This window comes from Cannabis sativa, chromosome 8 (assembly GCF_029168945.1).
Source record: "Cannabis sativa cultivar Pink pepper isolate KNU-18-1 chromosome 8, ASM2916894v1, whole genome shotgun sequence".
Lineage (NCBI taxonomy): Eukaryota > Viridiplantae > Streptophyta > Magnoliopsida > Rosales > Cannabaceae > Cannabis > Cannabis sativa.
The window spans coordinates 47449735-47521823 of record NC_083608.1 but is presented as its reverse complement, the minus strand read 5'-3'; the positions used below and the strand labels follow the sequence as shown (position 1 = coordinate 47521823).

The following is a 72089-nucleotide window of genomic DNA, read 5'->3' as shown; positions in this document are numbered from 1 at the left end:
CATAACTTACCTCGGAAGGAACGAAATGAGTTGCCAGACCAATTGCAACCAATTCTTTACCATTCAACCTTGCTCCAGTCAAGGCCAAATACTCACCTGCATGTTCTACCACTGTTATTGTCTGCAGAAAAGAAACAAAGGAGAATCCTTTCCCTTTATATTGACATGCTTACCAAGGTTTCCGGGGAGACGAGAATGTATGTAGGAAAAGCCACAATCAGTATGAAACCCAATACTTGCTTCTGGAGTGGAAAAGACCTATTTAGAAAAGCAATTTGCAATGTGAAACCTATAGAGAAATTATAATGAATCACACCTACAAAGTGATATATATTTAAGATAAATTTAAGAAATGGTCAAATGGACAGGGAAGAGTAAGTGCCTACAGTTTTTTCTGTGACAACTGAGAATTTCAATGGGACCATTAATGATGCACCTCCACCCATTGATATTCCATGAGCAAGAGCAACCTGTGGATCAACATCAACATCTCAATTGTACATTCTATAAGTAAAAATGAAGAAAAATATTGTTTTTATCACAAACCAGTCCTGATTTGTTACCTGGGTTTTCTTGTATGTATGAATATGATAGCAAAGCCAGTACATCCTATAAACCACTTCCAAACAAGAGTCCTCTGCCACCAATAAGCTCAAAGGTAAAATCAATAACTTCTTCTTCTAATTTTCTCAGACATAAAAGTAAAATCATTTGTATGTATGAATGTTTCAGAGTTGAAAATTTACTTTCTGTCCTGCCATCATAGAACATTTTCAGATCTCCACCAGCTGAAAAAGCTCTGCCTGCTCCCTACATAAGATAAATGATAAAACAATTTAAGAACTAAACAAAAGTAGTTCTAAAACAATGTACCATTATCCTATACTAGGTGCGGCAAAATGAGTCAGATACGATAACACGAAATAAACAGGTTTGAATTTTCCTTAAATGAGTTTGGGTTATTTTCAGGTTAACACACCTAACCTGAAAATGATACAACAACGGCTTATTTGAAAGTATAACACTCTTATATTTATTACATGTAAGCTGCTGTATTAAGTTAGTTAAATAAGACATAAATATGTTAAATCGCTAGTGAATGTCATAAAAGGGTTGTAAACAGGTTAAACTGACAAGTCAACTAAAATTAAGCATGATTCTTTACATAAACAGTTTAAATGGGTTAAGCCAAGTCAAGTTAGCTCGTTTATAAACAAGTTTGGGTTTGGGTTTAAGTATTCGAAAAAATCAATAGGTCGAGTTTGGATTTGGCATTTGCTTATAACACCTAAACTTCAACACGTCACGAACACAACCCACAAACATGAATTGCAACCCCTACCCTATACCTATAAGGCTATAACTAAGCAAATCCAATTCTGAAAATTCAGAAGCACATAAGATAAGATCTACTGACCTTGATTAAAATAAGCTCTACTTTGTCATCTTTTTCCCACTTCTCCAAGTATTCTGCTAGTAGAGAAACCTTTTATGGGGTAAAAAAACAAAAGAAATGTTAGAAATCTCGAAACATATTTCCCCAAATAATGATAATAATGCAAGTAAGGGACTCAAATACTGAATACATATATATAAATATATACCACTCTTGATGAGATGACATTCAATTGACGGGGTCGGTTCAGTGTGATTAACCTCACATGATCTATTTCTTCTCCAAGAACAACCTAACAATCCATTCCCAACAAAACCCACATTCTGATTAACAATACCATTCTCCATAATTTTGAAAATTTTCAAAGTACCCATCAAATGAAATGAGGTAAAGAACAACAACAGGAATAAGGTATCTTAGTTACCTCTTCTTCATTTGGCTTTCCAACTTCTTGTGCCATTGATATGATTAACTGGGGCTGCACCAAAACAAGTAATTGAAACCTTATTCATTCTAGTTCATCATTTATCATGTAATTTAATAAAGAATCAAAACACTAGAGCAGAAACTGGAACAAAACTTAGTTACTTACTCAAATGAAAAACAAAACAGATGGGTTTAAGAAAGTTGAAAGCTTTAATATAATTGAGCTGGAAATGAAGTGGGTTTTTGAAGAAGTGGTTAAGTTTGGAAGAAGAGCAGATGATGAGGTTGGTAGATATGGAGATGAGAGTACTAAAGAAAATTTTCTTCTTCTACTCTACCTACCTACCACCACCTAACATATCCCCACTGAATGATTCATTTTGCTATGAAGTAGTACTCATAATAGAATCATTACTCTATATGATATGATACTTAAAATGAATACCATTCACTAGAAGGAAAAAAAAAATGATTATGTATAATATTTTGGTATATACAATGTGTGCAATATATGTGAAAAATTCAAAAAAGTTAAAAAAAAATATATAGAAAAAAAAAAAAAAATAGTTAGAGAGTAACTAGTTACTACCCTCTTTATAGTGTAACCAATAAGTAACTAGTTATCTTAGAACATTGAGAATTATTTATAGAATGTTTGATGATATAAATTTATTTTTTTGACATCTTTTAATAAATTCTTACTATTAGAAATTTGAAATGAAAAAGAATGCCTAAACAATGACTTCCTTTAATATCTTATTATTATTTTATATTTTTGTTTTATTTTGTTATCAAGTAAAAAAATTTAATTATTCAATATATATTAAATAATAATATAATATTATTTTAATAATTTTTAGAGATAATTATCATTAAAATATTTTAATACCTTTTAAAATGTTATTATTGGAGATCTTTATGTTATTTTTAGTTTTTTTTTTTTTTTTGAAAAAAAAAATCATATTTTATGAATCATAAGTTTAATTTGTTTGTAGACTTTGGTGGAGTGGAGGCTTATCACGTGCATATTAAACTTTAAGTTTAGTAAGTACACCTTATTAGTAAAATTCAAATTCAAATCCTAATTTTCTATTAGTTTCTTATAGTTTCATTATTACAAATTGGATTCCAATTTAAAATTAATTAATGCTTTCCATAATGAAAATTTATTATGTTTCTTAAAGTTATTTTTATTAAATTATATTTGTATTTTATGTAAGGAACATACTCCATATTGAAACTACAAGAGTATAACATAGACAATCTATCAAAACTACGAGCCACAAAACCTTATCTTAAATTATATTTGAGTTTTTAATATTAATTATTGTTTATTATTATCTTTTATTATTTTTGTTGTAGAATTGAAGAATTAACATATAATATGATCTATCCAAAAAAAAAAACATATAAATACGACTTACATTCAACCTAATCAATTAGTCATATTTTATAAATTTAGAAAATTATTTCATACATTATTTTTTTTAACTTTTTTTTTTATTTTTATAATTTGGATTATTTTAGTAGTTTCTATGTGGATTGTTATATAGGTTTTGATTATAATTTAAGTTGTTCTATTAATTGCTATGTAGATTTCCGTAAAAATATATATAAAAAAAACTCTTTAAAATGTAAAAATTAAAAAACCCTACAAATTTTAGTTACTATACCAGTTACAATAAGTAACAAGCTACCATAGCACCAACAATAATTATCTATTTAGTTACAAGGGTTCCGACAAGTTACTTACAATAAATACTAGCTAACCAGAAAAGGCTTCATATAGTTACCAATTCAATAACTAAGGTAATTGATCACTATGGTGATCTTGATCAAAATCAATTAAACAAGATAAACATACAATTCATACAAGATTATATAAAAAACAATGCAAATTTTTATAGTGAAATGTCAAAACTTAGAAAAATATATACAATGATGTACTCTACGAGTAGTAGAAGGTTTTTGAGAACAACCATGCCCATAATAAGCTAATAAATATAGAGAAAACTTTAATATTTTTCAATATACATAACACTACTTGCCTTGAAAATTCAATAAAAGAGTTTGAATTTTACAACAATACAAACACATATTCGAATTTGAGCACGTGAGGATAATCATGATCACAGAGGCTTGACCACAGATGAAGACTAATTTGATTATAATATTAAAGACCAACTTTATTAAATTTAAAGTATTTTTTTCCAAAAAAAGAAGTTAAAAAATGTTATTAATGTAATTAGAGTGGTAGTGGGCCCAAACCTATGGTAGTTGGACCCAAAAGTAAACCCATTCATTTCACAGCAACAACACATGTCATCCAATTGAATAATCACATCTATAAATTTTGGGATATGTTTAAAATTACCTTTTTTATTACACATTAACTAAATATAACTCTAAAACAATTTTAATTAATAAATACCTCTTTTATAATCAAAGTATCAAATATAATCTCACATAACTTATCAAAATTAAAGTTTCTATTGCACGTAATAAGGATATGACCTATAAAACTGAGTATAAATTAAAGAATAATAAATAAAAGTAAAAATTAAAATAAAAAATAAAAAATGGGTATAGAGTGTAATTTCTTCATAAATTTTGAGGGTTTTCTTTTAATATTAATTTAGACTATCGATTTCTTTTTTCTTTTTTGAAAGATGAATCAAATTTTGGGAATTTTTATTTTTATGGGTTTTAAGATATAAGTTTGTAAAAATATGACTTATTATAAAAAAAAATTATTTTCTTGAAATTTATTTATTTTTTTTAAAAAAGGTTAAAAAATACAGGGAAAACATTATAAGGTAAGTTTTCCCATATTTTTTTTAACTTTTTCATAAAATAACTTTTTTTTTTCCTAAGAAAATAATATTTTTGTACAAATAGTATAAAATCTCATAAAATTTGTAATTTACTCTAAAATTTAGCAGAGAAAGAGAACGAGACCAATCTCATCAAGTTAAGCGAAAACAAAACCGCACTCACAATTCTCAGAAAAGACCTAATAACGGCACCTCATGCGAACATAACAGAAAAATCCCACAAAACTAAAATATAATGTATATTATATTTTTTTGAGTTAAAAGATGGAATAAAATCTAACTTTTCTTTAACAGTAAAAAATATATATATACATATTTTTGTGCTTTTTTTTTAAAAAAAATTATCCTATAAATAACCACACTCGAAGAATGATTTTACAAATAAGTGAAAAATATATATATATATTTTTTTTTTTTTTCCTTAGCTCTATTTTGGGGGAAATCCTAGTGGTGTTCCTAAGCCAAAAGAGAAGGGCTAGAGCAAATAACAAATACTTATCTATCAAGTAGTTTAGTTTCACCCGAAAAAAACAAGACTATTGAATGTTGATTGTTGGTAGATGAGTGACAACCATTACTTTCTTTTTTCTCATATCAACAAATTGACATGGCTGCTACAACAAAATAATGAGAAAAATTTAGTTCCCAACTTATAAATTCATTACAAGATTTAGACTTAAATTTTGTCACATCAACAACTTCATAATTAGAGTAATAATAATGCTTTGATGATGATATAATAACATTAAACTATACACAAGTAAGACCCACCTAACTTAATAGCAGTACTACTACCACTTCATTTTTTTTCTAATTTCTATCTCAAAAAAAAAAAAAATAGCAATATTACAAACTAATTATGAATTAGAGTAAACCATATAAAATATGCAACTATATTTTAATTTTTTTGTGACTACAAAAAAAAAAAAAATGACTGCTCCTCTCACCTCTATGTGTATCCACTTGTGACAACTATCTATCATTTTGAAAAATTAAGTATATATCTATAATATTTTTCAAAAATTAAATTGTTACGAAATAAAGTACTATATGAAACATTAAAAGGATTTTAACAATCATTTACTCTAATAGTATTATATATATGGTGATAGAGCTAGGGGAGATAGGTAGCTAGTTGTATATAAATAAATGATCTTAATAATCATTTACTCTAATTAATTACAACTTAGTATTTTCAATGGTCAAAATTTTAAAAATACTGCTAGATGAGTAAATGAAGTAACAAAATATTGAGATGTTATACTATTAAAAGAAAAAAATATCATTTTAAAAATATATGTGAACGTTATACAGTAGCATTGATGCTATCATTTTTTTAATAAAAAATTATTGTTGCTAATGTATTTTTAATTAAAAAAAAGTAATATATTAAATAATAATGTGTAAAATTATAATTATAGTATTTTTGAAGAGTGATATACTATTGAAGTGATTTTAGAAGTAAGAATGCCAAAAATTATGTAGAAGAAAGATAAAATAAAATATTATATTTTTGGATGATGTGAAAATTTTTAGCATCATTAGAGATGCTCTTAGTCAATCTCCATGTAACACGTCATTCGTTATAGTTACAATATTATTCCTGTAAATTTTTAAAAAATTCTAAATAATTTACAGTACTTAAAACAGAGTTCCAGTTTTCACGCTTATTCAAAAAACTTTAAATGTATTTTCAACATTATAAATTATTCAAAAAATTTCAAAAATTTACAGGAATGATGTTGTAAGTATAACAAACACCTCCATGAAAAAAAAAAAAATTGAAAAGAAATATTTCGACATGTGTTTTCGAGCACGGATGTTGATTAAGAGGTTGTAATAGGCGATTGATGATAGCACTACTCATTCATATATTGAGAAATGTTAAAAGGACACCCATGGTGCCTAGCATTTTTGTGAAATGCAATATTACTATTGGTACAATTCAATATCGGATTCCACTTATTTTATTTTAATAAAAATTATAGAAAACTACTAACTAATTATAGGATATTACCTCATAGTAGTGCTAGGCACCACCTAGAAGTGACGTCTTACGATTTATTAGCGATATTATCTAAAAATTATTTTATTAAATTATATAAGACCTGATACTTAATTACATCATTAAAGATATAATTATTTGAAAAATTAGCCTTTCTTTATATATTTTATCAAAATAAGAAAAATAAAGCTATCTAGCCAGCTTCAAAAAAGATAAATTAATAAATAAATGGCTAGCAATGACTCATTCAAATAAATATTTAATTCATTTTAGAATGAAAAGGACAACTTTTTTCTTCTTCTTATTTTCTTTATTTTTTATTTTTTTTTAAAATCTTTTATTATAACTTAATTGTGTTTAAACTAAAAAGCTTTATATATATATATATATATATATATATATATATCTCAAGAACCAACCAGTTTTTATGAACACACTGTATTGGTAATGTTCCTTCCTAGAATTTTCTGAAGCCTCATTATACGTAATTTAAATTTGATTAAATAAACACAATTGATAATTAATTTATATAATAAATACAAGCATTAAAAAGTGTAAGGTAGAAATTAGAGGTTTTAAATTCATGCTTTTGTAAGTACATGAAAATTCTAAAACATGTGTTGATAATAGTTTGGCTGGTGGTCAAAGCCCTTGGAATTGACTTATTAATGCTTTGTTTTCATATTGAGTAGTCCTTGTGCCACAAACCTAACAGTTGACCCATTCATATTTTACAAACCGAAATCCAAATTACACTAAAATATTATATAATTATACATATATATACATAGTGATGGTGTAGATTTTTCAAACTAATCATATTTATCCAAATTATAACTCACTCTTTAGATTACTTGTATAATATTATTACGTATCATTACTCTAATTATAATACAAAGTCTCACAAGTGTTACAATAAAAAAAAAAAAAAAAAACTTAAAAATAATAATAATTGCACCATGAAGAAAATAATGACCTTATGATGAGGTATTCAATTTCATTATAAATAAGAACTATAGATATAAACCAATTAATAATAATATAAATTATGCATTGATATATTCTTTGTAATACAATACATCATGTTACTATATCTATTATCATCAGTATGTAACATTGGAAAAAAAAACAAATGAATCTAATTTTGTACCTGTAAAAAAAAATGAAAAAAAAATATATATGACTATTCGAACCACCATGTTTACACTTGTTTCAATCTTTTGAGAAGTGTTTTTTTTCTCTAAACATTGGCACAGTTCATTGGTGCAAATCCCAGCTTAGAATTCTTTGTATCATAAAGAATGTGAAAATTTTGCTGTTGGTAGTTTCCAATAATGGAAAGAGCATTAGAAGAAGTATTCTTAAAAGCCAAACAAATAATTTCTTGAGGATAGACTTGAATGAAGTAATTCTCAACTGGGAAATCCCAAACAGCTCCATCTGAGAACACAATCCCAAAATCTGGTAGGTCCAAATTATCAACACCAGAAACATTGTAACAAAGATCCAAAGGGAAATCTTCAATCTCAGCAGTTTGGTACCCTTTAATCTTGTTAAAAAATGCTTCTTTAATAACTTGATAAGCAGGATCAGTAAAATAGCTAAGTGTTGTACCTGAATCAATGATAGTCCCACCACTCCCTTCTGATGACAATTTCCAAGTCTCCTCAGATATGTTGAGAATTTCACCTCCAACAAGTATGGACTTAATTTGAAGATAGTAAAATGTGTCAACAGGAATGTCTTTGGCTGTGACCAAAGTAGTGAAATTCAATTCAGGGTGAGCTAACAACCCTTTGTCCTCACCAAAAATCAGCTTACTACTAACATTGGTATCACTATCTCTATCGACAAGGCAATAAGAAAATGATTGACCATATAGTGATTGAAGCTGTGATGAAAATGAAAGAGGTCCTCTACCAAGTCCTAACAACCCTGCAGCCCCTCTAAACAGGCCTCTATTCCAATGCCCACATCCAAACATGATGTCCTCAACTCGCCGGAATTCGCCTTTCCCCGAATTCGGGGTTGTGAGGTTAACTGTGAAAGTTTCAAGAGCAAAATCCCCTGTTGTGTTGGAACTATCACCATACCAATAGTAATAAGGGCATGTTTGGTTATCAGATTTACAAGGCTGAGGAGGGTCAGGAGATGAGACCATTTCACATTTGGGGTCATTACAAGTAATGCTTTTGTATGAGGTTGAGTGTTTTGGATCATAATAAGGACCATTTTGGTCAAAACAATCATGGCATGGAACACACTGAATCCAATTCAAATCACTACCTGTGTCAAGAATTAAGGAATAGTGTTTTGGAGGTGTGCCCACGAAAACATCCATGAAATATTCACCTGACCCGAACCCAACTCCCGATTCCAAAGTCGCAATGAGTTGACCCGAAAACTCACTCTTGTATGATTCCGGCGCCGGCGCCGGCGCGGTTGCTGAGATGGTTTTTTTTTGCTCCTTTGTTGGTGATTTCTTGTTTTGTTTTTTTGAGACAGTGCTTTGATTCTTCTTCTCTGTTACTCTTCTGTGAAGGGTTTGGATTCTTGCTGTGTCTCTGATTGAGTAGCTTATCAGAGATTTCTTTGGCTCGGTTTCTTTATTCTCCGACCGCCGTTTCAGGTGGAGCTTGACTGTTTGTTTATCTGGCTTTAGTGAAAACAGAGAGTCAATATTGTCGTTTGTTGTAGGTTGGTTGTCGTTTTGGGAAGTGGAGAAGCTGCAGCCACTGTTTTCTGAGGAAGAGACGACATTAAAGCTCATATGCTCAGGAAACTCGATGCCGGAGAGAGCAGAGCCATTGGGGCTGTTGAGATTGTTGTGGTTTCCGGCTATAGCTATGAAAACGACGGAAAAGACCAGGAGAATGGTCAATATAAACGACACCTTAGAAGAAGAAGAAGCCATTGAAAGAAAGAAAGAAACTTTTTTCTTCTTGTTTGTTTCTCGGGAAAATCCTTCACCAATGTGAAAACTCAAAAGAATGAAACAAAACCCAAAAACCCAGCAAAGCAAGGAAAAAGGTCAGATTTTTTTTTTGCTATGCCTCTCAAAGAAGAGAACTTTTTCTCAGAAATCAAAGACCCAGAAAGAGAAAAGCTCTAAAAATCAAAGCTTTTCTGGGATTTTGGAAAAAAAACAAAAAAAAAGAAAAACTCAGGCGTGGAAGTGGAAATAAAATCCGTTTGGAAGATTGAGAAAGGATTTATTTATGAAGAGAGAAAAATAAATAAATAAAAAAAATGTAAAGAAAGAAGAAAGAGAATGTGAAGAGAAATGGTGGTAATAATTGAAGTATTAATATGTATTTGTGAGATTGTGAGTGTCAAAGTCTTTGAATTGAAACTTATTTTACTTTAAACAACGGTATAGCTGTTCAATACGCGGTTTGGTTTGGACCAATTTAATAAAAATATATTGAGAAAAAAAAAATAAAGATGACGATTTTCATTGCATATAAAATTTGGAGAATACTAAGAGCACCTTCTCAAACAAACATATATTAATTAGAGATAATAAAATGAGTTTCGACTCAATACTTAAATTTAAACACCATACCACATGTTAGAGTCTAAGAAAATTAATGAATCGAAATGAAATAAAATAAAAATTTATTAATAATAATTTAAATGAAAATATATATTTAATAATTCAACCTGAATAATTTTTAAATTTAATTTTTTAGAAAAAGAACTTGAAAATTTTAATAAATTTAATTTTTATTATTATATATAAAATTTAATTTTCTAATAGAATTTTAATTTTTTTTATAATTACCCCAACTTCAATAATAGTAAAATGGGTTAGAGTGGTCAGTACTAACATAACATGATTTTTTACAAGTTAGTTAGAGTTGAGAAAGTTAGACATAGGTCGAAAACGGTCAACACGCTTAACACGAAATATAAAAACTGATTAATTAAAATATGACACAAACAAGAACACAATAATACGTTTTACCACACCTAATTTTAATATCAAACCTCATAAATTTTAATTTAATAAATAATATATAAAACTATTAATTAATTATTTAATAATATAGTGTTGAGTATGTATATTAGTCTCAAAAAATAATGCTGATAAAATAAATATAAAATTAATATTGATATGAGTGTTGTTACCTAGTCTTTCCGTTAAGTTTTTTCCAATCACTTTCGTTACTATTTAACTTATATTAAATGATGAAGCCTTTTATAGGTCTCTGTCTCATTCTCCAACTCTAAAAGTTTACTTAGTTTTAAATTGGTCTTATTGGTTTTTTTTTTCTTTTATTAATTATTTTTTTCAAAGATACTATTCTTGGTATTGTTTACCACTACTCATAATCCAAAAGAGGAAGATTAATAAGATTTTAAGATCATTTGTGGTGTAATAGCATTAGCAGCACTAATATTTTATGATAAAAATATAATTAGTTTATTATTGGGATTTAGTCAAATACCACTAAAATTAATTATGAATATGCAGAGAATCAAAAATGATAAAACCACCGTCATTAATGATTTATTTATGGAGTAAGTGTCATTACTTACTCCATTATGAATATAATGACCCTCGTGTTGATAAATACAATTAATGATATTTTACCATGTGACTATATAATAATAGGATTTATTTCTACTACAACTCTAAGTTGATGTCTTAACTATTTTTTTTTTAATATTAGTATTAAATACTAGTGGTGTATAATACTTTCTATAAATAACATCTTAAAATTAGTTAACGATATTCTTTAAAAATTATTTTCTTAAATTACATGGGATTCTAAATACTTAATTACACCAATAGTACCCTTTATCATTTTTTTTTTTTTGTTAGATAAATTTATTATAAATTAATTTTGACAAGTTAGAGCACTCCCAATAACTTGTCTACTCTATCCTTTAAAATATATTACTAAAATTGTACTTTTTTACATTACATCATACTTTCTTTAAAATACATCACCAAAACCCTATTTTTTTTTTTAAAAAAACATTATTATATTTTATTCATTTTAAATATATAATATTAATATATATACATATTCTCATACAAAATAATGTAGAGCTTGAATAATTTATAGAGCAATTTGCGGCGAAACCCCCTTATGTTTTGATTTTTATACACTTAACCCCCTTATCTTTATTTTTGGTGGCAAAACCCCCTTATATTTTAATTTTTATACACTTAACCCCCTTATCTTTTTTTTTTTGTGGCAAAACTCCCTTATGTTTTAATTTTTATACACTTAACCCCTCTATCTTTTGTTTTGGTGGCAAAACCCTTCAGTTTACTTTTCTTTGCAAATTTAAAGTTTTAGTTAAATATTACCGTTAAATACTAACTGGATTACTACTGTATCGACTTCGAGGTTTTACCGTTACTTATACAAAAGTGTATACAGTGGTCATCCAGTTGATATTTAATGGTAATATTTAACTGGCGTGTCAAATTTGCAAAGAAAAATAAACATAAGGGGGTTTTGCCACCAAAAAAAAAGATAAGGGGGTTAAGTGTATAAAAATTAAAACATAAGGGGGTTTTGCCACAAAAAAAAAGATAAGGGGGTTAAGTGTATAAAAATTAAAACATAAGGGGGTTTTGCCACCAAAAATAAAGATAAGGGGGTTAAGTGTATAAAAATCAAAACATAAGGGGGTTTCGCCGCAAATTGCTCTAATTTATAATGTAGATTTTATATGTGTCTTTTTTAAGACGCTAATAGAATTTGTGCTGACAAAATTGAAAAAAAATTACAATTTTACTAATATCGAGTACTTATGCCGCAAAAAAAAAATATCATTAAGTTTATGCAACTTATAAACAAAGTTGAGTTATGTAAAAGGTTGTTTGGTTTCATAACTTAAAAAACTAATAAGGGATGTTTGACAAAATTTTTTAAAAATTGAGTTTTAAAAAACTAGACTGCAGAAAACATGATCAAAATATTATTTTTAATTTTCAAAAATAACTTTTTTTTGTCTAACATATTATATTTTATATTTTTGCTCATATACTCGGATCCTAAATCTGGAACCGAATCTGAACCCAAATAGGTTCATGTAATAGTATTGTGTTAAAATATTAATTTTTTTAGTACGAAAAAAATCTAAAAATAATTCTAAAAAATTTGTGTCAAATACCATTATATTTTTTAAAATGACAAAAAACTATTTTCTATTCTTACTTTTGGAAACACAATTCTAAAAACTAAAAGCTGAAAATACAGCCAAACAGGCTCTTATAAGTCTCTCCTCCCAATTTTTTTTTTTCAATTTTTTTGTTATAATTTTGTAATTTTTTTTTTATTTTTCATTAAAATTTTATTGAATGGCCCCCCTTAAAATATTTTTATACACTTTTGGCTCCATCACAATTACTTTCTGCCTTCGACGTCTTGCTTACAAAATTCAAATTTTGGATACGTACTGTTATTTACCTTATAAATTTTTTTAAATAATATTAGTAACAGTTCATTCATTAAAAAATATTACATTATTATTGTTGTAATTAAATATTAAATTTTAATTATTTTAATTTAATAATCATTAGTTATAAAAAAAATTACTAATTACTCACAACATTTTATTTGGACACTAAAAGATGCAACCAAAAAAAAAAACTATTTTTTAAAATATTGTGAACCAAACAAATAAATTATACACATATACGTTGATCTTCTTTGACCAAGAAGAATGTCCAATTATAAACAACAGGTCTTTTATTATTCAATGGATAATAAGAAGATGATGAATGAGTATATATATTATTATTATAAGTAAATTATATAACAAAATGTATGGACACAAATAATTAAACAAATAAATATAATTGCATATACTCTTACAAAATATATTTATATATAATAGTATATATATTATTCTGAAAGATTCTCCAATAATTGAGTACCACATACGTACGTTTCGATCAATCCCATATTATTACCACCCTATTTTTTTTTTTTTGCATAAATAATAGTAAAATGTGATTAATTCTTTTTAATTTATTAGTAATTTCATTTAAAATGGGAGTTGGGAGAATCATTTATATATAACTTGTAATATGAGGAAAGAAATAGAAAAGGATCACAATATTGTAAACAAAAAAAAAAACAGTAATAATAATTAATGAGATTTTAAAAAAATTATTTTAAATTTCTTAATAATAGAATTAAAGTATTCTATGCCAACAAAATTATAATAAATTAATTAACTAGATAGAATCATTATTAATTACAACAACATATTTGTATTATTTCTTATAAATAATAAATAATGTTAGCTATTTTAACCTACTTTGAATTATAGTTGTTCAAGGTTCAATTTTTGATTATTTTTTCAAATCAACCCACACATGCAGTTTTTTTAATTTTTAAACTGTACCTGCACCGCGAAACTAAAAAACCGCAGAAATCTCACCACAAAAAATGGTGCGGTGCAGTTTTTCTAGTTTTGACTATCACCAAATAATTAAACTATCACAAATACAATAAACATTGAACAATACTTGTAAAAAATACCATAAGATTTGAAAATAAATAAGAATTTTTTTTTTTTCAAGTTTCAACAATACAATAATTAGTGGGCTTTGAGCTGGGCACTTATTACATATTGGACCTAAATAAATTTAAAATTTGTATTTTTATAATATGTGGTGCGGTACGGTTTGGAGCACACATTAACAATTTAAAACTGCAAACCGCACCGAACTGCGCGGTTTAGGAAAAATTTAAACTGCGACCACACCGTAAAAAATTAAAACCGCATTTTCTTTACCGCATGTGCGATTTGAGAGGTTTGATGAATAACCCTACTTTGAACCTTAAATCTGCCAAATCATTTGACTATTTTTTTTTTTTAAAAAAAAAAAAAAACCAATCATGTAATTACACTAACAAAAGCGATCTTACACATAAGTATCATATTTGGTGGCTGAAATTCAAGTTTAACAAAAATGAATCTTCATTTAAAAAAAAAAAAAAGAAACAATCTCAGAGACCCATACTTCTCAATATATTAGTTAATTTGCTAGTGTCATACTTACAAGTCTTCACGATTTACCATTTTTCCTTAATTAATTCTTCCATACAAATAATACAAACTTTAAATTAACCTAGCTACAACTAGATAGAAGCATGCACGTCTGAAAAAAATGATCGTATATATTTATGCCACGTTTTTTTATATCATATATTATATAAATATATAGATTATGTAAAAAAAAATTATATATTATATCATAAGAAAAGCTTCAAGTACTCCAATTCAATACGATATATCTTTATTTTTAAGGGTGGATCTACATAAAAATAGAAAGGGTAGTCTTCCTTTACAAATATATATCTATATATATATATATTTTAGTTAGTTACGTAATCTAATATATTTATTTTTAATATAACAGTTTAGATACATAATATATTTTGCAAGGTATTATAATGCAGATCTGATTGGATGTAATTTTATATATTTTCTTTGCTACAATTAATGCTAAACTGATTTTCTTTTCCACCTGACGACAACATTAATTAATTAATTAATTATCTTATAATTAAAGTTTGTTAGTTAATTAAAGAAAAAGAGGGAAGATCTAATTGGTTTTGTGATGGACTTTCCATTATAAATTTCGTAAACTATATTTAATGTGATTTTTAATACACATTCATTAATTTTGTGTCACTGGGTTTCGCAAATGACGTACCTGAGAAATATTCTTTATTTTATTTTAAGCCTCCTATCCTCACGATATTAATTAATTTAAACTAGCTAGATAGCTTGCTTTGCTTAATTCATATAAAATATTCCTCAAAGACTATAAAAAATATATTTATTTAATGATGTTTTTACTAAACTGAAATTAAAAATAGAAAAAATGAATCGGTTTAAAATAAAAAATAATCAAAAATAATATTTTATTATGTTGTTTAATTCAAGATCATATTATTTTGTTTACATAATTAATTAAGAGGTAATCGAAATGCTTTAATTTAATATTATTATTGTCAGAACATGTAATTAATTTTTGTTTATAAAATTTTAAAAAATATACTTGTCTTTTTTATATTTAATTAATAAAATTAAAGTTACCCCTAAATAAAATAAGTTAGAAAAGAAAAAAGTATTCCAAAATTTGTGTAAGTCTCATTACTTTTTTTATTTTTTTTTATTTTCTCTTTAATTTGTGTAAGTTCTACTATTTTTTTTAAAAAAACAAATTTAATAAATAATTATACGAGAATCAATAATTTTTTTTAACGTTGTCGTAACACAGCCAAGGTGACTCTGACCCTATATGAGAATCAATAATCAATACTACTCTTAATTAGTGTTCGACATTGCCTTTTAGCATTTCTCCATTAAAAATTAGGTAATAAGCAAGAGCTGAGGTACATATTAGGTAATTTGTAATAATATATGAAGTTATACAACATTTGACCCCTTATTAAATTAAAACACATTTATTAGGGGTGGGCATTTGATCTAATCTAACTTTTTTTTTTTCCTTATTTAATCCAATCCAATCAGTAATTAGATTTAAAAAATCATTTTATGATCAAATAAAATTAGAATTTAAAATCCAATTCAATTACTAATTAGATTGGATCGGCTTTTTAATTGAATATCCAATTACACACCTAAATTTTAATATTAACTTAAAAATATGAACAAAAATACGTAAAAACTAAGTATCACATTTTATTTAAGTTGAATACTTCATAAACATACTATCGTTACAAGTGTAATATAGTCAAAAATTTTAAATAATTAAAACAACAACATTTCTAAGTAATAAAAAAGAACAAAATATCATGAAAATAAATAAACAAAACAACAAAGTATTACAAATTCAATATAAAAAAAATCTAATAAAAATATAAATATTCATTTTCTTAACCAATAATATAAGGGAAATTTACGAAAATACTAGAATTTGGGTTAACTTTTACAAAAATACCGTCACACGGAAATTTTTTCAAAAATACTGTGTTTTTATAAAACACCAGTAGAACACAAAGCAGAACAACTCAAAACAACAGTAGAATAACTAAAAAACAACAGTAGAACACCAGTGAAAACTTCACACAATATATTGCAATATGAAACTTATAGAAAAATACAGTAAAAAAATAAAAAATACTACCTGACAGTATTTTTGTAAAAAAATAACAAAAATTAGTATACTATGAAAATTTCCCTAATATAATCTACGTACGTGGTATTACATTATATATTAAAAAAAATGAATTATATCATAAAATTTTGTTCAAGTAAGTCATTATTTTAAATTTAATTACACATTATAGTTTTTCTAGCTTGTAGATTATAAAAACAAGCTCAACAGTCGAACAATTTGTTTTTTTTTTTTTAACAAAATCTAACAGTTTTGAACAATATTATTTTGTATTGATTATAATGTTTTAACAATATTTTTTAGCTGACAAGAAAAAAAAAACATAACAATATTTTTTAGCTTATTAAACCTCTTTTTTATACACATTTCAAAACTCTTTTTATATGACAAAATTAAGACATGATTTTTTTTTTTATTAAATAACCCCAAAAAAATTTGGCCACTAAACTCTCACATCATGAAGAAAGGGAGAGCCAAATTATGAGCAATAAAATTCATTGAGCGATTACAAAATAAAATCTTAGAAACATTAAAATTATTACAAACTAAATACATATCTTGCAAAACTGAATCATAATTCGCCAAACACGAATCTTTCTTTTTCAACAGCTTAAAAACAACTTCTGTCTCGACTTCAACATTGACAATACTAGAGATCCATCAAAATGGCCATTGTCTCGGCCACAGATGGAGAAAGTAATCCCAATGACTGGTAAGTCGATGAAGCAACACAATTAATGATCAGTATGATCTCGAATGACCACACCAAAATTCACGCGACAATTAGAAACAAACATTCGTGTTCAATTTAAGCACCCCTTCAGGCGTGGTCTCATGGAGGCGTCGATGGTTGAACAGTCAGCTTGACATACGGTGACATAATAGCATCAGCTACTCCACTTCTCGAGTTAGAACTGCAAGCAAAAGAAAACGCCTAACCCAACACACCTTCAACATCTAGAAGCTTATTATTCAAAGAAAAATAGAACTAAAAACAATTATTATGTGTCCGTATAATAGGCTCTCTAATCTCTAACATTAAAAGTCAAAAATTTATAAGAATTGCAATAAATACCCCAAACGATTTTTTTATTTTCATTATTTCACACCAAATTAACATCGATTTGGAAGCTTAAAAAAATATAAAATAAAATATTGGAACATAACAAAATAACAAAGCATGTATGATTTATTAATATTATTATTAAATGTAAAAGAATGAAGAAGAAGATGGGTGTAAGTGTATACACTTCATTAAATGTATAGTATGGTCTTAAATCTTATAGCCGCCTAATAAGTCACACATATACTAAATTTGACCAAATATAAAGTCAAAATTCCGTAGCTTTTACATATAGTCTTTCCGTACGTTTTTTTTTTTATCAGTTTTCAAATTTTCATTATATGTTTATACTTAATCTATTCCTTATAAAATTTCCATTCATTTTTTTTATTTATTATTTGAATTATTTATAAGCGGGTGTGAGTGGGAGAAATAATATAATAAATAGTAATTTATTATTTATTCATTTTGTTGATTTAAAAATTTAGACACAGACTCTCTATAAGCTACGTACATCTGCTTACTAGATTGACGAAAATGAGATATATGTTAAGTATAAATAGAGGCACAATTATTTTTAGTAGTTCTTTCCCTGTATAAAGTATTAGAACTACGTTTATTTCGAAAGCGAAAAGTGAAAGTAGATTTTTTGTTTTTAAAATTTTATTTTTGAGAAATAAAAATGTGTTCTATAACTATTTTTGTTTTTAAATTTTAAAAATAAAAAACAAAAGTGTGTTCTGTAATCACTTTTGTTTTATAATTTTAAAAATAAAAAACAAAAGTGTGTTCTGTAATCATTTTTATTTTTCTATTTTAAAAGCAAAAAAACATAAATTTTGATTTTTTTCGCTTTTTAAATAATAAAATTATGAATATCATTTATTTCATTTTCAAATAAATATATAAAATTATAATAAAAAATCAAATAAAAAATACTTATTAGCATCTTAAAAAAATTCAAGTAATTTGAAATTATGAAACTCGTTATCTATAACACAAAACCAACAAAGTCATAATAAAATATGAATTAATAATTGTCCAATCTTAAAGAAAAATATTAAAAAAGTTCTAATTATTAATAAACTTCACTCATTATCTTCATCGTCAATTTATTTTCCATATATGATCAGTAATTTCATCACGGACATTAGCCATTTCACGAATTTGATCTCTTGAAATGCTTAACTCAACACTATCATTCAAAATTTCGTAGGTGATTTGTATAGTAGTATCTTGTACTGCAGGAATGTTTTCATCTCCATCAAAATATATACTTTTTTTCTGCATTTGTCCTTATAAAAAATGTGAATCCCACAACAGGCAATCACAATGTACTTTTATATTTTCAGACCATACGAAGGTATTTGCTTTAAAATGTGAAAACAAGCCTTCATGATTCTAAAATGACGAATGTCGATAATTGAACAACTTCCTTTTTCCTAAAGGATTACGATCTACACATTGCTTCAAATGATATCTTTCTCCTCAATATGGGAAAAGAAAATCAGATATATTTGTGTATCCAGAATCAACCAGATGATATTTCCTAAACAATATTAATTGATATTAGTTTTTTTTATATAAATATTAATACAAAATAATATCAATAAACATAATAAGTTTGATAATACTTACTATGAGGTGAAGCCGAGAATTCATATTTTGGGTTTTATGACACATTCTAAAAGAATTCGTGCATCATTAGCCGATCTCCCATTGATCTTAAACTTCTCAATAGCCTTTGCATATACTTCTCCACTAATTCCATTAATTTAATTGAGAGCTTTAATATACTCATCCAATAAGTGATGTTTTGTCGATGTCATTAAATTCTCACATTTTTATCTTTCGCTTTGCAGTTTCATTATACACCGTCAATATTTCTGCCAATGCGAGACATAAAATAACATTTTATTTTGTTGTTAGTTAAGTAAAAAAAATATTTTTTAATAAATATCTAATAATTTAATATTAAAAAGTAATTACTCCAAAATAACCTATCTAATTCATACTTTGCATTATGAGTAAAATAATACAAATTAAATTAGATGAATAACTGTAACGTCCCCGCTTCAAGCCTCCATTAGGTCCTTACACCCACGAAATGAATGGCTCTTATACACGAGTACGTCACTTTGGCTACTTCATGGACTAATGACTGACCCTACAGACCAACACGAGTGTTTTCAGTGTGCTTTGTCCTCACTCACACACATCCTGGGAAAACTTCCCAGGAGGTCACCCATCCTTGAAATTACTCCAGGCCAAGCACGCTTAACTATGGAGTTCTTTCGAGATGGGCTACCGAAAAACAAGATGCACCTTGTTGATATAGGTAGTACCAATCAATTCATTTAAGCTCTCTTTAACTGTGTAGTCCCATACCTACACAGTCTCAGAATCATCCTACTTGACCTTCCCCAGGCGGTGTGGGATTGCACAGCTTACCCGGTGTTTCCCCTTACGGATCACGGGACTACTGACTGTCACAATCACCCCCCCTTACGGGGTCCGACGTCCTCGTCGACCACACTTCCGGCTGGGTCAAGGCTCTGATACCATTTTGAAACGTCCCCGCTTCAAGCCTCCATTAGGTCCTTACACCCACGAAATGAATGGCTCTTATACACGAGTACGTCACTCTGGCTACTTCATGGACTAATGACTGACCCTACAGACCAACACGAGTGTTTTCAGTGTGCTTTGTCCTCACTCACACACATCCTGGGAAAACTTCCCAGGAGGTCACCCATCCTTGAAATTACTCCAGGCCAAGCACGCTTAACTATGGAGTTCTTTCGAGATGGGCTACCGAAAAACAAGATGCACCTTGTTGATATAGGTAGTACCAATCAATTCATTTAAGCTCTCTTTAACTGTGTAGTCCCATACCTACACAGTCTCAGAATCATCCTACTTGACCTTCCCCAGGCGGTGTGGGATTGCACAGCTTACCCGGTGTTTCCCCTTACGGATCACGGGACTACTGACTGTCACAATAACTAAATCGATATTATCAAATTTAAGAGGGACTAAACAAAAGTAATTAATTTTATCATAACTAGAAGAGATTGATCATTGGTGGTGAGGAAAAGGAAGAATAATAAGTTAGGTATAAAATTTTTTTGTCTACCAAGAATGTTTCATACGCTAACGTATTATGTTTATAGTTATATACTAATTAATATATATATATATATATATATATATATATTACTTGAAAAGATAAGTAAGTAAAAAGTGTTGAAACAACACTAAACCACATCATTTGATTTTGTCCATACATTTCTATGTATCTTTTTCTTAGTGTTCACCAATAGTAGTTTTAATCAAATAATGGAATTAATTAGGCATGGAACCCCGACACACTCCATGCTCATCATAAACTCCAATTAGACACGACACGACTTAATAGTATCTTTTAATTTTAAGAGCTTATTCAATTTTGGTTGATAATATTTGCACTTTTACTTTCAAATAGTTACAAAAAAAAAATAGTATTATATATTTTGAGAACGAGCAACATCTGTGACAACTTGAGACTTATCATGAACTGCTGTTGATTAGTGAATTTTGTTCTGCATGTTAAAAAGTTTTACATTGATAATGAATAAAACTTAATATCATGTATAAGAATATAAAATGTATAAATTATTCCTAACATATTATATAACTACTCACCCTCTAATGCAATATTTTTTCATCCCATAGTCTCACATAATCCCATAAAGACTAGGAAGAAAAACTCAACAAATTTTGAGTTTGTTGTTCATTAAATGTAAGTTGACATTTTTATTTATAAATAATTGTTAAAAATTGAAAGTACAAACTATATATATTATTAAAATAAAACAAACTCTTTCTTTCTCTACTTTGATACGTATATATTACGAGTATTTTTAAAAAGTACTAATAATACTTATTATTTGTTGATAACGGTCAATATTTTATAAAATTTATTTCATTAAATTATATAAAATTTGATATTTAATTATACTAATAGTACATATGAAAGTTCTATACCAAGTATAAGACTTTTTAAGATGTGTGATATTGTATTTGTGAATTAATATTGCAATGCGTGCAAATAAAGTGGAAAAATTGAATTGAATGGTGTGAAGTTTGAATATGGGGAAGCTAAGAGTTCTGGTTTGACACACAAATAAATGAAGTAGCTAGGTCCACTTCTTGTGGCATTATTCCCAACACGTAATCACGTTAATTCAACAATATTATTTTTATAATAATAATAATAATATTGATTAATTAATTAAAAGACTCAAGAGGAAGTAGTTAATTTGTTTCTCGTATATATTATTGAAGAATGAGAAAAATCCACCAAAAAAATGATAAATCTTGTCTTGTACCATTTGGATTGGTTTCTGCTTTTAATTTCTATTCCAAATTCCATGCCACCCAAACCCAATAAGTTCTTCAAACGAGACTTTCTATTTTTCTTGTGTTTGGGATTAGACTTAGACTACTCACTTTTGTTCTTCAATAATAGTAATATATAGTAATGCATGTGTAACGTCCCCGCTTCAAGCTTCTATTGGGCCCTTACACCCACGGACTAATGGCTCTTATGCACGAGTACGCCACTCTGGCTGCTTCCTGGATTGATGACTGACCCTACAGACCAACACAAGTGTTTCCAGCGTGCTTTGTCCTCACTCACACGCATCCTGAGAAAACTTCCGAGGAAATCACCCATCTTTGAAATTGCTCCAGGCCAAGCACGCTTAACTGTGGAGTTCTTTCGAGATGGGCTACCGAAAAACAAGATGCACCTTGTTGATATAGGTGGTACCAATCAATCCATTTAAGCTCTCTTCAACTGTGTAGTCCCATACCTACACAGTCTCCGAATCATCCCACTTGACCTTCCCCAGGCAGTGTGGGATTGCACAGCTTACCCGGTATTTCCCCTTACGGATCACGGGACTACTGGCTGTCACAATCACCCCCCCTTACAGAGTCCGACGTCCTCGTCGACCACACTTCCGGCTGGGTCAAGGCTCTGATACCATTTGTAACGTCCCCGCTTCAAGCCTCCATTGGGCCTTTACACCCACGAACTAATGTCAACAAGGTGCATCTTGTTTTTCGGTAGCCCATCTTGAAAGAACTCCACAGTTAAGCGTGCTTGGCCTGGAGCAATTTCAAGGATGCGTGACCTCCTGGGAAGTTTTCCCAGGATGCGTGTGAGTGAGGACAAAGCACGCTGAAAACACTCGTGTTGGTCTGTAGGGTCAGTCATCAATCCAGAAAGCAGCCAGAGTGACGAACTCGTGTATAAGAGCCATTAGTTCGTGGGTGTAAGGGCCCAATGGAGGCTTGAAGCGGGGACGTTACAGCATGCATGCCTCTCATTAATCTTTTTTTCTTGAAAATGGAAAATTATGCATGGATCCTCTAATAAATTTTAAATTGTATTTAGTACAAAATTAATGTACATTAATTGAACTTATTAAGAAAAGTAGAAGTGTGGCTATAGTATAGTGTTCTGTTTTCTTCCAAAAAATAATAAACATAAAATAACGTATAGCAGTACTACGCATATGGATAACCCAACGAGTCTATTATCAAAATTCTTCAATGAAATCACTATTAATTGATAAGAGTGATGAGATGAGACTTAAATTAAAGAGAGAGTACAAAAAATATGATATACCTTAATTTGTTTCAGCATCGAGTTTTTTAGTTTATTTTGTTATGTTCGTGTAAATTGTAGTTATTTAAGAAAAAATAATCATACATGTAACAAAATATTTGAATTTTATTTTTAACCATATAAACTACTCAGAATTTTATAAAAAATTACAAGTGGTCTTATATAATTACAATGTATAAAATTTTAAAAAAATATTAGACTAATTAATTTTTTTTCCTAAATGTCTAAATAGAAAAATATACTAAAACATACTTTTAGGGTATACTATGTACTTCCCCTAACATATATGCCATCTTTCTTTGTTTTCATAAAAGTCAACCAAGCATGTAAAAGGAGAGACCCCATAGCTTATTAAGAAAAATTTATAGTACACTTTTTTAAAAGAATGTTTTGTTATTTTTTTGTTCTCTTATGCATTTAGGAGAGTTTTTTAATCTACATGATTGCGTACGTTAAAGTTATTAAAAATAATATGTAAATTTTAACAATGCAAATTTAAGTGGATCCACTTCAAATTAATGTGTTATCACATTTCCCTATCAATTAGAAATAGCTAGGCATTTTCAAGTGAAAATGACTATTATTGAAAACTAAGTTACATTAATAACCCAAGGGAAGGATAACTCTTTTGTAGCTGTGCTACCTCAGCTGCCACGTCACCGCCACCACCACTACTACCACCGCTGTCCAGTTTGCAGTGGCGACCCGGCCAACCAAACTTTAAATAATGGTGTTATTTATAAACTTCAAATTTAAAAGGGGCTTATATGTTATTTTCCATGATTTTTGAAGAATATTATATATAATAATTCTTTAATAATATTTTAAGTAACTATAAAACTTGAGGTGGGTTTTGAGTTTTACTACTTTATCATGTTTCGTTGTCACTATTTATATAACTAGTACTATTTATGTTATATTTCAGGTCATGACCAGGACTCAAAAATATATATACTAAATATAAGTATGATATAATTAAGTAATGTGCCATAAAATATAATTTAAACACAACAAGTTAATAACTGATTGCATTTACATACTTTTAACATGGTATACATAGACAGGCTACCTTAAGTGATCATGCCATAAAAAGATGCGTGTGTATTAAAAGTCTTGGATTTGAGTTTCAAATTATATATATACATAGATTATATTAATTAAAATCGTATTAACCTTAATTACACATATGCTCATATTTTGAATTTCTTTATTACTCATTTAATTTTAACCCATGTAAATAAAATTGATAAACATTGGTTAAACATGTTAATCTATGTAATGAGCTCAAATTAATATGCATAATAATTAAATTTTTAAAATAAGTAATCAAACCACCCAAAAATATTAGAGTCATCAAACAATAAATATCATTTTAGACCTTGTATATTGTAAAAATTATCAATCATACTCTATCTATTATTAAATGATAGATTGAACATTGTATTTTCTAAAATAATACAAAATAATACATTAAACTCAATTTTCGTCAATTTTATTTTTAATATAACTAGTTCAAAGCCAATTTCTAGCACAAATAAATACAAATAACGTGATTCTAGTTTGGTCATAACACCCATTAGGTCAGGTTATTTTAAAGTTTTATTTTTGACGCAAAGTTAGCTTAGGATATAATTTTTTTTTAATTAAAAAAGTACATAATCTAAATTATCATTTAATAAAATAGAAGATCTAATTAGTAATTTTTGTAAAACAATAGTCCAAAATAATATTTATAAATAAGTGTACTAAATGATGTAAATAGGCTTATAAATGAGATAACTTTAGATCAATTATTTGCTTATAAATTTTGCTTAATCATATTAAATGGGTCAATTTATTAAATTCTTACTCGAAATTTAATTATATCTACTAACATGTATTTACTTATATTAAATTTAAATTAACTAATTTTGTGTTATTTATGAGTTACAAACTTATATTATCGTTTTGAACTGAAATCACAAAAAATTAAATTTTTTTAAATAAAAATAAAAAGGAATTTCTTATTAAGGTTAAATAAAAGAAAAGCTTAATCTTTTCTATACTTAATAGGAGGGCACACATAATTAAAATAAAATATTTATGTAAAAATCCCTAATTATTATTATCCAAATAAAATTTTTACATTATTCTTTCTTACTTTTATCAAAATTATTAGTTCTATAATTTTTTCTACTTTCTTGGTTCCTTCGATACTACCATCAAAACTACATTATTGTGAAAAAATATCAAAAAAATTATTCATTTTTATTTTATATTAAAATAAAGTGTAATTACTATAATAGCTTCTAAACGCGCCCAAATCATCTTTGACAAATTAACATGTTAAGTAGTGGGTGGGCATGAATTTAGTGAATATAAAAGGGTTATAATATATGACCATAAAAGTTGAATCATTAAGAGGAAATTACACTTAGTATGGGATTTTAAAAGTTCTTATGATAAATATGGCACATTTAAGTTTGACCAATTTATATGGTATTTTTTTATTTTTAGGTTTTTTTATGGTATTTGATATGCCATATATATGTAATTAGGTTTCTAAATCCCATATTTAATGTTTTTATTTGTTTAGGAATTTTTATTTGTCATTGATGCCGGAAAAGTCACCGGAGTTTCTTTGGTGCGGAAAAGTCACCGGAGTAGCGGTCGGTGCAGGAAAATTCGTCGGAGTTCTTCTTGCGCCGAAAATTCGTCGGAGTTGGCATTTTTGCGGAAAAATCATCGAAAAATCACCAAGAAACCGGTTTTCAAGTCTAAGAATCCGGTTTCTTGGTGATTTTTTCGTTGACAATGCCAATTCTGACGACTTTTCGACGCTAGCATACTCCGCGACTTTTCGGCCGACAGTAAACTTCAGAAAAGTCATCAGAATTGGCATAGTCGACGGAAAAATTACCAAGAAACTGGTTTCTGGTTTCTTGATGAAGAAACCAGTTTTTTGGTAATTTTTCCGGTAATTTTTCTGACGACAATGGCAATTATGACGAATTTTCTAGCATTGGTAGCAACTCTGACGACTAATACACCGACATCTACTCCGGTGACTTTTTCAGTACCGACAGTAAACTCTGAGAAATTCGTCAAAATTGGCATTGTCACCGGAAAAATTATCGGACTAATCACCAAGAAATCGGTTTTTTCTGCTTTCTTGATGAAGAAACCAGTTTCTTGGTAATTTTTTTTGTATTTTTTTTTTTCTATTTGGTTGATTGATGAAACTGGTTTCAATTATTTTCAGTGTATATCATTTTTGTTTTGTTTTCATAATCTTTATTATTGTTGTGTAACAAAATTAGTTCCTTGATGAAGAAACCACTTTCTTGGTGAAGAAACCAGTTTCGTGATGAAAAAACCACTTTCTTGGTGATCTTTCTAATGATTTTGTTGCCGACAATGCCAATTCTGACGACTTTTTTTACGCCGACAATAACTCAGGCGATTTTTCCAACACCAGGAACTACTCCGGCAACTTTTTCGGCACCGACATCAAACTCCAGAATAGTCGTCGGACTTGGCATTGTCACCAGTAAAATTACCGGAAAAATCACTAAGAAACCGGTTTCTAACATCAAGAAACTAGTTTCTTGGTGATTTTTCCAGCGACAATGCTAATTCTGATGACTTTTTCGGCGCCGGCAGCAACTCCGGCGACTTTTCCGGCACCAACGGCTACTCCGGCGACTTTCCGGTGTCGGCAGTAAATTCCGATGACTTTTCCAGCACAAGTGACAACTTCGGCAATCACTATAGTATTATTTGTTTTATTTTTTAAAAAAAATAAATATGAAGAGAATTTTAATATTTTTTATGGTAATTTAATTAAGTTTTTATTTTTTATGAATTTTAAATTCAGATTTCTTTTTAATGTCTTATATGGTTTTTTTTAGAAAAAAACCCATATTTTTAGTTTGATTGGTTAGATAATGCCATATTTAGTGGCATTTACTTTTTATGCCATATTTATCATAACCTTAATAATTTTTCCCATATTTTTGAAAATAGCCCAATCATTAACACAAATCTACACTATAGTTTCCGACATTAAAAGTAGAGAATTAGTATTCTATTATAAAGTCCATTTCTTGTATGTATAAAGTCACACAAGTCTAGATTAGTTGTGTAATTAAGTATTACAACTACAAGTATTGAAAAACTCTTTTTAACTTGTTTATTATTTTTTGTGTATTAAAACGAGGTTGAATTGAAAGAGATCGAAAATGGGAGATTATAACAGTATTGAAATGTCATAAATGACATTACCAAGAAAACAAAAGAATGTTTTTAAGAATTTAAAATAATAATTAGCAATTAATTTGGTCCTTAAATTCCACTCACTCTAGGCACTAAAAAGTGTTAAAATATTCACTAAATAAATGTTGGTGGGTATTGTGAAAAAAATGAAAAAGTTGAACTGTTCAACAAAAAAATCTGCACTCCACCTTTTCCAAGTGGTTTATATTTTATTTATTTTTCAGTTATTGGTATACCTTTCGTCTAGACTAGCTTTTTTTCTTTATTTGTTTTGTTAAGAATTAATAATACTTAATCATCTCTAATTTATACATTTTTAAGTATCGTATTAAGAAAATATATATCTATATAAAAATAATTATATCTTAATAAAATATATACATACATATAATTTATACATTTATTTATGTAAAATTAATTATATTATTTCAAATTATAATGCGTATATAAATATTATATTTAATCAAAAAGAATTTTATTATAATATAATAGTAGGGATTGTTAATTATTATGGACTAAGGTTGTTACATTAATAATTTTTGGTGTTTCGTTTTGAATTTTTTTCTTTATAGTATAATTCTATTTAATTGTAACTTCTTAATTGGAATATAATTTGATTAGTCCTGTCCTAAGTGTATTCTTAAATAGAGGTTCACCGTATATATTTATGGGGTAAGTTGAAAAATGCCTCTTTTATTAATCAATTAACCAAATTTGCCTCTAATTTTATATTTATTTGAAACATACCTCTTTTTATATGTATTGTACCTAAAATACCCTGACATAAGATAGTCACATGGAGAGTATCTTGAAGTGACAGGGGCAAAATTGGTACAATGTTTAAAAAAAGAGGTAAAAATGATAGACTTTAAAAAAGAGGGTAAAAATGAAAGAGGACAATATAAAAAGAGTATAGAGTGTAATTTCCTCTATATTTATTGAGGTTAAAATATAAATACTATTTTGGATATTACCATATTTTATAAAAATTATTTATTGGATTTTTTTTTTATATTGTTAAATAATAATTCAAACCATATATATTTTTTTAAATGATATAAAATAATACTTTAATTTTAATTTTTTTCTTCAAAATAGAACATAATGATAATTTCAATTGGAGATATTATAAACATGTTAGTTATTTTTTTGCATTTTTGGTATTAGAAATGAGCTTCAAGTTGATTATACCAAAAAAAATCACTAAACTATTATTTGTGCCATTTTAAAAATACAAAATTCAAAATTGTCATTTAAGAGCAATCTTTAGGTTGCTAAATTGTCACATTAATCATCTTTTAACCCCATTTTTAAAGAGATTAAAATGGGATTTTTTTTTAAATTTTTAAAAAAAGGCAAAATTTTGAATTTATTGAAATATACACCATATTTTGTTATTTTTCGTTTTTTAAGGAGTAAAGATTGAACACAACATGAGTGAACATTTTTCGCCCAACATAAACTTGCTGATTTAAAATCAAAGGCAATGCTCTTAACATTTTTATTTTATGCATAAAGGCTATAAGTAAAGGTACGTTGTATGCAATAAGCATAGACTATTGAAATGAACATAGGAGATTAATTAGCTTAGAGGTACAATCCAAACTCATGAGTATCTAAAGTTTTAAGTTTATAAATAACATAAATCAGCATAGCATAAATCTTAATGTTTGTAAAATTGTAATTTTTTTTTCTCTAATTTCATCACTACATACTGTTATTGTCTTAAACAAGACACACATAAAGAATCAGTACTGAAGAAATTGGAAGAAAATTACAGTTGTACAAACCTTGAACACTTATGCCGCTAAAAATAAATATTAAATTTATATCGCTTGCAAACTTAAAATTCTGGGTACTTACCGCTATTTACCGTTTATTATAATACATGACTTGTGTTGTAGTACACATGCTATATAATCTCTTACAGCAGTACAAAGCAAGAGAAGACATTTTTGTTTTGTGTGGTTTCTTTTGTTGCATACCATTTGGTCTTTGGATGAGTGGTTCCCAGTGTTGAGTTAATCAAGGATGAAATCATCTGCATTAAACTTAAGAGAAGATAACAGAAATAGAGATTATTAAGGTAAAAGATGACACAACTCATGGTTGTTTATTCATCCACTAAGACAAAACCAATTACTATCAACTTTCAATAGTGAATGAGCAACAAAAGAGATGTTTTATAACTTATTAAAAGCTTATCTTAAACTGAAATCATTATACAAATATCAAACTCAAATTTACAATTCTTTTATGAGTACTAGATTCTTATGAATGGACTGTTGTAATTTACTAATCTATACCTGATCATATCTTTGATGCAGCCTCAACAGGCTTTGAAGACAAATCTTGTAGACCGCAAACCATGTTCGCGGGAACAGCCACATCAATCATCTTTGGATAGGGAAGGTTCAGATCTGTAATATTATTAAATTAGACATGGTTGAATTGAATATGAGATGAAATTTGAAGTTGACATTGTGTTAGATATTTGAAAAGCCAGATGACTGCACTTACTTTCCATGATATGTTTAAATGTATCCTGCAAATCAAAGTGCAAAGATTTAAGAAATAAAATAAAGATAACAAAGAACCATTGATATCAATTAAGAGGATAAATCAGCATATAGATGACATTAATAAATTTCATGAAAATAATTAGACTAACAATGTTTTCTTCTTTCTTTGTATTGTAATATACTTCAGTCTTTTGCTCTATTCTGCCCTTAAGGTTTCACTTGTATCTTGCATATATCATGTTGGTATCTATCCCCTAATTTTGCAATAAAATCCTAGCCTCCCTTTCATCATTAATTGTCTTTTACTTTGAATATTTGATGTTGGTTTTGAAGAATTATTATGGTCTAATGAGATAGGTTGTCTGTTTTTTTTCATTGAAACTAAGATCCCCGCCTAACCCTACAATATTTGAGGACTAAGAAACTATAACAATTGCTATGTACGCATCCAGGAGGGACTCGAACCTCAGACATTGAAACTAGGTTGTCATTTTACTCTTCACCTGTTCAAACATGACACTATTACTTTACCAATCGTTCCTTTTTCATTGCCTTCTTTACCAAGTCACATCCTATTTAAAACTTTTCACTTTCTAGTTGGCAACTCTCTATTCTTCTTTCAACCTCATTATGGGTTTGGGGGTGATATTAGAGTAATTAATAAAGAATCACCTGATCTTTAGTGAGCCGAGGATTATAGAGCATCTCCTCCCCTACAGTGCTAACCTAAATTCAACCATGTCAAATAAGCAGCTGTTATACAGAAGCAAGCAAAGGGAGATGATTTGATTCCTTACAGTGAATCCTTTGTAGTCATGAGCCGGATAAATCAATGTATCCTTGGGCAATGAGAAAATCTGGATCCATAGCCAAATGAGAGTAAGTGTTAGGCCAATACATGCATAAAGAACCTGAGTGTACAAATATAAACTAATTCCTAAACCCAAATCCTTGCCTGTGAATGCACAGACTTGTAGAGTTCTTGTGAACTCCCACCCTGTAAGCAGAACAAAGAAGTGAAATGAAGCTGGCATTTGATCACCAATCAAAGTGAAATCTTTAAGAAATCTCTACAGATATTTCTGGAGAGACATTGCACCTGAAAATCAGTTCTTCCGCATCCACGTATCAATAAGGCATCTCCAGTGAAAGCCATTCTTGGTTGGGGTTGATTGGGTCCATCTCCTGTAACATAGGTCACACAACCTAATGTATGGCCAGGAGTAGGTCGAACCTGCAATCAAGAAGACACGAAAACAGCTGAAGCTATCACCAGCATGGATTTATTTCATTTGCAGAGGGATGAAACTGCAGCATGTTTTATAATAGAAAGGATCAAAAGAGAATAAGAAAACATGTACAAAACCCGAAATTTATAATGTATTGATTGAGCATTTGTAAAAAGTTGCAGTCTTAAGTTAACATTCTATTTTCTTCATATTCCCGAAACGAAATCAACTTAGAAGAAAAGGGAAATAAAAAAAAAGGTTTGGAGTAAACAGTGTCATGTAAAAATATTGTAGGACAACAAAAGATGCCAACCCATCAGAAAATAAGATTTTGCACATAAAAACTGATATTAAACCCTTCTCTTGAAAGATGTTCAAGAGTAAAACCAAACAGAAGGCGGATGCTTTAAATCACTTCTCTAAGAAAATAGGAAACAAGTAACATTTTTGTTTAAGTTCATCCAACATGTTACTTTAACTCATGAAATTTACAGAATTCTATCTTCTTCTTTTCATTCACTGATGGAGGTCTCTAATGAAACATTTTCCTATTCAATAATTCAAAAAAGATAAGCAATAATTTCCCACCTCTAAAAACAGATCGCCAAAATATATTTTATCACCAGCTTCAATTAGAAGATCAGCTTTCGATTTGCTTGCTTTCGAAATGACTGACTGCACGCCGGGGACCTTACTCTGCAAAAATGGTTCTTTTGATTTTGGAACAAGACATTGATATTTATGATATAAAGACATAAATAAGTTGCAATAGAAAACCTTTATGGTGCCAGTGCCAGTTACATGGTCAGCATGGACATGAGTGTTCATAGCATATATTAGCTTGAGTCCTAACTCTTTAACAAGGGAAAGATCCCTCTCCACCGTTTTGTCAACTGGGTCTATCAACTGCAGAATTAAAATGAACCAAGAACATGAAAAAGTAAACATTTTTTTTTTTTTTTGAAGTTCAACTCTCAATGGAATAAAGCTTGATACTTTATTCTACCAAAAGATAAGCAAAGGTAGTGTTTATAAAGCTTGAAAAGAAAAGGAAATTCCTATTCAGTGTTACAGGAAAACTCTATATTTCATCTACAAATTATAAAGCTTGCATTGACTCAAAGCAATAAAAATGATCCCTTGTGGTTTGATTGCCTTAACATTCCCAATTCGAAAACAAAAACATGGATTTAAATGTACTCATTGTTGACCTAAACATCATAATATTAGGAATGTATAATACATTATTCTCAGAATCCAAACAAACAAAAAAGAAAAAAGGAAAACTGACCAGAGCTGGTTTTTGAGGGTGAGTAACATCGGCGAGCAAGTATGTGTAGGTGGATGATTCCTTCTCAAAGAGCTGACGGAAGAGGAGCTTGCCAAAGAGATGAGACGACGTCGTATAAGAGCAAGTCGATGTTTTTAAACACCCTAACTTGGTCGACTTTACCGGACTCGATAAAATCCTCGCAGAACAATTCAACAAAGCTGGATTAGATCCAGTAATGGTGAAGACTCGCATAACATTCATTCCAACCATTTTTTTTCGGAATTGAATTAATTCAATAAAATCCCAAACTGAAAGAAGAGCGATCAAATTAAAGTCTCTTCCTTTTTGCCTTTTTTGTTTGTGACGTCATCACCGTACGAGCGCGCCAATTCATGAGGAAGACGACCAATCAACAGAGCCCCTTTTATGGGCCTTGTCAGAAGCCCAAACCCTTGGGGAAGTTGAGGTTTCTTCCCTACGTATTGGGCCATCGATCAATTCAAGACTGTAAAGTTTCTCTCTTTAGCCGAAAAAACCCCTCTTTGAATGAGGAAAGCGAGGGACTTGTTCAGAAGCATTCGAAGCAAGAGCTCCTCCTTCTCCTCTTCCTTCACGACTGATCGGAACCTTAGTCCGCCGGCGATGGAGGATTTATCGGAGCGATATTCTTTTGAACCTGTTCTGCGGTGGAAACCTGAGGTTGAAAATTACTTCTCCACAGCATATGGAGCTGACCATTTTGCACGTATCTCCAAAGCTCTAACGTACTCCTTCTCATTTCGTTCTTTATTGAAGTTGATTTTTGCTCTTTGTTCCGTTTGGTTAACGAGAAAATGCAGGAAATAGCTTCTTACATCAAGTTTTTTTTCTTTCTTATTCTTAAAGGTTTTCTCTGCAATTAAGCATAATAATAACAAAAAAATTAGTCTTTTCATTGTACGGATGAATGCTTAGCAGTTAGCAGTTGGTTGATACTAACCAACTTCTTAATAAGTGAAAAATAAGATGACTTGACTTTAAACTCATGATCAACGGTATATTGCATTTTTAATGGCTTGAATTCATACTTTCTTGTATAATATATTTCTACATGAATTCAGGATTTTAGTCTTGTTAAATTTGTTATCTTTATTATTGGAATGCATTTGTTTTTTCTTTCTTTCCTTTATAACAATGTTGTTTGATTTAATCAGGCGTCCATCTTGCTACTCTTGTATACGCGTTAACATACTCAAGTCCTCACCGGATGTTGTTATCGAGAAGTTGATGGCGGTTTTGAAAGAAAATGAGAGTGATTTTGGTACTGAAAACTTGAATCTTAGCAAAACTTATTTAAATGGTGATTCAACCAGTGAGTCTCAGAAGTTGGATGATTCTGTTAAGGCAGCCTCAGGACCAGTTAATGAGTTTACTAATATGTTTAATGGAAACTTACAAAAGGGTCCTATTTCGAAGTGTGAGTTTCCAGGGTTAGACTATGTTCTGTTTGTGAAGGGGTCAGGGCCACATGTAATTGATTATGGTTATGTAGATGGCAAGCCTCCAAAAGAGATAGTTGTGAGTAGAAAATGTGCTGAGGCAGTTCTTCGAGGTGCTCAGGTTAGTTTCCTTTTCCTCAATTTATCAACATTGTTAAGTAAATCAGGAGTGAAATATTTATGTTAAAACTTTTATTAAGAGAACTGCTAGCATCTGATGTGAAAGACTATGGCTTTGGTGACACTGAATTTTATGACATGGAGTTAATCAAGCTTGATATAATTAGTTTGGTATTTACTGTCATTTCAAAGTTACTACCTTTATTCTCTTTGTATGTCTCTTTTTAATAATGTAATGACATTCGAACATCATATCTTCTGCTTCATAAAAGGTAGCTAATCTGTAGGTCTATGTTCCTGGAGTACTGGCGTGCAGCGCTCATGTTGAGAAAGGCGATGAAGTTGCAGTTTCGGTTGCTATAGAGCAGCCTCTTGAGGGTGGATGGGGCTCTGGTATAACTCGAGGGACCATCATGCAGGGTTCGTGCACAGGTATAAATTCAGTTATCCTGTGTGCTTTTTTTTTGGTTTGGTATGAAGATAATTCAATGTTTGGTTTGTTGGCAAACAAAAAAGCAGATCTTTATTATTCTGAAAGAAATAGGCTCTATATTGGCAAAGGAAAAGCAATGTTGTCAAGGACTGGAATCTTCCGTGTGCTACAAGGAGTTGCTGTGGAAATGTGTAATAGAGTATTCAAACTCCCTTCATTTTATGGTAATTATTTTATTATAAAGACATGATTGATTGCATTTATCCCAAAAGCTGGCCTCTTAATTATATATTTCTGATACAGCTTAAGAAAATGTGTTATCATAAAAGAAATAGAATACAAGTCAAAGGAAAGTGGACTAAACAATCCACCAAAAACCCAACAAACTGAAAAATCAAATACATTCCTCCAACTGATGATGTTCTGAATGGAAATTTAGTTAATTGCGGGCGTTGAGATTTGTTGCTATTTATTAGATAATGCAAGGATAAGATCTAGGGGGAATTTTTCGCTGAAACTGTACTCGTGGAACAACATGTATGTGAAGTGAGACTAAAATCTCAAACCTTTTTTAAGCTACCTGTCTAGGATAACTTAGAGAATTTTTGAAGATAGGAAAGTGTATTTTTTTCTGTTGTTACAAAGCAAATATAGAACTTTTTCTTTGATCTGCTGTGGCCCCTTTGGGTATCACTTGAGAAAAGCTTGTGTCATTTTCATACAAATTCTATTGCATTATTAGTTTGTTTTGCTTTCGTTGTGGTTCCCAGATGTGCTTGAGGGAGAAATATTTCTACAAAATCTACCAAGCATTATCGCTGCTCATGCCTTAGGTAACTATTACCTTTCTCAGCTATGAATTCTTTGTAGTTTTCATTTAAAAACATGTCAAGCATTATACTTCTGTCTATGCTAGAAATCACATCTACATTATCTTTTCTTTCATATATCACGCCGTTGTAATTGAGAATATATATTTCTTGAGTAATGCCAATTTTGTTGCTTATTAGATCAGTATGAAAAATGAAGTTGATGTCGTAGCAAGGTTCTCATTTGTTAAATTTTCTCTTATTCTTTAGATCCTAAGAAAGGTGAACGGATAATAGACCTGTGTGCAGCACCAGGAGGGAAAACAACTGCTATTGCAATTCTTATGAAAGATGAAGGAGAAATTATTGCTGTTGATAGATCTCACAATAAGGTAACAATTCTTAGCCTCAAAAGTTAATACAAAAGTGTTGTCCACGATTTCTCGGTTCTGTTCCTTGTAGATGATTCTGGCATTATAAATTCTCCAAACCCTGGTGTCATTGATCAAGGGTTTATAACTGGTGGCGTTAATGATCTTCGTTTCACTCTTTGGGGATTTCAACAATCTTTATGTTTTCCATTTTCATCTTCTTCAACAAGGTTGTGACCCTGTATCTATTTATTATATTCATTCTATTTCTAGGTGCTCAATATTCAGAAATTGGCTGCAGAAATGGGCTTGAGGAGTATAACAACATATAAATTAGATGCTCTGAAATCGGTTCGTCAGAGTAATGAATGTGATGATAAAACTAATCTAGCGGGAACTGATGATACGACTAACCTAGCCATAACAGAGGATAATTACAGTGTAACTGTACAAAGTTCTGATTCAATGAAGATTCAAGTAGAGAAAGATTCATCTGCTGTTTTAGATGGATTAATTGCTGAAAGTATAGCTGAGGAAACTGGTAAGTAAATTTGATGTGATATGAGCAAGTTCTATAGATTTAGTGTAAAACACTATAATTTCAAGTCCTTCCAGCATTCAAATTCTGATTAACTCAATGTTTTAGTTAGCAATGAAAAAGCGAATGAGAGAACTTACATTAGCAAAGCTGAAATCAGGAAGAATCTGAGAAGAATGCGAAATGGGCCTGGACGAAATCAGAGCACAGGTGGTAGGGGCGAAAATTCAAAAGGTTTTGCTCCTAACAGCTTTGATCGCGTCCTTCTTGATGCTCCATGTTCAGCATTAGGTTTGAGACCTCGACTCTTTTCGGGAGAGGTATAAATTATAATGATGCAATAACTTTTATTGTACTGTTATATTGGAAAATATGTCTAGGCATAAATTCAGTAACTTGGAACAGGAAACAATGGAGTCCTTAAGAAACCATGGCAAATATCAGAGAAGATTGTTCGATCAGGCTGTTCAGTTAGTTCGATCGGGTGGAGTCATCGTCTATTCCACGTTAGTACTCGTGCTTTATGTTTTGTTTTGGTTATTATATTTATTTTAACAAAGTCAAAGTATTCAGAATGTGTTTATGGATGGATGAACTAATGGGAGTGTTAACCTATCTAACATGTCTATCTTTCATTCCACTTAACAATGCCATCTTTCTAAAATACAGGGCTTATAATTATTTGCTAGCCAAAGTTCATTATCTGATTTTATGTTTGTTCTATTTTTTACCATTGACAAAATTGCTGTGCTACTATCAATTTCTTGTGCTAGATGTACTCTAAATCCCGGTGAGAATGAAGCTTTGGTTCGGTATGCTCTGGATACATACAAGTTCCTTTCATTGGCACCACAAGTACGATTTTTGAAACTTCCAACCTATTAAACTCATTATATTTTGATAATATTGAAGTTTAGTCATTTCAAGAAAAGTTTTAGTTATGTTATCTAGACTTTTATCCCTTTTTATTATTCTAGATATTTTGCTTAGTTATCTCCTAGATAATTTGCTTAGCTTTGTGAAAAAACTTCCTTTCTATTTGTTTAGATCTCTCCAAACATCACTTGGGTATAAATTTCCTTCTATAAAGCACATACAGTCACTGAAACAAGTTATAAGATAGGTTATGTAATTTGAGTTTGGTGGACTAACTGGGCTAGGAAAACTTTTGATTTACAGCACCCCTTGAATGTTAATAATCATCTCAGTTATGTCAACATTTTGAATTCAAATTTTATAAATATTTCAGCACCCCAGAATTGGAGGACCTGGACTTGTCGGTCAGTTCCAATTTCCCGACGGTTATATTGAGTAAGTTATCGACCTTAACAATGCTTGATTATTCTGACAAAAAGGAGGTCCCAAGTTCGAGGTAGATTTTAGTCTTATAAATGAACTGTTTTGTTTCATTTTCAGGAAGTGGTTAAGACCCGGGGAGGAAGAACTCGTTCAAAGGTTCGATCCATCATCTCAGCTCGATACTATTGGCTTTTTTATAGCTAAGTTCACTGTTGGTTCTAAAGAAACCTGATGTTGCAAAAATGTGCAACCTAACCAAATTTAAAAGTGTTGAAGATCTCACAGCCATGAATTAGAATATTTATTCACATTTGCTCCCTAGTGTGTATTAGGATGTATTTAGACATTGCTTGATATATATTAAGTGATGTATTTTTGCATTAGCATTGTTCACATATTCTTCAAGGAGAGGTGAAAGTGAAAGTAGAGGAAAATAATTTTCCAAATTTTTGTAAGAGATTTTTTTTTGTTCTTAATATGTTTATAAATGTTTCAAAATATTATAAAATCACATTATAAGTTCTATTTTTTTCTTCTAAAAAGAGATCTCAATTTTTTGTTTAAATACAAAGTGACTTTCTTAATTTTTTTTTCTATAATTCATTCTTCAAGAAGGTAAGTGAGAAACTAATGAATTACACTTTTAATAAGTTTGGTTATTAAAAGTGCTTTGATAATATTTGTACATTGTTTGAGAGTTATTAGTAGTTAACCTCCCTCCTTTTATTTATTATTTATTTTGAATGAAAATTTCAAATTTTATTATAACGTAGTCTCTACCACCAAATTAGATAGCAAAATCAATTAAAATATCATCTAAGTGACAATCAAAATAAAATATAGAAGTTTAAATAAAGATATGAGTTATTATATTAGATGATCGTTTAATAAAAATAATAAAAATATTTCTCAAATCAAGAAACAAAAGCTTATAATCATTAACTACTTGATCAAATAATTTTACTCTTTTGTTATTATTAATATATAAATTTAAAAGTTACAAGAATATGAATTTAGAATATTATAAAGAGAGGAATAAAGGAAAAAAATTCTAATAATAAAATTCTACAACAACCACAAAAGGTTTAAAACCATAAGCACATATAAACCTTAGAAATATATATTTATACTAAGTACTAACTAACTATAAAAACTCCTCATATCACATGATCCTCTCTCTCTTAACACTTTCTAGCTAGTTTTAACTATGTACTATCTCCTTCCCATAAACAGCATGAATAAGAAGTTTCATGGTACAAGCTTGGATTAATATAATCTCCTATACTATTATAATTACTATTATTAGAATAAGAGTACTCATCAAAAGTACCCTCCATGATACTAACAACCGAATTATCGGCTGCAAACCAATCAGAAACAGCCACGTCACTTACACTTTGCTCTATCTTATTCTCCATCCATTTGAAGTCGAACAAGTACTCATCATGATGAAGTTGTTGAAGATCAAACACATGGTTATCATTAGCAACAACTTCATCGTCATGAGTACTAGTACTTTGCTCTATATCGATAACAATCGATTTGATTGAGCAATCATCTATAATACTATTAGTATTTTTGTTCATACTAATCTCATCATCTTTCTCCAAATCATCAAGCAAATCTCGAAGTAAAGCCACATCGATTTCGGTGACTTCATCAACCTCTTTTGATAACTCATCATCATTCTTATTATAATTATACTCCATAGTATTATTATTAATATTATTAGAGGCCATTATTGTTGTTATTTGAGGAGGAACATAGAAGAGTACTTGTAAGTATATATAGTGGTAATGTTATAAGGCTTACTAGGTATAGCATTGGCCACGTCATTAAGATAAAATCCTAAACTATATTTATATTATTAATTTATTATATGTATAGTATATACATGTCGACAATATTGTGAGGGTGATCATCTTGAAAATAACAAGTACCTAATAATGCTTAAATAAGTGTAGACATTATAGAGGAAGTATAAAGATAAAGTAAAGGTATTATGCAAAAGGGTAGGGTTAGAAGATTCTACTTATCCAATGCTATACGGCATTAATACATGCATATGCATGCCTTTATAAAGAGAAAAAGATACACTACTTTGCGCCACACAACACAATCAATCAATAACAAAATGATAGTGAATATTATTATTAGGTATGAGTAGTGCACTTAATACAACAATAAAGATATTTTGAGAATAATAATTAGTAGTTTTTTATAATAATTATTAATAGTGATATATATTATAATACTTTATAGTAATTTTAATTAAGCACTATTAATATTCTTTAGCATTTTTCAGTAATATTACTATGCAAGAGTGTTATGTAGAATTTCAAATTCAAATTTAGAATCTCAATAAAGTGTAGCTATTTTTTTTTTTTTCTAAAACATCCTTCAACTTATTTCAAATTTTATTTTTTAAATATTTAAATAAAAAATTAAATAATTAAGTGTAATAATTAAAATTAAGATTACAAGTATAATAAAATTTAAATTATGAAATTATGTGTGTATAATTTTAAATTATAAAAAGTTTTTCTATAAAATTTTAAATAATTTAAGTGCAAAAAAATAAATTGCTAAAAGATCCTTATATAGTAATAAATTGCAAAAAATTAATTAATAATTATCATTAATTTAATTTTAAAATATAATTAATCTTAATTAAAGTTTTATAAAGAAATAAATTATTAAGTTACTTTCAGGTTACAAGTTATTAATTATTTATTTTTATTTAATTTTTAAATTAATTACAACCATTTAATAGTAATTCAATGACTTAAAAAAATGTAACAGGTTACAATAAAAATATAACCATTGAAACCTCTCCCATATATATATATATATATTAAATCTAGTAGACAAAAGACAAAACCCTAGTTGGAAAAAAACTTAAAACTTTTATATTTTTGAGGGCGAACCCTATAAAACTCTTAAAGATTATATTAATTCGATTTTAAATTGAATTAATTAACCAATTAGTGTATGCTCCACATATCAACAATAATATTGGACACTATATAGTACATTTTGTCTAGATCTTATATAAAATGGAAAACAAGAATTGTACTAGATAGATGGGCCAAGTTTTTGTTGGTATATATATATATATATATATATATATATATATATATCTCATTTTTATTTATTATGGGGAAAGTGGGCAAAGGATGATGGTTCAATGTGATTTGGTCATATCAGATCAGCTCATCAGTATAGCGATAATAAGAAGAGAAATCCTTAAACCTTCAGAATTACGAGGTTCCATCTCAAAATTAATTAGTGATAAGTGGAGTAGCACATGTTTTTATATATAGTTCAATACTTTTACATTTAATCTATATGAGACAATGTTCTTATATATGGGACAATGTTCTCTAATATCTCTCCTTAAGATATGGTGGCTATTTTTGCTCACCAATCTTGAATCAACCATTTGCTCGCTTATTTTTGTTCGGATATTAGCGTCTTTGCACTATCTGGATGGGTATGGATCGAAAGTCCGCTAGGGATGTAGCTCTGATACTATGATGAGAATCATGGAATTCCATCTCAAAACCAATTGGTGATGAGTAGAGTAGCTCATGTTCTTATATATAACTCAAGACTTTTACATTTAATCAATCTGGGACAATGTTCTCCAATAAACTTGAATAGTCGTGTCTAGCATCCTCTAATATATTATATTGATATTTATACAATTAAGTAGTCATAAAAAATTATTTTTAATGATAAATTTTTAATCACAACATTAATATTTTGTGATTAAATGAGATTTTTAGTCACAACAAAAAATTATTTGTAACTAAAACATAGTATTTAAGTACAAATTATCACTAATTTAGTTTTAGTCAAAATAAATGTCGTAACTAAAAATACATTTAGTCACAATTTTTTTACTTTTAGTTATAAGTTTTATTGTAACTAAAAGTAAATCATTTTATAGTTATCGAATCTCATATAATTTAATATAACAACTTTTATAAAATATTATTAACCAATCATAAAATACTATTTATACTACATATTTTATAAGAATGCTCTAACAAGAATAGGATAAGTCCATGTGATATGTGCACATGTTTTCATATACTACCGCCACATCTTTTTAATTTCTTCTCACAAGACAAGAGTACATACATGAACCTGCAACTATACATCTTTATTATTATCAAACTATTTTGGTTGTATTTTTAATTATTTAATTTTCATATATTATATTTATTTATTTATGTAAGTATTTGCATAATTCAGCTCGAAAATTTTCTAATACTTACTTAGTACATGTATATTTCTCTTTTTTATATAATTTTGGACTCTTATTTCTTAAAATAATATAAAATACTCTAAATTTAATTTTTGATTTTTTAAATATAATTAATTTGAAGATAATATTTAGCATCTATAGATACAAAAAATATAATCATTCTTATCGTAGCACTTCTAGTTCGGGTTATTATTAGAAATTTTTACAAAAATACTAGATTTTAGGTAAAAATTTTCAATTTTACTGCCACACAGCAGAAATTACATTTATATTGTTCTTTTTTTTCTTTTATACTGTAAACACAAAAAAAAATAGGTCTCCATCTTCCATACCCACAGATAAAACCATCACAGCACACTAGGACAACTGGAAAACAACTATTAATTCCGATGAGATTGAACAAAAACAGTTAAATCGATGTCAAATAAATAATTATGGTAAAACAACTTTAAAACAACACTAAAATAAATAAAAAAATAAAAGATTAAAAAAAAACTAACAATCTTCTACACAGTCTCAACACCAGATGCAATAGCGGTTATATTTGCAAGCCCAGTCCTAGAAAATTAAAATAAAAAAACTACTAAAACAAAACTAAAATAACACAAAAATAAATGTAAAATAATGAAGCAGATATAACTACTTAAAAAATATAAAAGAACCACACACCTCAAAACTCTTTTGTCAGTGAGCTCAAAACTCTTTTGTCACAATCCAATTTAATCTTTTAATAAAACAGATTGTCAATAACTTTAATAAAATAGAGAGTCTAAAATAATATTTATCCTAATTAAAATATATTTAAATCTATACACATAAATGTAATGGAGAAATAATAAAGTTATACTTATTAAAAATATTATTACACATTTGTAATTGGTATAGTTCCTCTAAATAAAAAGGTCTCAAGTCGAGTCTTCAAGAAAGCTTGTCGTCGTTTGGAAAGGAGTTTCAGAATGCTAGCTTGACCATCCGAAAGAAGTCTTGTGGAGAGCTGGTCTGGAGAATTAGTCATCCTCCAGAAAGGAGTTCCGATTGGGTAGGTGTTTCCTCTAGGAAAAGGTTCAAGATAGTCTGTTCCAGTATGTGACAGTCAGTAGTCCAGTGATCCGTAAGGGAAAATACCGGGTAAGCTGTGCAATCCCACACCGCCTGGGGAAGGTCAAGTGGGATGATTCTGAGACTGTGTAGGTATGAGACTATACAGTTGAAGAGAGAGCTTAAATGGATTGATTGGTAATACCTATGTCAACAAGGTGCATCTTGTTTTTCGGTAGCCCATCTCGAAAGAACTCCACAGTTAAGCGTGCTTGACTTGGGGCAATTTAAGGATGGGTGATGTTGCGATATTTAGCACACGCAAGTGTACGTATCGTTTCAAGTAGTAGACTCACTAGGAGTGAGGTCGATCCCACAGGGAGTGTACTTAAGTACGTTAAAATTAAACTTTTACTTCTATTTGGTTAAATAAAAAATAAGAAAGAATTAAGAATAAGAAACTAGTAAGAAATAATTATACAAGAAAATTGAAAGTTAATAAAAACTAGGGCTTCGATTTCAATTGTTTTTATTGGATATGGCCTAATATGATTATTTTCCTAATATTAATTTCTATGCAATAGCAGGTTTACTAAGGTAATTTATAGTCTTCTCAGATATATAAATCTCAATTACATGCAAACTTTCTACTCTCGTGATAAATTTAACATGCAACAGGCATTAAACACAGAAACCCTATAAGCTATCTAAACCATATAGGTACTCTCGTCCTATATCGAAATTCAGTTCTATTCTACTATAGCATATTTGACACTCACTTCTCAGATCTCGCATCAAACTCATAGACAGATAATTGGTGATCAGGCAATTAAAAGTAATTAAGCACAAATAAAATAGAATACATAGAAATTAGGGGGAAAATAAATCATATTAAAACCATAAACAATGTTAAACAATATCCATCTAACCCTAATAAAGTGTTTAGCTATTCATGTTTATGAGATCACAATCACACATATTAACTTTAAGAAAAGAGATGAAAATAGAGAAGAGAAGAATGCTGAAAACACTCCGAAGAATGCCTCCAATATTGCAGTTGATCTCTACACTTTGCATCTGTATTCTCTTTGTTTTTATCTCTAAAATTGCTTGATGAAATCAACTCCATTCTTCCCTTTATATAGGCATTGAAGGCCTAAAAATATGGAAAAAAACGCAATATTTAAATTCCCATTCGGATTTAAATTTTTGGGAAACCTCAAACGAGATATTTTTTTTCTGCTGCGTTGACTGATAGTATTTTGGCCATATCTCTCTCAATATTGCTCAGAATTGGACGATTCAAGATGTTCCGGAAAGATAAAAGAGAGATCTAGAACGTTCATGTTTTGACTTTTTCCAAAATCCAATCAGAAAACCGTCGAATTTAGGCTTGAAGTTTCGGCTTCCACAATTTTCTCTATTTTAAATATCATGATATTTTTTATCTTTTTCCCATCTTTTTCTTTGATATTTTTCTAATCTTCTTCTATTTTAAATCTACAAAAATAAAAGATAACAAGCGTAAAAAATGCTCCAAACATGATTAAAACTCAATTAAAAATATACTAAACTTAATCTAAAATTACTACTAAAAATAACCTAACAGGTGACCTCCTGGGAAGTTTTCCCAGGAAGCGTGAGAGTGAGGACAAAGCACGCTGGAAACACTCGTGTTGGTCTGTAGGGTCAGTCATCAGTCCAGGAAGCAGCCAGAGTGGCGTACTCGTGTATAAGAGTCATTCATTCCGTGGGTGTAAGGACCCAATGGAGGCTTGAAGCGGGGACGTTAAAAATGGTATCAGAGCCTTGACCCAGCCGGAAGTGTGGTCGACGAGGACGTCGGACCCCGTAAGGGGGAGTCATTGTGATAGTCAGTAGTCTCGTGATCTGTAAGGGGAAATACCGGGTAAGCTGTGCAATCCCACATCGCCAGGGGAAGGTCAAGTGGGATGATTCTGAGACTGTGTAGGTATGGGACTATACAGTTGAAGAGAGAGCTTAAATGGATTGATTGGTAATACCTATGTCAACAAGGTGCATCTTGTTTTTCGGTAGCCCATCTCGAAAGAACTCCACAGTTAAGCGTGCTTGACTTGGGGCAATTTAAGGATGGGTGACCTCCTGGGAAGTTTTCCCAGGAAGCGTGCGAGTGAGGACAAAGCACGCTGGAAACACTCGTGTTGGTATGTAGGGTCAGTCATCAGTCCAAGAAGCAGCCAGAGTGGCGTACTCGTGTATAAGAGCCATTCATTCCGTGGGTAAGGACCCAATGGAGGCTTGAAGCGGGGACGTTAAATAGTAGGCTTTGTGCCTATCGAGGATGTCTTTCCAGATTGTGCTTCATTAGTTTGGGACGTCCGTCCAAGAAGTGTGATACTTGTCCGGAGAGATCTTGATGCCAAGAGTTGACTTGGAGATCTCACTATAAGGAGCCTGTTAAGTCAGTTAAGTATTAACCAAATTAACTACCTAGCTGTTGGAAGCCACCGCCTTTGGGATTCATATCCTCAGTCTATAAATATAGCCATCCTCTTCATTTGATACACGGCACACCAGAAGCATAGTATGATTGAGAGGTAAAGAAAAAAACAGAGGATTGAGTTTTGGATTTTGTAAAGAGGAAGCTTCTGTAGATGAAGAAGCTTCTTTGGGTTTTGCAAAGTCAGTTATGATTTAATGGAAACATGCCCGTGAATGGCTTTTCAATCCTCTTTTAGTGCTCCCTGTAGCTGTCACTGGTGGTGTGAACTAGTCTAATCTAGAAGTTGGTTTTATTAAAATTAATGTTGACGGTGCGTTATTTGCCGCTGGGGTGCTTACGGTAGTGGTGCTCTTACCCGGGGTGTTAATGGCCACATCATTGAAGAATTTGTAACGTATAGGATTGGTACGGTTCAACCGATTCTTGCTGAAATTATGAGTATCAAGGAGGCCTTTAGTTGGGTGGAGATTAAGCAATGGAGCAATGTAATTGTGGAGACGGATAACTTAACTTCAATCCAGGTACTTAATAGTTCAATACAAATGCCTTCTCCTTTTGGTTTACTTGTTAAAGATTGCAAGCTCTTATTAAACTCTTTTGTTAATGTTGTTTGTTCTTTTGTTCCGCTGTTAACAGAGTTGTTCACTTTATTGCTCGGAGCTCTCGTTCTTTGTCAGGTTATCAAATTAATGCTAGTTAATGCTCCGGTATTACTTCATGATATTATAATGGCTGATTTAGCTTGAATAAAGATTACTTCTTTTCTAAAAAATAATTTATGAAATTCTATGATTACCAAGTGAAATTGACAAATAATTTAATTAATGAGAAATTGTTGTAAAATTATTTGAACATAATTGAAATTTGTTCTATAAAAAACTAAACCTAATAAATCCAAATAAAAGTATAGGAAGTAAAATTGCAGAAATTAAAATGACACACGATATTTTCTATGTGGTATCAGTAATCCTTGCACATTACTACTAGTCCACGAGACCACGCTTAGAATTAAGATTCATTAGTCAAATTTCAACAAGTACAAAGTCATAATGACTTAAACAAAACATAGACTCCTTCTAATGATTTTGTCGCAAGCATGATGTAATTCTATTTGCTGAATGAATCTCCTTAAGACACAAAGGTTTGAACTCCCTTCAACTTACTTGATGAATGCTTCCTTCCTCCTGGTGCAAAACTTATAGAAATTTTCTCCCCAAGATAGCGGTGCTATTGCTTCCTCCCGATACAAGACTTGTAGAAATCTTCTTTCAAAGATAGCGATGCTTGCTTCCCAATGCAAGACTTGTAGAAATCTTCTCTTGAAGATAATGATGCTTGTTTCCTTTCGATGAAATACTTTGATGAACCTTCTCCCGATAGGCTGTTCTTTACATTCATCACTTTGAAATTTACTTTACATAAAAGTAATCACAAAAACACACAAAATTCACCAAGGAATATCACAACAACTATATCATTTACAAAAGAAACACTATTTTCTAAAAATATAAGAAATTAAGAAGTAGAATCTTTTGCTAATAGTTTAGGTGATATTTATAGGGATAAATAACAGCCAAAATCAAGCTCAAAAAGTATGAATACAAAGAGAAGTCATTCAATAGTTTTGTTTATAAAAACTCATGAAATGAAAAAATTCATTATGAACAGATATGGAAAGTGTTCAGACAAAATATTAATCTGTGCAGACAAAATCCTAATCTACCTAGTCAGACTAGACTTGTGAACCTAGACTCCATCAAAACTAAATTCATTTTAACGAATGATACTTGGACATCACGAATTTTTAGTTAGAAAAATTAATGCAAATCATATCAAAAGTAAAATAAAACATATCAAATAAAAAAAATTACCATACATAAATATATTATTTAATTCATAAAAAACTATTTTATTCTTTCCATATAAATTTATAAAATAAGAATACATATTCAATTAATTTACCATTTAAATAGTATTTAATATATAGTACTCAATATCCTTATCAATAAAATAAAATAAAATAAATATATGTTAATTATCCCTATTATTTTCCTACTACGTACCAAAAAATGTAGAGACCTTGAACCGAACTGTTTCTATAGTAATAACAATAAATATGGAAGTTAGGCCTTTAACTTAGGCAAATGCCCAATTTTGTCATGATCACCTACACTTCAGCTAAGTGACGTCGTTTCAATAATCTCACTCTTAAAATCAATTTGCAAATAGCTACCCTACATTGCTCCTTTATAGTTTATATATATATATATTTATACTAATAACTTCTTTTGTATTTAACTTTTTACTTAGTAATAATTATGAAAAATGTTAATTGGTACGTTAAGGTGGTAAGTATCATAAGATGTAATAGATTGTCATTGGTACAATTTAATGTTGAGTCTTAATTACTCGATTCATTTTAATTTTAATAAATCGTTAACTCCTTAATTACATTAATAGTAATATGATGACATCAAAAAAAAAATATAGGCACCAGTACTTTTTAACAATTATCTTATGCATGGATATAATTATTTGATCAATATGACAAACAGACCCTAATTGGTCCATGGATAGGTGTGTATGGTCCATATGTAGAATAATATAGTAACAAGATATATGTGGATAGGTTATATACATAGGGGTATGATTTTGTCCCGTGATGTACTTTTACGGAATGTATTCTGTAATACATTAAATGAGTCTCCGGGTACATTAAATGAGTGTCAAGGTATGTTTCTACTTTTTAACCATAATTACTCCTAGATCAATCTCAGCCGTCAGATTAAATATATCTTTCATCTGACAGCTGTACATCACGGATTACAATCTGTGAAAGTACAATTACAGGACAAAATTATATCCCTATATACATAATGTGTTGTGTTATAATACTATTGATTTTGATGATGAGAAATATAAACTCAAAATGAAAGGAAGTTGGATGGACTAGTATAGCATTAGTAGCTAATTAACTAGTTGAGAAGAATATGGGAGTAGCTTCATCATAATATATATTATCCTTTATTGATAAACTAGTGTGTGGTATATATATAACCAAGTCATATAAATCCTTTATTTAATTAGTTTTGGTGCTACATCTAACCATATCATTTATGAGTACGTGGAAATGTCTTACATATATTCCTCTACTTTTTTTCGGTTTCTTTAATTTTATTAGAATTTTGTTGATGTTGATTCATTATATCTTTCGAATTTATCGAAAAAGTAAAATAAATAAATGTGATGATTTTGAAAAAAAAATGCTAAACGGAACAATCAAATAAGAATAATTAAATATTGAGTACTTGTATATATATACACATTAATTTAATATAAAAAATTAATAACCACTCATAATTTACTAAAAATATAGAGAAATAAATTAACTATGTTAAATTTAAAATAAAAACTAAAAATTGTTACAAGTTTAATAGAATAAACAGGATTTATTATTTCCCTTCTCAACTTTTTTTTGTTGAATTTTTTTTTTCTAAACTATAAAAATCGTTGCAAATGTCTCTCATGCAATTACTTTTTGATCATTTATTTAAATAATGTGGCAGCTTGATATTTTACTTTATTGTACAAAAATATCATTTTAATATACATATAACTTGAAAAGATTCAAAATTACTTGAAATACAATAATGAGAAATCAAAATGCAACAAAAAAAGATCCTTAAATATATAAATGAAATATAATAAGCAAATAATTTTAAATAATACATTTCCTCTATGTTTAAAAATAATTAACATTAAAATAAACTAAAGCACCACCGACATTTTAGATCGTTTGCCTGTACATAGCCCATCGCATTATACATAGCAGAACTTCCTTATCTAAGTGTAAGGGGAAAGTAAAGGAGTGAGCTAAAAGCCCACGAAGAATATGCAACCATACAATAACATATAACATTAATGCGCTAACTAAATTTTAACAATATCATATACATTATCTTATGTAAATTTTTATCATATATGTCCATGCTAACTTTTTATACTATACATGTATAGAGATTATAATTCCAATATCGTACTCATATAAAAACTATAAAATAATCATGTCGTTACCATAACATTGACATATCATAGGTATTGCATACATAATCTGGGCCTAACTTGGCCCTACAATAACCTATGCATACGTAGCCCTACCATTATTATAGGATATGGTATCTTTACATTCAACAAAAGCATCATTGTATCATACCCCACTATAACAATCTTGTATATAACTCAGAAAAATATAAAGTAGAGTATCTCTACATTCAACGACCTTACCCCGTATCATACCTCACCATGGTCTTGATTTATTTATAATATTAATTTTTTGGATTCATTCAAGTAGTATATATATACTAAACAAAACTATATCAAACTGCTAACAAATAATATTAATTAATTAAAATACTTTATCACAAATTATCTATCTTATAAACAATTTTCTTTCAAATATATATTTTTTATAAAGATAAATAATAATTTAACTATATATAAATTAATAATTTCAATAATATATTAGATATTCAATTTCGTATTACATGCGTTAACCCTAAGTACTCAACCCAAATATCATGTCATTCAAGTTGGACCCACTCACGTCTATTTTTCATAACCCTAATCTACAATAATTTATATCGTGTTAATTATGTTGTGTTAACCTGAATTGTCACCCCTATATAACCAAACATGAATAAGTAGTGTAATCTCTCATTTTGTTAGAATAATTGCATATGCGCATAAATACATTTGAGTTACAAAAATATACCAAGCTCAAGTTTTATTACAAAAATATAAAATTTCAACTTTAGACTATCAAAATACCGATTTTGTTTTCATATCTAATACTCTGAAAAAATTACAAAAGCAGACCAAAATTTTAGAAAAAAAAACTACAAAAACACTTCAACATATATAGAATCAAGAAACTGAATTTAACTACTATATATAAGAGTAGAATTTATTATATACGAATTTTTAAGATTTTATGGTGTTCCTTCTTACTTATGATAATTTTTATCCCATATTTTTTTTAAACAAATATCATATTTGGGGCAATTAATTAAGTTTGTATGCTGTATATTTTAAAACTTTCATTTTTCTTATATTTTTGTAAATAGCCTAAATTTAGAATCTATCAATCTGAATTAGTCTTTAATCATGATATAGAATTAATTTACACTTAATATGAAATTTTAAAAGATTTTTAATATGACAAATTTAACTTTACTCATCTTATGATATTTTATTATTTTTGAGTTTTTTTATGGGCTTAAGTTTGCCATATTATTGTAACAGAAACCAGTTTCTTAAACTGAAAAATCAGTTTCATGACAAACAAATTTTAAACATAAGCATATAACAATAAAAAAGATTTAATAAATAAAATTAACAAGTTTTTGATCAATTTTCTTAAAAAATAAACAAGTTATTATTGAATTTAAGTATATGAGTATATACATCAAATTTTACTATAATTTTTAGACCTATGTAAATAACTATTTTCGTATGCTATTTATATTATATTTTTTAGTGATTCAGTTAAGAAGCAGGTTATTGGATATTATTTTCTTCATATATGCATCAATTGCTGGTTATACTTATATATATATATATATATATATATATGTATGTAAAAATACTATATCATATTAATTTGGTCTTGAATTAATTGTGACCAGGAACAACATAATATATATATATATATATATATATATATAATACTAATAATTCTGTTACATATTATTGATCTATAAAAGTAATTAATAATAACATGGATATCTTAATTTGATGTGTCTTGGCGTTGACCACAAACATAAAAACAGTAGTCTCGCCTCAGGACACCATTACTAGACAACTGCATATATCTATATATATAGCCAAAATTACAATATATATAGTTGAAAACATATATAGGAGTTGTTATTGGGGAGATATAGTGTTGAGAATGGTCTTGAATGGATGAGGATGGTGTGTAATTTTGAGCAAGCCTTGGTGATGAGTATAGCCAAATTCATGGGCAGAATTGTCAAGAAGAGCCACAATAGAAGGATGAGAAATGAGATTGGTTGGTAACCACATCTTCTCAACGACGTCGTCTTCTCTTCCCACCAATATCGGAACATATCCCTTTCGAATTTCTCCTCTACATATTTTTGATCTTTTACTAATAATATTATTTAACCTCATATATCCTAACTTCTTTCCCATATATATTACTGATTATTACTATAACTATAAGTACTATATAACACTTAATTATAAGTTCTTAATTTGCACCTCACAGGACAATTTGGCAACCTTATATATATGGTACTTTAACCTTATTTTGTTCTTTAATTTCTTTTTTGGTTGTCTTTTTCAATGATAATATTATGATAATATATTAAGTTGACTTTGTATAAGCTTGACAAAATGCATGGTAGTGAAACACATATTATAGTTATCTTTAATTATTAAAAAAATGAAAGGGTACAAAACCCCCTTAGCATGCAAATGTTGTATGGTTTTTTTAGTGTGTGAAACTATATTTTTCTTTTCTTTCTCTACTATAGTGAAATAGACTCGACTTTACATTAATACTGTTGCTATTATATTTATAAATATACAGAATATATGTGTAGTTTATATATGTAGCAGTTAATTAATTATGTTATCATCAGTGGGCGTGTAGCAATAATAGAGCTAGAATATGATGTGTGCAATATATAATTAATAAAAATGTTTAATATATATATATTTAACTGTGTATTTGAAATCAAAATCAGTATAGAGGCATACAACGTACCGACCTTAAAATAAAATATTAATTGAAATGGTGACTAAGAAATATATTTATATAAAATATACATTCGTATTAATTAATTGATATTAATTATGTAAGCTTCATCATGAATAACATACAACAATTTCTCATTCATCTTTCATGCTGTTCTTATTTAATTTTTAATTTTAATAACATTCAACTTAATTATAAACTAATTAGTCTTGGACTGGAGCATATATATATAAATATATTTTTGTTTGATTAGTGTGTGGAAATGGATTAGCTAATGGTATATATATTTTGCAAAACGATATGTAATATTTAAATTTTAAAAATTATTAATTGTGATGAGTCATTAGGTAATTAGAACTGATGATCAGTGTTGTACAAATTTTATTATTTGCATGCTATGCCTATAAACAAAATCCTATATCATATATATGAGATATATTGGCGGTTGAATTATTTAAACTTTAAATTTTTTAAATACTTAGGCACAAAAATTAATTTTTTGGGGGCAAAATTATCTAAATTTCTATTCTGTTTTGCACTGTACTCCTCCCTTCAAATATCATAGTTAAGTGTCAGAGTGGAGTGCCCATGTGTATACATTTTACACATGAAAAATTTTTAGTGGCCCATGTAATATTACCTTTAAAAAATAATTATAAATATTTAAAAAATAAAAAATCAAAAAAAAAAAATTCAAAATATTTCTTTTCGGGATATTGGCGACTACACCACCCGACTTTAAATTTTTTAACACTTAACCACAAAAATCGAAAATAATTTTAAAAATATATTTTTTTTACTTTTTTTTTTATTATTTTTCTTCTTCTTTCTTAAACTTTCTAAAACCCTAGTCTCTCAGCCCTCCCTCCCAGGCCCTCTCTTTCTCTCTCACGTCTCGCCACCCAAGACCTCGCCGGAGCTGAAGCACCCAGGCCCTCGCTGGAGCCATTTTCCCTCACTTTCTCTCTCACAATCTTCTCCTTCCCAGACCCCCCCCCCTCTCTCTCTCTCTCTCTCTCTCTCTCTCTCTCTCCGTGGTGGTCGTCGGAGGGGAGTCGGACTGAACGAAAAAAATAGAGGGGGGTCGGAGAAAGATCGAAGGAGAGAGAGAAGAGGGCAGATCGAGGTTGGGATTTTTTGGATCGTGGGGTTAAGTTCTGTGGTCCGTCTGACATGGAGTGGTCGGAGAAGGTCGACATTGTGCACCGTGAGAGAGAGTGTGTGAGGGGGGAATAAAAGAAGGTTGGGTCGTGGGGTAAGCAATTGGGTGTTAGAGTTTTTTCAATTAAGAAGAAGAAGAAAAGAAAAAGGAAAAGTGTTAAAAACAGAATGAGAATTTAAATAGCTTTTCCCCCAAAGAACCGAAGCTTTATTATGATTTTTTATTTTATATTTTTATCCTCCAATGCTAATCAATTTGCATGCAAACGAAGCTTCTAATAGCTTTCTTCACGTGACAAGAGATCAACCAATTTAACATCAAGTCGCTTCACTTCATCCATATGGACCAAAGGAGCATAAACACTAAGTAGATCATCCATCTATTTTTGAGTCTCCCTAACCAATTTAGGAATAGAGCCAAATTTACTCTTATTCCAAGCACCTAGTTGAGCAGTAGTGCATGATCCAAAAACATCAATAATACCATCTTGACTTTCCAATGGAGAAACAAGTGACAGACACACACGATTCACAATCTCGCGACATTCTTTATTCCGCATCCAATGAGTCTCAAACCGAAAACCTCTCTTCTTATCATCCACTCTCCTCCTAGTGACATTTTCAAGATCAACCACAAGAGGTCAATGATCTAAATCGTGAAACTCTCCATTAATTACCTTGATTGTAGGGAACATTTCATGCGACCAGTGACGAAGCCAGAAATTTAGTTGAGTGAGGGCTTGAATAAATATTAAGTCAAAACTAATAAAAATAATGATAAATGTATCTTTCAAATTTTCATCTTCAACAAAATAAAATAATATTATTGACAAAAATAAAATAAAATATTGTCACTGGTATTATTTTATTTTTTAATAAAGTATTATTTTTTTTATTATTTGTATTGGACTACTTTTAAAATGGGCTTGATTAGAATAAGAGTAGGCTCATGAATCATGATTAAGATATTGAGTGAGGGCTTTTGTGAATTGGACTTTAATAAATTGAGCAAAGTGATTTAATATATGTATATATCTACATATAAAAAATTTGATGTATATATTTGAGTGAGGGCTTTAGCCCACACATGGGCTAAAGTCCCTCCGTCCCTGCATGCGACTGTTGATTACAAATGTACCGATTAAGCCTTTCTTGAACATGCGCACCACCCTGCCTTTTATTAAGCCATGTAAAACATTGACCCTCAAAACCCAAGCCAAAGAGCGTTTATCCGAAGCTTGTTGGAAATCATTCATGGCTGAAATACACCAAACAATGTCCCTTTCTTTTCATTAAGTGAGAGAATTTCGTTAAAATTACCCATAAATCCATAGAACATCATACATCTCGTTAAGCCAACATAATAATCGCCAAGATTTACCAATCCCGACCCAAATATTTAACCAAGTCATCAATATGTCCAACCGTAAACGACTTTACTTACACCTCCCAATCATCATTCCATAATAATAACAATCCACTACTTTTTCCAACATAATCAACATAAAAATTATTATCAAAATATTTAAAATTTCATAAAATTATATTTTTGTAATTTTTTTTTTGTTATTTTCGTGTATTTATAAAATAATCCCAATTTTATTATTAAGGCTTCCACCCACTCAACAAAAGCCTAGAAATGAAAGAAGCTTTTGAAAGTCAAAAGAAGAGTCCATAAAGGCACACACAAAGCTATACACGTAAGGCCCAACAACTACAGATACAGATATTGAGTAATGCACTTGGAATTGTCACCCAAGTTTGGAGGCTATATGATATGGACTTGATCCACAATTTACAAAATGAAATTTTTACATAAAGTACCTTTTTTTTTTTTTTTTTAAAAAAAAAAAAGCTACACAAAGTACCTTTGATTCTTTCATACATATTACCGACTATGGTTTTTCCTTTTTAATTAGAAATTTCACTTCTTTAAATGATGTCCTTTGAATTTTAGAAGTAATTAAATTTTTTTCCGAAGTTATTCGATTTAAAAAATTTTATTTAATTTTATTAGTGAGACATGGATGAAAATTCACTGCATTTAAAAAAATTCTAAGAGTGCAAATTAGCATATTAACATTCATGGCATTTGAAAAAATTAACTAAAATTAGACAAAAGTTATTAAATTTAACAATCTTAATAATAAAAAAATTAAGCCACTTAAGAAGTTTTGGAGTAAAATTCTTATTTAACCATTTTTTTGTCGGATTAATTAATATAATCATGAAAAAATCCCAATTAAATAGCCCATAGTTTTGTGCCTAAACACAAGGAGTGAGGACGGTTAGTCTTCAATCATATATGTATTGAAAAAAAATAGTACTAGTTTTTGCAGTATTATATTTGTCTAATAATTTATTCTTTCGACAGAACAACGTAAAAGCTGTTTTTGTTTTATAATTTTCACGTTATTGACACTGATGAATCCTCGTACTCTTTGTCGTTCTCTCTAAATCCAAAACTATTAAGAGCATCTTTAATAGGGTTTGTTCATCAAGTAATTTTTACCGTAGTCATTATTTTTTAATATAATTTTATTAATTATTTAAATAGTAACATGTAAGAGTATGGTAGATAATTTTTAGAGTTGTTAACTATTTGAGTAATTTTCATATAAAAAGTTGTTAAATCTTATATAGATTGGAATAAAGAAAATAATAATAATAAAAAAAATTTAAAATGATGTGTGTATTTTTGACAACCATAAATATTGAGCACATTGAAGATGCTCTAACTATATTATTATCTGGCCAGAAATCTACTACTAGTTATATTAATTTTTTAAATATAAATCTTAGAACTGATTAAAACCTAGTAATATTTTACAAGTATTCCTCTGCCTAGATATAACTCACAAGACACAAGGTGGGCTCGACATAGGAAGAGATTCCTCTGCCATTGGTTTACTTGGGACTTGTAGGACACCGTGTATCTCTATATTGGTACCATATAATCTTTTGTTTTGGGTCTAAATTCTTACAATTTTTTTAGCATAGATAATATTAAATATTTATTTTTATATACTTATAATTCTTTCTATTTTTAGATAATGTGAGATTTTAGTTGCACACCTAACAATGAAATTCAGCCATGACCTATTATTGCTTCTTATAATCACTTTAGGTGAGCCTGAGGCATTGGGTATTCTTTGAAGCTTTTAACTTCGTAGGAGGTTAAACTACACGAGCGCACATTAAGCTATTACCAGCAAGAAAGTTTTCATATTAACAATATTATTAAGGAGGTTAAACTTTGCCTATATTATTAAGGATATTATTTAACATTTGTGATGAATTATAATTGATGGCAAATTAGGTTTTTTCTTTCTTGAACTTTAATGTACTAATTTATGTTTCTCGAACTTCTTAGGTAGTTAAAAATTTCTCTTAAATTATCATTGAGATTGTTGGACTAAATAATTTTCGTTTAATTTAAGTAACGCACACTTGACGTAGATTGAAGTTCAAATTAAAGGTATAATTTAGTACGTGCTAAAGTTTAAAAAACACGATTTTATACATGTTAAAGTTCAGGGGTTTTTTATCTGCCTCCTACGGTGGCTTAACCATAAACAATCAACACTCTAAATATTTATTAGTAAAATTTAACAGAATTGGATGTAAGTCCTTAAATCTAATAATTTTAATAGGATAGAAAAAATTTAAAGACATAATTTAATTTATATCAAAGTTAATTAGTTATTTTCTATTTATATATATTTATATGGGCTGGAACTGGGTAATAAGTTTGCTTATATATGATTTAACTAAAGTGCTCTTTCTAAGAGAATCATTAGATTCAGTGTCCTGACAATGGATATTAAACTCTTCATGTATTCTTGATGCTGCTCATTATCAATATTGATAAAATGATAACCTTTAATAATAATTGGTGTTAGCGTTTTATCAATTAATTTTTAGTAAAATAAATTTGAAAATCTCACAGGACACAATGACACTAAAAAAATTAATAAATATCTCACAACACCTCAGCACCATATATTAGATTTTGTGAGTTTGACACAACATGCAAGACTTGTTGGTATCTGTATTTATTTTTCATGACACGAATCACGTGTACTCGATTGATGAGTTGGTATAGTTTTTTAATAAATTTAAGAACTTAGCTCAACACCGACACCAAATGCCACCCTTACCTATTCTCACCCATGTTCAACTTGTCAGTGACTCAGTGTCATTATTTTCATGCATAAATCTGAAGTAATAACAGTCCTATTTTATTTGAAAGCTTTTGGATAATAAGATGACAATATATAATAAGACAATAAGAGTTGGCAGAAATGTTTAAAACATGAACAAAAAGACAAGTAATTTGGGTCTCTAGCTCCTTCCCCTCTCCATTAATTTTAGATAACAATTATTTATTAGGATTGAGATGTTTATAATACAAAAACAACAACAAATAATTAGGTACAACAACAACACCTCAATCATTATATATATGTTTGAATTATTCCAAGAAAGACAGCACCATCATCATACTAGCTAGATATACATAATAAACCTTACTTTTATAGCAAGCAAATTGAGAATTTATTATGGAATTAATAAATAGAGTGATTAGGTAACCACTTTGGTTTTAAGTAATGTCTTCTCATACTCCTCGACGCACTTAAAGAGCTCTGAGATATTGCCTTTTCCGAAGCCTCCACAACCACCTTTTTGGTAAAGCTTGCCTTTATCATCCTTCACCATGCACCCAACTCTCTGTATTATTTCAATGAATATCGTCGGTCTGCACATTTCAAACAAGTTCTTAATCAAACTCATTAAGCCACACGTACAATTTTAACTAGAAAAATGCTAAAAATTACCAGTGGTGTTTAAAATATCTTTAATAGTAAAAATTTAAAGGATGCTTACTGAGGTGAACATATTAGTTGGAAAAATATTAAGATGTTATACCATATTAGAGAGAGATGGATGTTATTTTAAAAATTTACATGAACGTTATACAGTAATATTGATGCTATTTATTTATTTTTTTAATAAAAAATTAAAACTAAAAAGTTATTGTTCTTAAATATTAAGATATATATTAAATAATAATGTGAGATATTATAATTATATAATATTTTTGAAGAGTACTATACTATAAGGCGTTTCGTTGGAAGGAATGAAAATATAGGAATAGAAATGGGAATAGGAATGGGAATAGGAATAGAATGGAATAAAATTTAAAATGGATAAAAAAAATTGATAAAAAAATAATTAAATTTTTTTTTCTTGTTACATTGGAATGGTCATTCTTTCCTTTTTAAAATACCAAAATGGTGGAAAGAGCATTCCATTGGAATGCCATTCTAATACTTTAAAATGCAACCAAACAAAGGAATGGAATGAAAATTATTTCCTTTCCATTCCATTCCATTTCATTACCTCCAACCAAACGTCACCTAAGAGTGTTTTTAAAAGTAAGAGTGTAAAAAATAATGTGAAAGATAGATAAAATAAATGATAAATATTATTTTGGACCCTTTATTTTACCAAAGTTACCAATTGGACTATTTGTTTTGTTAAATGACAAAATAGACCTGTATTTTTCAAAATAGTACAAATAGGACCCTGAACTGATTTTTTGTCAAGATAAAATTTAATAAAAATCCGATCTAAATGTGTATGACGAAACTGTTTACATTTTGTGTATTTGTTCGTGTTAAGAATTGTCTTCAAATTGGTTATATTAAAAAAAAAAATTGTCGAAAATTATGTTCAGGGTCTTATTTTTATAATTTTGGAAAAAATATAAGGTCTATTTTATCATTTAACAAAATAAAATATCTAATTTGTAACTTCTGAAAATAAAGAGTTCAAAATAGTATTTACCCTAAAATAAAATATTATATTTTTACATGATGTAGAGATTTTTAGCATTTTTAAAAGATGCTACTATTAGAGATGCTCTTAGTACACTCTTATGTGTTAATATTGCTATTAGTCCAACTAAGTATTGTATCCTATATAGTTTAATATAATAATTTTTAAAAAGTATTGTTAGTTAATTACAAGACATATCTGACATATCTAAAGGTGCTAGACACTAATATTCAAAAAAACAATGCTCTTTTAATTATATTCATGCAACCATTAATTAAACCATTATTAATATAGATATATTATATTATTAAAACCTACCTGTCTCCAATTGGTTTGGTGAAAATCTGGAGCAGAGTACCCTGATCATCTCTGTCCACCAAAACCCCCAACTCCTCACATTCCTGAATCTGAGTCTCTGTCAACACATCCCCAGCTCGATTCTTGAGATTTTTATAGTAAGTTGGTGGTGGTGAAGGCATGAACTCGAACCCACCCAACCCGCTTCGCTTCCTCATCTCCCTCAGCGTTCCGAATATGTCTTCACTAGCCAGAGCCAAGTGTTGTATCCCAGGCCCTTCATTGTGCTCCAAAAATGTCTGAATTTGACTCTTCCTTTTCGTTCCGTGAACCGGCTCGTTCATCGGAATAAGTACCGTCTCGTTATTGTTAGCCAGCATCTTCGAATTGAGCCCGCTCTCACTCGTTCCGACGTCCTCTGCAGTGAACTCGGCGAACTCGTGGAAACCCGTAAACTTCTTGACATATGACACCGCGGGTAGCAGTTCAGGGACGTTGCCCACTGCATGATCCAGCCTTCGGATTCCATAATCCAAAGGCTGATCTGACTCAGCAGTGAGCACTGACTCAAAACCTGGTAAAAACACCAGGTTTTGAGAGCTTTCAACTTTGTAACTAACATAACGCAAAACTACGTCTCCGTAGAGACGTACCTCAGCAATGACAACTCCATCTCCTAGATTTATGGGAGGAGATGAAGGCATTGCTCCATTGGCGACACTAGTAGCGAAAGCAAACTCCGCGTCTTCAACCTCGAGAGCTACAGCACGGACGGCGAGACCATGGGCCGCAAAGAAGGAAAGGAAAGTGGAGCGGTCGAAGGTGGGTATGGAAGCGGAAGAGGTTTGATGGGTGGAAATGGAGGATGAGTAAGGAGCAGTGAAGAGGAAATTAAGCTCACCGGATCGAAGTAGATAGGAAGCATGAGAGGAATTTCCAGTAGAGAGGTCGGACTTGGCGAGCAGAGGCATGCCGAGGCCCCAAGAGAAGCGAAGAGCAGTGTTGGTAGCGTCACCACACCAAAACTCAACATGGTGGAATCGCTTCACAGTGAAACGGTCTGATTTGGGATTTGTACGGACGAAGTTTGAGAATCCAACTAATTTGAGGTCTTCCTCTACTGTGGTCGACCTAGTGGTATTTTGACCATTGCCATTGCTGATTGTCATTTTTTTTTTCTTTCTTTTAATTATTATTGTTTTGAATGAGACTTTGTTATGTGGGAGTAGTACTATAAATAGGAGTAAAGAGTGTAAATGTTTTTTGGAATGGTATGTAATTATGTATGGAAGTGGGGACATTGAACATGTGATCAAATAGATTTGGGAGATTTCGGTTAGCCGCAGCGCGCTTTTCCAAATTATTTCACGGGTTACGTTAATCATTTTCCATTGGTTACCAGTTTTTCCACATGTACTATTTGTCTCTTTCAAATCAAATCAAATCAAAGACATATATAAAGAAATCTTGTATGAAAATCAGGTTTACTCTTTATTATTTTGTGATTATTTTGATATTTTATTTTATGTCTTATATTATTCTAATGTTTTCAATAAATTACACATAATGAAGTAGTTCATCACTAAAATATTAAAATATTAAAATATCCTTATAGTGTGAGATAATTTAATAAAATAATGTAATTATGAAGAATATATTTTTTAGTGTAATTTTTAGTATTGTAGTTAGAATTAGAAAAAATTTAGTGTTGAAATAATATCCTTTTACTGTTGATTTAATACTAAATTTGAATTTCTTTATTGGAGTTGCCCTATAATAGAGTAAGTTACACCAATATGTATTATTATTAATTAATTTAATATAAAATTATCTTAAATATTTTAAAAGTTCTTTTTTAATTTTTAAAATTGGGTCCCTATCAAAAATATACAATTATTGCTATTTGCAAATCTTTTCTTTAGAAGGACACGACAGAGTACAATGGGTTGGGGTACATAGTTTGGCAAGAGTTATGTAAGACTCGAAAAGAGGGAGGTTTGGGATCTCGTAATCTTTTTCTTTGAAATAAGGCTAATCTTAGCAAATATGTTTGGGCACTTACAACGAAACAAGAACTCTTATGGGTCAAATAGATTCATAGTGTCTATATAGAAAGAAACAACTTGTGGGACTATAAAGGTTTCAATCAAAATAATTGGTACTGGCGTCAAATAGTGCAAGTGAAAGAAGAGATTTAGAAGAAAATAACTACAACAGTTCATGGTGCTCAATTACTCTATTCGATAGGATTATCAGCTCTTTTCACAACCTTTTGAATGTAACAACTGGTATGGGGAGGTCTGGGCCTACTACAAATATCAGAATTCGTGACGGTACTAAAAATAATTTTTTTTTCGGGGCCGTCGCTAAAAAAATTAAGTAACTATTTAAAACCGTTGGGAAAAATTTAATACTCCCGACAGTTTAAAATCGTACTAAACAAAGTAGGCGACGTTTTTTTTTTTAATAAAATGTAATTTTTTAATGGATCCTTATATCCGACGGTTTAAAACCGTCATGTATAGTATAAACGACAAAAAAATGCCTATACTATACCCAACGATTTTAAACCTTCGGGTATAAGGGTCCATTAAAAAATTATCACCTACTTCTCGCCACATTTTCCATGTGTCCACCTACTTTTTTTTTTTATTTTCCACATGCCTACCTATTTCTTCTTACCTATTACTTCTTACCTATTTCTTCTCAATTTCTCACACCCTAAAACAAAAATGTTAACTCTCCAAAATCCCACTCACGCCTCCGCACCATCGCCCTCCTCTCTAGCCATCTTCCTCCCTCTCTCGATCTCAATTTCTTCTCGTCTCTCTCGTCCATTGATCTCCACCCACCCCTCCTCCCGTCGCTTTCCCTCTCCTCTCCGTCGCATACGTCGGACCACCACCACCTCCCGTCGGTGTCCCTCTCATCTTCGTCTCATACGTCGGACCATCACCACCTCCTGTCCGTCTCCCTCTCTCTCTTTTTCTCTCTCCGAGCTCAGTATAAATACATTTATTTATTTATGTACTTTTTTATTTATTATATATATTTATTTTGTTAATATATAAATTTAATGTGTTTTAAAGTAAGTTGTTATTGTAAGAAAATTAATTAGTTATTTTATTTTAATTTAGATAAAATTATAAAAATAATGCATCATTCAAAAAGAAAAAATATAGATTTTTCTGCTATTTTAAAAAAAAACTGTATTTTTTCTTTTTTTACAATCTTGACGATTTAAAACCGTTGCCTATAATAGAATTTGAACTCTTGTAATTATGTGTATATGTGTATAATCAGGTTTTTATACAAAAGTGTGGTTAGGTTGTAATCAGAGTTTTGAAAGTAATACAAACGAGTTTAAAATTGTTGGTTGATGGAAGCATTCATATTAAATAATTATAATTTATAAATATATAATTAAATAATCACATGATAAATGAGCTTTAAATTATTAACTAATCCAGTCTGAAACACATCTCAATATCACCCTATTCACCATGTTAAAAAATCAAATCCTAAATCAGAGAAAATATTCAACCTCAACACAATAAATCATTTTGGATTTTTGTCATTTATAGTATTTATCTTTATTTGGTGAGTCTAGGGAAAATATTATTTTTAAAAGAAAGAAAATCTTTTAAAAAGGATCTCTTCTTATATAAAATAAATATTTGATGATAATTTGTCATGTGTGTATTGTTTAGAAATGGTGTGTTGTTTGAAAGTGTATTATAAAAGTATTTAACCCACGTGTATATTTATATATATAAAATATATATCCCATATAATTTTGATAATTAATTTGTTGAAAAAGAAAATAGGTTAGTTATTTTTGTATAAGTTTAAATTTAAATTTGATTTACAATTAATTTTTACATATATTTTTAAATATAATTGAATCAAATTTACTTTTTACTATTACTATTTGAATTAATATATTTATGTCTTTTTTTTTTTAAAAAAAAAAAAGACTGCTATTATAAATCAAATGAAGTCATTTATGTTTTTTTTTTTTTTTTTTTTTTTATATATATATATATAAAAAATCTATTTTTTTTACACATAAAAAATCTAAATTAAATACACATAACATTTTTTATACATATATAACAACAACAACAACAACAACAACAATAATAATAATAATAATAATAATAATAATAATAATAATAATAATAATAATAATAATAATAATATCCCAAAATTGTTTAGGTTATAGACTTGTCAAGAGAGTAAAAAAGAATGCAATTAAAGAATAGAATTAATTTTTTTCTTGTAAAGAAAGTGAATCAAGAAAGTAGGAGATGGATTGTAATTTTGTAAATATGTTTTGAGGCAATACAAAAACTTCTCTGAGTTATATAAAAAAATTAAATGAATAAATTGATAATAATATTTGCAAATTACAATTAATATATTAATAAAATTAAATTACAATTAGTTATATGATTTTCATTGTAGACAACTTGATTGATATCTTGATGAGTTGTTGCATATCTCATAAAAGATTTTTTTTTTGAATAAAAAATATCATAAAAGATTTAATTGGTATATAATAGTATATTTTATTTATCTTTAATAAAAAATAACACATTTTTTAATTTATATTATATTGTTAATTAAGATTTATTTGAAAATTAATTCTTTTAATAGAAAGGAATAAAAATGTTTTAAATATAATAAGCAATTAAACATACCCAAGTTGCTATTAATGTATAGAAAATTTTATACATAATAAACCAAAAAAATTTTAAAAAAAAATTATAAAAATATGTCTACAAAAAAAAAAATTACTCTTTAAATTTTTTTTATTTACAAAAATACCTATTCAGTAAAAATAATGATCTGTTTTATCGATTGTTTTATAATTATATTATAGTTGTCATGAGATTGTTTTTAGTTATTTTATAATTTCTTTATAGTTTATTTATAGTTATCCTAAGGCTGATTAATTATTTTTGTTTTTTAATCGTATTTTTACTTTTTGCTGAGTAAAATATATTTTTATAATTTTAAAATTTTACAAATGTATTTTTGTAATTAAAAATTTTAAATCGTAAAATTGTAAATAAAAAAATAATAAAAAAAAGAGTATTTTTAAAAAATTTCCTATTAATAGGAATTATTAGTTTTAGCTTATTTATTTTGTTTATTTTATGTTCCTTATAATTTGTCTTAGTATTTTATTCTATAGTATTATTATTTTTTTTAAAAAAAAAAAAATCTTCAAGAAATCTCTCCATCTATACCCAAAAAATAACTTGATATTAAGAACTAAAATAATAATTGCAGAATATATAATAATTATAATTAGCTTTTATTTATATGACAAATTAAACATCCAAAAGGAAGGAATTCAACAAGAAATAATATTATTTATAATACAAGAAAAGTATTATATAAACCTTTCCATAATACTTTTTGATGTATTAAGAGCCGTGTTATTAAAAGTTATACATTTTTAATAAAACTTTTTATGACTTATAATAAAATATTATTAAAAACTCTTTTATAATACTTTTTAGGTATTATTTTAATTTATTAATATGTTTAAATAAGTATTATCTTTATTAATTTTTATAATATATTTTTTTCACTTATATTGAAAGTGTTATTGAACAATCTACAATAATACTTAATGCATATTATTTTATTACTTTTATAAGCTTAAAATATTATTATTAATTTAATTTTCATAATACTTTTATTTACTTATAATATCATTATTCTTTTAGTTTTCACCTGATTTACAATAATGCTTTTTCTTATTATTTAAGAAAATAATGTATTGATCCAACACGAAAATATATTTTTATATAAATTAATAAAGTTAATAAAAGAATACTGTTACAAGTTTACAACCATAGTAATAATATAAGAGAAAAATTATAAATAAAACAAGTATCTTCTAAAACTAATTCATCAATCTTCACTTTTCCGGAGATCCAAGCTCTTAGCAACAATCTTGTGTCATGTTCTTTAGTTGAAATCACTGCACAAAATATCAACAGTTAGTCACTATAAATTTCATTCAATTAGTTAATATATAAACACAAACATATATATATGTGTGTATTTTTTACTGCTCATGCATAACCCAAATACCAAAAAAAATTATGAACAAAACAAAATTCAAAAGAGACCTGTGGTGCCATAGTGTTACTCTAAATTCTAAAAGAATTCACCAAAATGGTCCTAGCTAGATGGCATTGACCAGAGAGCACAAGGAGGTCAATGGCGATCTGATCTAATCGAAGAGAGAGAAGGAAAATGGTGAATGTTTTGTGGGTGGGCTGGGCCTATTATTCATGCATTACCTAATTTATGACTGGGCTTAAACTAGAGACTATTTAAAAGCCCACACTCCAAACAGAAATTATTTAGAATTATATGTTTTTTTTTTTGTTTTCTTTTGAAAAAACGATAATACTTTTTTATTAAGCTTATAGTGATGATGTATTATGGAAACTCATATTTGTTGTAGTGATATTTCTCGTCAACAAGCTACCATAACAAAAAATGAGACTTTAACTAATTGGTTTGCAGAGAAAAATAAAATTATAATAATTTAGTGTTTGATAAAAATTTATGTATTGAAGAGTATGAGATATTGTATTGTAATAAATTTTGGTTAACTAATAATAATAATAATAATAATAATAATAATATTATTATTATTATTAAATCAAGAAATATCTAATTTTATTAATTTTAATTGTAAGTCCTCTATCTCGTAATTTTAAGGCTCGGTTTTGACTTAGAAAACTTTCGAATTGTGATATAACTATTTTTATAAAATTTATAGATCTTTGAATTATCTTTCTAACACCACTAAAATCACCTCAATCGAAATTATAAAACTCCAGATATGGTAGTTTTGCTACGACATTTTTTAAATTTGCGAATTTCTTAACATTAATTCCATAATAATGTTATTTGATACCACTTATACAATTAATTAAAGGGATTATACACAAAATTTATAAAAAAAATTACAAAAAGACGGTTGTACAGAATTTTGTATATTTTTACGATTTTTATGATTTTATTTACAGAAAATACAGCTTTTTGATGTATTTTTATGATGTACTCTTGTTCGTTTGTTGCTCATTTTTTGTTATTTGTATGTTATTTTTTGTTGTTGTTTTAATATTATTTTCATGTTACTTTTATGTAATTTTCTTACTATTTTGGTGTTGTTATATAAATAAATCTTTGAACGTAAAAATTTACAAAAAGTGTATTATATTATTCTTTAATTAAACCCACTAAATAAATTATAAAACTCTAATAAATTTTCATATTGGGCTTTAATTAAATGATTGTCTATCTTGTACAAAAATACCATAATATTTTACCTCGCAGTAATTACCACTTTAACTATCTTTAAAAAATTGTCACAACTACTCTAAACAATATTCTCAACTCACTAACAATATAAATAAATTAATTAATTAAAAACAATATAAATAAATAAGATAATTATCTTCGCATAATTAATATTTAAAAAAAATTAAATACTATTTTAATTTAAATATTATAATTTTTCATATATAAATAATTGCACACTAAGCGCAATATATTCATATACCTTCCTCATCTCACACTTTTCATAAATTAATAAACAGAATATGTACTCTTGTCGTTCTTAATGTTCGTATTTGGTTATAGTACTGATGAGAGCTATATTTATTATGTCTTGTGCATATATTGTTATTTCACGACCTAGTCTCTGTGCAATCATAGGTAGATCAGCTGTGCACTCACTTGTAGGTGTAAGACCTAGAATCTGTACAGGAAGTGAGCTGAATATGAGCCCTAACATTTTGATGGTTCGCGACTATCTAGTTTAGGATTGGTATTGAGAGCTAAGTATCTAGTTGACATGTGTGATGATATGCATTTGAAGTTTGATTTTGTGATTATTTACGATCTCTCTATTTTGTTTATACATTTTGATAATGGTGATGAGATATTTTATTTATTATTATTTTTTTAAAGCTAACCGTAGAGAAATTTTTATTTAAACAAGGGTCTTCTATTATATTAATTATTTTCCAAATGGGCTTTATAAGCTCACTCTCTATTTTCTCCCGTTCTAGGAACTCAGTTTGATTTTAGTGGATGAAGATAGTATCGTTGAGGAAGAAAGTCGTTAGTAGTTTAGTCTTATCTATGGTTAATGCTTACCCTCAAACCAAGTTGTTACAACATTAATATTGTTCAAGAATGCACAAACAAAACTAAAACCAATCACAAATCAAAACTAGAACTTAATTGAAATTAGACAAGAAAACTTAGCTCGATAACGAATGAATGATGAATCTTCATTGAGAAGGAATAACAAGTAGTACACAATAGGAATGAGCCCAAGATTACAACTCAGCACAGTAAAGTATTACAAAGAAATGTCTCACATTGAGGGAAATCACTTCAAGAGTGATACTTTCATTACATCCATCCACACACCCTCACTATGATCTTGGACTCTCTCTCTCTAAACTTGAATCTAAAACTAAAGTATGAGCTTGGAGATTAGAGATTAATTAGAGCTCAAAACTCCCTTTGAGATAGAGTAACACTTATTTATAGTTGTTATGACTAACAACAACTTTCTTCATATTTCTCTGATAAGCATATAGATGGACCTACTAACTTGACAATTAAGTGAGTTTAATCCAAACATTATCCTATTTATCAAATTTTCCATTGAAAAAACTTATTTTGTACCTATTTAAGCTTGAATGGATGGTCTGAATGACTTAAAATAGCTATGTACTAGTCAGAAAAAAGGAGTGACAGATGCTAAATATTATTGTGGTGTTTATTAACTTTATTAAATCTATCTACAAGGATCAAAATGTAACATTTGACCACCGCTAGAGTCGTGACATCTTCTATGCAGGCGTTTGGGTTATTCTCACATTAGCGTGTTTATCTCGTAAATTTCTAATGAGTATGTTCTTAATGATAGTTTTCACGTTTGAAAGTCACTAGTATTTCTATTTCTCATTATAAGCGACTTAATAGTACTCTATAGTACATTTTTTAAGCTAAATTGGCTCTCTCAATAGAGGATTCTCTCGTCTCTAGGGGTTGGGTTTGCCTAATTTATTTTAATTTATCATCCTTGTTGATTGTTTGATCTCTTTCAATGAAATTATTTTTTTATAAAAATAATAATAATAAATAAATAATTTTTTTAATAAAATTATTAAAAATGTTATTAGAGGCGTAAATATTTTTTGGGCTTCTCTAACACGATAGCTAGAAACTGATCATATGTAGGATGGATAGTTTGAAGCATATACCCATTAATTAGGTGCTAATTATTATATATTAATGCACATGGAATATATATTATTATATAGGGTGCAAAGAAATAATATAATTAAGTTCATATCTTACGTACCGGACATATGAGTGTGCTGTTTTATTTAATATATAATATATAGTCCAAGCTTAAGACTTGATCAGCATGCATACAGTAGAGCCTAACAGGCTATTGTGATTAGTAATAATAATAATAATAATAATGAGTATATATATAGTTATAGATATTTTTAGGCATTAATTAATGGTGGTTTTGGGTTGAAGCAGTGTCTTCTCATACTCCTCGACCGATTTAAAAAGCTCAGCGAAATTACCCTTTCCGAAACCTCCACAACCACCCTTCTGCACCACCTCATCATCATCATCATCCTTCCTCATGCATCCTACTCTCTGTATTATCTCCATGAATAAGGTAGGCCTGCAATGCATGCATCCACACATTAATAATAATTCCAAACAAATTATATATATCAATACTTTTTATCATATATAATAATATATACTTTTATACAGAGCTTCAAATTGTTAATTATCTATGGCCAACTCTGTAACGTCCCCGCTTCAAGTCTCCATTGGGTCCTTACACCCACGGAATAATGGCTCTTATACACGAGTACGTCACTCTGGCTGCTTCCTGGATTGATGACTGACCCTACAGACCAACACGAGTGTTTCCAGCGTGCTTTGTCCTCACTCACACGCATCCTGGGAAGAGGTCACCCATCCTTGAAATTGCTCCAGGCCAAGCACGCTTAACTGTGGAGTTCTTTCGAGATGGGCTACCGAAAAACAAGATGCACCTTGTTGACATAGGTAGTACCAATCAATCCATTTAAGCCCTCTTCAACTGTGTAGTTCCATACCTACACAGTCTCAGAAGCATCCCACTTGACCTTCCCCAGGCGGTGTGGGATTGCACAGCTTACCCAATATTTCCCCTTACGGATCACGGGATTACTGACTGTTACAAACTCGCAATCAAGAGCTAAACTCTATACTAAGAAGATCTACTATTGCTATTTACCACTTTAAATGTCCAATGTGATATGTCTTATAATTATTTAGTAATTTTCTTATTAAAATATTGAACCAGTTGTAACAGTATCTCACTCTTAATTTATGCAATTTTAGTAGTATTGGTTTATATATATTATTTTAATTTAATAATAAAACACTAATTGGCCACTAAACTCTTTATTTTTTATTAAAATATACTTAAATTATTTAAACCAATATAAATATTCCAAATTGACATGTAACAAATAATTCATGTAAAACTAAGATTTGCAATTAGAATTAGAACTTAGATAATTTTTCCATCAGAATTTTGAATTAGGAGATTAATTAGTTGTTTGCATGGTTACGTGTAACACATGTGCATGCTTTTACGCTTAATCAATTGTAAGACTTATTATAGCCCAAATTAATAATAATTGTACCTATCTCCAAGTGGTTTGGTGAGAATCTGTAGAAGGGTACCCTCATGATCTCTGTCCACCAAAACCCCAAACTCCTCACACTTGTTAATCTGAGTCTCACTCAACACATCCCCAACTCGTTTCCTGAGATTCTTATAATAAGTGGGCGGTGGTGCACCCATCAACTCAAACCCACCTTTCCCACTTTGCTTCTTTATCTCCTTAAGCGTTCGAAATATGTCTTCGCTAATCAGAGCCAAGTGCTGAACCCCAGGCCCTTCGTTGTGCTCCAGAAATGTCTGAATTTGACTCCTCCATTTCGTTCCATACACCGGCTCGTTTATCGGGATTAGCACAGACTCGTTGTTGTTCGCCAGCACCGCCGAGTTGAACCCGCTATCGCTTGTCCCCACCTCCTCGGTTGTGAACTCCGCGAACTCGTGGAAACCCGTGAATTTCTTCACGTACAAGAAAGCTGGTTGCAATTCGGGGACGTTGCCAGCTGCGTGGTCTATTCCCCGAATCCCGAAATCTAACAGTTTGTCAGATTCCGTGCTCACAGTTACAAAGCCAGGTAAAAAGCCCGAGTGATCGGGCTCCTGTGCTTTTGTAACTGATGTAGCGAAAAACTACGTCTCCATAGAGACATACCTCGGAGATGACAATGCCATCTCCGAGAGTTATAGGAGGAGAGGAAGGCGTGGCTCCATGAGCCACGCTGGTCGAGAAGGCAAATTACTCGGCGTCCTCAACCTCGACTGCTACAGCTCGAACAGCGAGACCATGAGCTGCGGAGAAGGAAAGGAAAGTGGAGCGGTCGAAGGTCGGTATGGAAGCGGAAGAGGTTGAGTCGGTTGCGATGGAGGGTGAGTAGGGAGCAGTGAAGAGGAATTGAACTTCGCCGGATCGGAGGAGGTAGGAGGCATGAGTGAAGTTTCCGGTGGAGAGGTCGGACTTGGCGACCATAGGCATGCCGAGTGCTCGGGAGAAGCGACGAGCAGTGTTGGTAGCGTCGCCACACCAGAACTCGACATGGTGGAATCGCTTGACAGTGAAACGGTCGGACTTGGGATTGGTACGGACGAACTTAGAGGATCCCACTAGTTTGAAGTTTTCTCCATTGTTGCTGTTTCTGTTCTCCATTGTCATTTTTCTTTTTCTCTCTATTTTTTTTTTCTGAGTAAGATTGGTTATTTGATTTTGTGTTTGTTTTTCCACAAGATGAAGGAGATTTAAATAGGAGAGAAATATCACTATTTATTTACCACTTTTATCTTAGAGTTGCGTGAAATGAAAAAAAAAAAAAAAAAAAAACTTTTATTCTATTTTCATTTTTATTTTATTTTAAAGTATTAAAATATATTCTTCAAAAAAAAATATTAAAAAATCATTTTTATTCTATTTTTATTTTTTCTAACTAAACACTACCAGAACATTTATTATTTGAAAAAATTAATATTAGAATCGTTTTAATTTAAAAAGTAAGACTTATTTAATTAATTCTTCATTCAAATTTAATTTAATTTTACATTCTCACTCCCAAACACCCTATCAAGGAGATTTAATGAGGTGGACTTGACATTTTTTTTTTTTTTCTTTTGTAACA

General features: G+C 29.3%; 5 protein-coding genes and 1 pseudogene across 6 annotated transcripts in view; 1 reads left to right on the top strand and 5 right to left on the bottom strand.

Annotated features, from left to right (window-relative positions):
* The window catches only part of LOC115700802 (3-hydroxyisobutyryl-CoA hydrolase-like protein 5), a 4069-nt gene extending 1772 nt beyond the window's left edge, over positions 1–2297 (bottom strand). The window contains exons 1-9 of one of the 2 annotated variants that reach the window (XM_030628455.2): positions 1985–2297; positions 1821–1874; positions 1605–1688; positions 1418–1486; positions 747–810; positions 564–637; positions 387–470; positions 174–258; positions 11–96 (exon numbers count right to left, since the gene is read on the bottom strand). In XM_030628455.2, the coding sequence (XP_030484315.2) occupies positions 11–96; positions 174–258; positions 387–470; positions 564–637; positions 747–810; positions 1418–1486; positions 1605–1688; positions 1821–1856 (582 nt within the window). In that variant the 5' untranslated portion in view covers positions 1857–1874; positions 1985–2297. The remainder of the gene's footprint in view (positions 1–10; positions 97–173; positions 259–386; positions 471–563; positions 638–746; positions 811–1417; positions 1487–1604; positions 1689–1820; positions 1875–1984) is intronic. The other variant, XM_030628456.2, reaches the window with a different exon arrangement.
* Positions 2298–7691: 5394 nt separating this feature from the next.
* Positions 7692–10048, bottom strand: LOC115700626 (aspartyl protease family protein 2). The gene has a single exon (XM_030628234.2). The coding sequence runs from the start codon at positions 9573–9575 to the stop codon at positions 7902–7904; it is 1674 nt and encodes a 557-aa protein (XP_030484094.2). The 5' UTR covers positions 9576–10048; the 3' UTR covers positions 7692–7901.
* Positions 10049–29248: 19200 nt separating this feature from the next.
* On the bottom strand, positions 29249–33078 carry LOC115699572 (persulfide dioxygenase ETHE1 homolog, mitochondrial). The gene is made up of 10 exons (XM_030627049.2): positions 32821–33078; positions 32307–32435; positions 32118–32225; positions 31400–31534; positions 31256–31297; positions 31098–31157; positions 30973–31026; positions 30299–30323; positions 30085–30198; positions 29249–29829 (listed from the first exon to the last, which is right to left on the bottom strand). Exons 1-9 carry the CDS (start codon positions 33070–33072, stop codon positions 30089–30091), a joined length of 915 nt encoding a protein of 304 aa, XP_030482909.2. The 5' UTR covers positions 33073–33078; the 3' UTR covers positions 29249–29829; positions 30085–30088.
* Positions 33079–33348: 270 nt separating this feature from the next.
* Positions 33349–38348, top strand: LOC115699571 (rRNA (cytosine-C(5))-methyltransferase NOP2C). Its single transcript, XM_030627048.2, has 12 exons — positions 33349–33566; positions 33996–34401; positions 34688–34832; positions 34920–35057; positions 35604–35666; positions 35913–36034; positions 36287–36554; positions 36660–36871; positions 36957–37057; positions 37325–37406; positions 37801–37862; positions 37968–38348. The coding sequence occupies exons 1-12, from the start codon at positions 33349–33351 to the stop codon at positions 38080–38082; spliced, it is 1932 nt and encodes a 643-aa protein (XP_030482908.2). The 3' UTR covers positions 38083–38348.
* A 19608-nt stretch (positions 38349–57956) lies between these two features.
* Positions 57957–61198, bottom strand: LOC115701500 (4-hydroxyphenylpyruvate dioxygenase). Its single transcript, XM_030629313.2, has 2 exons — positions 59748–61198; positions 57957–58347 (listed from the first exon to the last, which is right to left on the bottom strand). Exons 1-2 carry the CDS (start codon positions 61109–61111, stop codon positions 58173–58175), a joined length of 1539 nt encoding a protein of 512 aa, XP_030485173.2. The 5' UTR covers positions 61112–61198; the 3' UTR covers positions 57957–58172.
* A 7916-nt stretch (positions 61199–69114) lies between these two features.
* On the bottom strand, positions 69115–71674 carry LOC115698862 (4-hydroxyphenylpyruvate dioxygenase-like; annotated as a pseudogene).
* Between the last annotated feature and the right edge of the window lie 415 nt (positions 71675–72089).

What these genes read in the sequence shown, in the direction of transcription:
- LOC115700626 (XM_030628234.2), bottom strand. Translation starts at nt 9,575, where the DNA reads ATGGCTTCTTCTTCTTCTAAGGTGTCGTTTATATTGACCATTCTCCTG.
- LOC115699572 (XM_030627049.2), bottom strand. Translation starts at nt 33,072, where the DNA reads ATGGTTGGAATGAATGTTATGCGAGTCTTCACCATTACTGGATCTAAT. An exon ending in ATGACTACAAAGGATTCACT is followed by an intron (nt 31,027 to 31,097) that starts GTAAGGAATCAA and finishes GGTTGAATTTAG; the next exon opens with GTTAGCACTGTAGGGGAGGA. An exon ending in ATTTAAACATATCATGGAAA is followed by an intron (nt 30,199 to 30,298) that starts GTAAGTGCAGTC and finishes ATAATATTACAG; the next exon opens with ATCTGAACCTTCCCTATCCA.
- LOC115699571 (XM_030627048.2), top strand. Translation starts at nt 33,349, where the DNA reads ATGAGGAAAGCGAGGGACTTGTTCAGAAGCATTCGAAGCAAGAGCTCC. An exon ending in CGTATCTCCAAAGCTCTAAC is followed by an intron (nt 33,567 to 33,995) that starts GTACTCCTTCTC and finishes TGATTTAATCAG; the next exon opens with GCGTCCATCTTGCTACTCTT. An exon ending in AAGTATAGCTGAGGAAACTG is followed by an intron (nt 36,555 to 36,659) that starts GTAAGTAAATTT and finishes TCAATGTTTTAG; the next exon opens with TTAGCAATGAAAAAGCGAAT.
- LOC115701500 (XM_030629313.2), bottom strand. Translation starts at nt 61,111, where the DNA reads ATGATTAACGTAACCCGTGAAATAATTTGGAAAAGCGCGCTGCGGCTA. An exon ending in ACCAAACCAATTGGAGACAG is followed by an intron (nt 58,348 to 59,747) that starts GTAGGTTTTAAT and finishes TGAAATGTGCAG; the next exon opens with ACCGACGATATTCATTGAAA.